Below are 72,089 nucleotides of genomic sequence, written 5' to 3' on the forward strand. Positions count from 1 at the left end.
CACGGCACTGAGGTAAGTACACAGGCACTAATACATATGTCACAGAAGTGAAGAGCATTTTTTTTTTCGGATTCGTGATTTTTCAATTATGATACTGTGTGGGTGATTTTCTGACCACACTGCCCGTTTAGTGATCAGCTGGAGAGCACTGGCAGAATAGATGGCTTTAGCAACCTGTAACAGAAAGAAAAAGCTCCGGCGGTGGTTCTTCCACCCGGGGACACTCCGACGATCAAGTCAGTATATCTCTCAAAGATAATCAAGTGCTAAACTGAATACTCAAAACATAAATTACATACCTTAGACCCATGGGGGTGCCTCTCTTTTATAATATACTCAATCCAAGTCCCACTAGAATTATGACTTCTATGAACTCCAATTTACTGCTTACTCTGGACTCTATAAGAGATAAAGATAAAACTCCTTAAGAGCTTTATCCTTATCTTGGTTAAGTCCCCTCTTTGCTTTAGGACTCTTGTCCTTTATCTGCTTATCTCGGAATCCGATATCTTCGGAGATAACCTCGGCCTTGCCGAGATCACCTCGGCGTTACAACCAGGACACGTGGTACCTCGGCTGACACATCGGCGTCACCATGCCACGTGTTGGTATTCAGAAAATACATCCCCACAACTGCCCCCTAGGTTCTATTACCTCGGCATTCTGAGGTGATGGAACCTATTCCGATATTTTGCCACTTCTTTTCTGAGTAATGGTTCAAAAACTGATTAGCCAAGATTATCCACTCTCAGCCGATGTGTTCTCTTCGGAGAACAAGGCTTCGATCGTACTCTCCCACGCGCATGAGCTGTCATGCATATCTAACCGTTCCTTTCACGTGTTTTGTCTTCATTGGAGCGTGTCAGAGACGCGCCTGAAGGCTGTCTGTTCGTTCGTCTGCGCCGTCTGACGCGTGCGTTGCTCTAGGCGCAATAATTGCCCTATTTTTGCCGCCGTTTCACGTTTTTGACAAAACTTTTCCTTTGCCTCTATTTTTCCTTTACTCTTTCATTCTGTCTTCCTGCTCTTTCTCTCTCTGAAAGCTCTTTCTTCTTCGAATCTGCCATCGCTTCAATCTTTCTTCTGGAACTGCTCTTAATCCCTCATTCTTGCGAAGCCTTCTTTGCTGTTGCAACCAATTTCTGAGCTCGGCGAACATTGCCCCGGCTTCACCTGTTCCGGTAAGATTCATTCCCTTCAATGTTAATTTCTCTTTCTGCGCTTTTGTCTGCCTGTTGCCATTACTGATCTTGTTCGAAGCCTTGGGTGTATTTGTATCTTGAATTTGTGGCTACACCTTGAACTTCTATACTTTTTTCACCATTCTTCTTGCCACTATTCTTGATTTCCTTTTTTTTCTGTATCTTTATTGTTTCTGAGAACTATACCTCTGTTCTTGAATCTGAAACTTCGTCTTTTTTTCTCTTTTTTGTATCTGCCCCAGATCTGTGCCTTCGATCTTGTTCTTTATAGTTCTTAGGTTTGGGTTTTGTGCGTAGAACCTTCAAATTAGGGAAAACTGAAACAAGCCCTATCAGTCCTTTCCTGGATCTTTGCCGAGGTTCTTGTAATCCTTCTCAAAAAACGCCCATCTTTTGAAATATATTTCTCTTAGCTTAAGCCGACATAATGGGTATGTGGAGGCATAGGGTAAATACCCCAACAAAACTAGAATACTTTAGGCAGGAATTCTCTATCCCAACCGATGTTCATCTTAAACTAGCCGGGGATAATGATACCATCATGCCCACAGATCATACAATGTCTTTCCCTATAGTAGCTTTTACCGAATGTGGACTTCGGCTTCCACTTGATCCCCTGTTTCGCGAAGTTCTTTACTTCTATAGGCTGAACCCCATGCAACTTATTATCAATTCCTATAGGGTAATTAACGGTATTATTGCTTTAGATAGGCAAGAGAACCTTAGAATTACCCTGGCCGACCTTCAATACTGCTATACCATGTGCCCTCTTGACCTGAAGGATAGGGGTTTCGTTTATTACCTTAAACCGACATCTACTCAGTACAAAATCGTAGCCGACCTCCCAGACTCCAACAAGGGGGCTGGAGATGATTTTCTCATTGCTTCTGGAAATTGGGAATTTGGCCCAGATGAAGATGTCCACCTCTACCCTCTTCCTCGAACAATTACAGAGGGCAAGAGTAAGAGCCCTGAGTCAACACTTAGTTGTTTTTATTTAAGTCTTTAATATATTTTTATTATTTTTTTTTTCTGACGTCTGTTTCTTTGTCCTGTAGATCTTCGTCAGCCACCGAAAAATTTTCGTCAATCCTTCTTCCCAGGAACAGATCTAAAAACACTTCTTAACCTTCCAATCCATAAACGAAAAGCCCCACTGTTACTAAACTTCATCCCTACATACAAATCCACTTTACCCGACGTCCCAAGAAAAAGGAAGAAGAGTCTTTCTCCACCCACAGCCACAACCTTAACTGCTTCTACATCCCGAACAGATCAAGAGTCCACATCTGACCCGGCCGATCTTCCATTAACTTCGGCCCCCTACTTAATACCAATTCCTGAACGTAAACGTCGACGAAGGCTTGTAAAGACTGCCGAGATGGTTCGTCCAAGGCCTGTCGTTCAAGACCTTCTCGCCGATCTTCCAACTGACGCCGAAGCCGTACCAACGCAATCAATGCTCCCACCAAACCAAAGAGAGTTAAAAAGGCTCAGCCTAAAGCCAAGGCTACAGATGCCGAAGTTGAGGATGCTGTGCCTATTTCAAAGCTGGCAGAAAGCAAAAAATCAACCTCTGTTTCCACCAAGAGGTCAGCTGAGGGTCAACCCTCAGGGTCTACTCAATCAAAGAGGCCAAGGTCATCGTCTGCGACGACCTCGGCTTCAAAGAAGCCCGACGTCCCCTGGGCCCCTGATCTATCCCTGGAGGATAGGCCTATTATGGCTAGTGAAAGTGCTGACGACATTAACGTTGGTGTCGCCCTCAGCACTGCTCTTCTCCTTCCGAATGACTTGGAACGAAATGCTAAGCTTAGTGAGTATGAGAATTACGCTCTCATGCTCCAACACTCCGTTCAAGTAAGTATTTCTGTTTGTACTTGTGATTTTTTCTTCCGTTCTTTACTGAGAGTACTGTCTCACATTTCTGTTTTTTCTGCAGGCCATTCAGCATGCCCATTCATTTTCAATGCAATCTTTTGAAAATCGTCAAAGGTTAGTTGATATGAAAAGGGAAGCATCTTCCATGAAGAGAGAGATAAAGTCCCTTGAAGCAAAAATGAAAAAACTGGAGGATCAAGCCGAGGCTGCAACTAAAGTTCAAACTTTAGCTCTTGAGAAGGCCGAAGCTGCTGAGGCCGTTAGAAAAGTTGCTGAGGCCGAGAAAAGAGAGGCCGAGGCTCAAAAGGCCCAAGCGGAGAAAGAACTCCAGCAAGCTCTGGCCACGAAAGAGGCCGAAGTCAAAGAGGCCGATGAAAAGGCCTACGCCCAAGGTATGGCCGACATCGCAGAAGATTATAAGCTTCAAGTCAGGCAGGCATGCAACAGGGGATTTTCCCTAGGTTGGATGTCCCTGATAAAGAAGCTTGATCTCCCTGTTGACTCGCCCCTTCGGAATGCTGATGCCATCCCTTTGCCATTTCCCCCACCTCCACCTGAAGGTGAATTAGAATCTGATGCTGACGCCGAGGATGAAGATAAGGAAACCAATGAAGAAGCCTTGGTGAGAAAACCCAAGGATGCCGTCGTAGTCAAGTCCCCTCCTCCTACTGAGCAGGTTATGGACTTAACTTTGGATGAGGAGGGTGATGAGGCCAAGGAGGCAACCAAGGAAACTGCCACTGGGCATCTATCGTCCAATCTTCTCTTGATAGAAAGAAGTGTTGAGGAATCATTAGCAGAGATTGATGCCGAGATACAAGCGGATAAAGTGGCCGACGAGGTTCCACCAGAATCGTCCGAGGTCCCAGTCCCTGCAGTGGCGAACATTGAAGAAGCATGAGAAAAATGCCTTTTGTATTTTTTCCTTCTTTTTCTGTACTTTGCATTTTTGTACTTTTCTTAATTTCTGGTCAATGCAAAACTTCTTCTTATGGCCGACGTGGTTTTTTCAATATGTAATTGCAACTGTTCTTTTCTATGGATGTTTTAATCTTGTGATGTTCTGTTGACTGGTTTCTGCATAGTCTTGTATTTAGAAGTTCTTTGCATGCTTCTTCATGTTGCTTCCTTTGTGCAATCTTCTCGGGGTGACATACCTCGGGTATAACTATAAAACTCAAACTTCGGCAAGATACCGACCTGCAAACTTTTCATGAATTTCAACAAGTATAAAACATATATTTCTGAATGTAAATTTTGCAAGTTTCTTCTCAAATAAGTGTCAAACAGTGATCTTGATCTATCTTACTTGTAAATTGTTACAAATTTTCAACAAGTAGTAAACAATATACTTAGCCTTTATATCAACCTGCAAATTTCTGTATACCTCAGCGGGTGATCATATGTCGGCTTAACATAGACTTATAAATTGCTACAAATTTCAACAAGTGTTAAGCATCCTTCCTAGGGTTTAAGCAACCCACACATTGCTATGAGAACTTAAGCAATAACCTCGGCGTATCTTCAACTTGTAAATCGCTACAAATTTCAACAAGTGAAGATAAGAAATCAGCTTAATTCTAACTTGTAAATTGCTACAAATTTCAACAAGTGAATTAAGGAATAATCTCGGCTTAACTTCAACTTGTAAATTGCTACAAATTTTAACAAGTGAAGATAAGGAATCAGCTTAATTCCAACTTGTAAATTGCTACAAATTTCAACAAGTGAATTAAGGAATAATCTCGGCTTAACTTCAACTTGTAAATTGCTACAAATTTCAACAAGTGAAGATAAGGAATCAGCTTAATTCCAACTTGTAAATTGCTACAAATTTCAACAAGTGAATTAAGGAATAATCTCGGCTTAACTTCAACTTGTAAATTGCTACAAATTTCAACAAGTGAATATAAGGAATCAGCTTAATTCCAACTTGTAAATTGCTACAAATTTCAACAAGTGAATTAAGGAATAATCTCGGCTTAACTTCAACTTGTAAATTGCTACAAATTTCAACAAGTGAAGATAAGGAATCAGCTTAATTCCAACTTGTAAATTGCTACAAATTTCAACAAGTGAATTAAGGAATGATCTCGGCTTAACTTTGCCTGAGCTTGACTTGGGTTCACATTAATTATGTCTTCAACATTCATCAATACATAACTTTATCACTCATATAAGTTGAAAGGATTCTGAAAAGACTTTATTGATAATATCGGCCAAACAATGATGTATCTCTAATGATAGAAAAATTTCAAATTACAAGTATTCCAAGGTCTGGGCAATGCTTTGCCCTCATTGTCCTCAAGCCGATAAGCTCCATTGCCTAATACTGAAGTAATTCTGTAGGGTCCTTCCTAATTTGGGCCAAGCTTGCCCTCCCTGGGATCCTTCTTGTTCCCGACGACTTTTTTTAGGACTAGGTCGCCAACTTGAAAATCTCTTGTATTAACCTTCTTGTTGTAAGCTCTGGCAAGCTGTTGCTGGTATACTGCTAGCTGAATTGCAGCTTTCTCTCTTCGTTCTTCCAACAAATCCAGGTCTCGGGCTAAGAGTATGTCATTGGTGCCATTCTCTACTCCCTGGGTTCTGATCTCTGGGATGCCGATCTCCAATGGGATGACTGCTTCTGTGCCATAGGCCATGGCAAAGGGGGATTCTCCTGTTGATCTTCTCGGCGTAGTCCGACATGCCCAAAGTACGTTGGGCAACTCGTCTACCCACTTTCCTTTTGCTGCCTGCAGCCTCTTCTTTATTCCATCCAGGATTACTTTGTTGGATGCCTCTGCTTGCCCATTGCTTTGAGGAAAACTTGGTGTTGAGAAATAATTCTTGATCTTGAATTTTGCACAAAAGTTTTTGATAAGTTTGCTGTCAAACTGTGTTCCGTTGTCGGCAACTATTGCTCTTGGAATCCCAAATCTTGTGATAATGTTTCTCCATATAAAATTCTTGACGTCCACATCTCGGATTTTGGCAAGAGGTTCTGCCTCTATCCATTTTGTAAAGTAGTCTGTTGCTACCAGCAAGTATTTTCTCTGCCCAGTTGCCTGGGGAAGTTGTCCAACCAGATCCATGCCCCATTGGACAAACGGCCAAGGGCTGGATACTGGGTTTAGGTCGGCAGCTGGCTGATGTATCAAAGGTGCAAATCTTTGACATTGTTCACACTTCTTTACATAGGCTTCGGCATCCTTTTGCATGTAGGGCCACCAATACCCCTGGGTAATGGCCCTGTGGGCTAACGATCTGCCCCCAGCATGGCTTCCACAAATTCCTTCATGAATCTCGTAAAGAAAATCTTCAACCTGCAAAGGGTGTACGCACCTTAAAAGTGGTCCAGTGAAGGACCTCCTATAGAGATGGCCTTCTGCTGTTAGACTGAATCTAGCCGATTTCAGTCTAATTTTATGTGCTTCTTTATGGTCTTCTGGCAGCCTCCACTCTTTTAGGAATGCAATGATTGCATCCATCCAGCTTGGTCCCAAGTCTATGCACATTGCTTCTTGTTTGGTGCTTTGTTTGTCTATGCTCGGGGCCGACATATAATCGATCATAATTGTCCTTGTTTTTCCAGTTTGAATTGAACTGGCCAAGTTAGCCAACGCGTCGGCGTGGGTGTTGCCATCTCGGCTAACTTGGAGTAATCTGCAGTTTTGAAATAGGGCTGCCAGTCGGACGACTTCCTTTGCATATGCCGACATTCTTTCGTCTCTGGCTGCAAATTCTCCTGTTGACTGGTTAACAATGAGTTGTGAATCACAAAAAACAATTACCTCGTCTGCCTCTGCTGCTGCTGCTAGCTTTAGCCCTACAATTAATGCTTCATATTCTGCTTCATTGTTGGAGGCTTTGAACCCCAGACGGATGGACTGTTCTACAATTTCTCCATCTGGAGATATCAGCAGTACTCCTGCTCCTGCTCCCTGGCGGTTCGAACTTCCATCGACGAATAGTCTGAATGAATCGCCGATGTAGATGCTGCATGGTCTGAGCTTTTCTTTCTCTTGCTTTTTTGTCTTTGACTGGGATTCTTTTTGCTTGTTGGGACAATGCTCATCTTGGCTCGGCGGAGCCCGATGTGCGATGGCTTCAGGTGTGAGTTCTGCGACGAAGTCGGCCAAAACTTGGCCTTTTATTGCTGTTCTCGGCCTAAATTCTAGGTCAAACTGGCCCAGTGTTACTGCCCATTTTGCTATCCTTCCTGTTAAGTCTCCTTGATGTAACAAGGACTTCAGTGGGTGCTCTGTTAGGACCACAATCTTGTGTGCCTGAAAGTAATGGCTCAATTTCTTTGAAGCCATTACCAAGGCTAGCATTAATTTTTCCAGTGGTAGGTATCTTGTTTCTGCGTCAGCCAAAGTCTTACTTACATAATAGACAGCCTTCTGCTCCCCTTTTTCCTCTCGGATTAGCACTGCACTGACTGCGTGTTCAGAGACTGCTAAGTACAAAAACAATTCCTCCCCTGGAACTGGGTTAGAAAGGACCGGGGTTGTGGTCAAGTACTTTTTTAGGTCGGCTAAGGCAGCTTCACATTCTTCTGTCCATAGGAAGTCTGTGGCTTTTTTCACCAGGTTAAAGAAGGGTCTGCACTTGTCTGAGCTTCTGCTGATGATTCTGTTTAGGGCTGCGGCCCTTCCAGTAAGCACTTAAACTTGTTTTGCCGATGTTGGACTCTGTAGTTCTAGGATGGCCTTGATTTGGTCTGGGCTGGCCTCAACGCCCTTTCTTGTTACCAGATATCCTAAAAATTTACCTGACCCGACTCCAAAGGCACACTTCGAGGCGTTAAGTCGGAGCCGATATCTTTTGAGTATGTCAAAGACCTCTTTTAGGTCGGCAAGGTGACCTTCTGATTTCTTGGTCTTTACGACCATGTCATCGATGTAAACTTCTACCGTTTTGCCAATCAGGTGTTTAAACATCTTTGTCACTAACCTCTGATAGGTCGCTCCTGCGTTTTTCAGCCCAAAAGGCATTACCTTGTAATAGTACAGGCCTTTCGGGGTGATGAACGCGGGCTTCTCCTCATCTGGAGGGTACATAGCAATCTGGTGGTACCCTCTGTATGCATCTAAAAAACTCATCCTTTCATGTCCCGAAGTGGCGTCTACCAGTTGGTCGATTTTGGGCAGAGGAAAGCTGTCTTTGGGGCAAGCTTTGTTGAGGCTGGTAAAGTCTACACAAACCCTCCACTTGCCATTCTTCTTTTTTACTACTACTGCGTTGGACAGCCATGTTGGGTACTGAACTTCTCGGATGGCCCTGGCTTCAAGGAGTCTGTCTACCTCTTCCTCTACTGCTTCGACGTGCATCAACGTCGGCCTTCTGGCTCGTTGAATCACAGGCTTTGCCGATCTGTCGACATTCAGACTGTGGCAGGTGACCTCGGGGTCAATGCCAGGCATTTCATAAGGTGTCCAGGCAAACGCCTCTATGTTTGCCCTTAAAAAATCTTCCAGTTCTTTTTCCTCTTCTCTAGCTAAGCCTGAGCCGAGAAGAAAAAATCGTTCTTCGTCGCCCTCCTGGACGAGGATTTTCTTTAGCGCCTCTTCGCTTTTCTCGGCTGGTTCTTTCCCGACGTCTTCTAGGACTTCCATGTCCTCATCTTCAACTTCTGCTTTCTTTGGCTCCCGTATACTACAGGTGGATTTTATTGCTGCCATGGAGCAAGTTTTGGCTTGTAGTTGATCCCCTCTAACTTCTTCAATCCCATGCTCTGTTGGGAACCGGAGTAGTTGATGCAACGTCGAGGGAACTGCCCCCATTGCATGCAACCACGGCCTTCCCAAGATGATGTTGTATGGTGAGGGTGTGTCAATTACCAGGAATCCCGTCCTGATCTTCTTAGTGCCGGCTTGTACTTCTAAGCTTGTTGCACCCAGTGGCCATGTCGGCGTTCCATTAAAGCCGACCATCGGGCCGCTTGATTGTTCTAGGTCATCGGGGTGAAGGCCTAGCTCTTTGTAACATCTGACATACATGATGTCACAGGAGCTGCCTTGATCTATTAGGATGCGTTTTACTTGGCACTCCCCAACCTGGAGGGATACTACCAAGGCATCATTATGCGGATGTTGGACCAATTCTAAGTCGGCTTCAGTAAAGGCTATCATTGGCCCTTGGCATTCTTCTGGCCGATGTCTCTTTTCCCCGACTTGGTAGATATGTTGTAAATGCCTTACCCTCTGGGTTTCTCCTCTGACTTCGTTTTCGTTGACCCTTGAGTGGATCATATTAACTACCCTCGGTTCTCCTGCTTGTGGTAGCTGTGCTGGGGGAGGGGGTGCTGCTGGTGCTTGAGGCAACCTTGCCTGCTCTTCCATTGTTCTGGCCTCATCGACCAGGTCCCTCAGAAGGCCCTGTCTTACCAGGTCCTCCAAGTGTACTTTTAAGGCTCTGCAACCTTGAGTTGGATGCCCTTCTTCATTGTGGTAGGCACAACATCTACCAACGTTCCTTCCCATGAATTTCCCCGGTGCTCTTGCCGGGGCCCTGAAATAAGGTTGATTTCGAATTCGATCTAAGATTTTATGGATTGGGATCCGGAATACCGTGGTTACCGCCTGTTTATTTCTTAATTCTATTTCTTGTTTGGTCGGCCCATTGTTGACTCGGCCTCGCTTTGGCGAGCCGTTTCCTTTTTCTTGTTTCACCTCTTTGTTTCCCGATGTATCTTCTTCGGCCCTGGCATATTTCTCAATTCTTGCCATGAATTCCTCCATGCTTTTTGGCAATGTTTTTGCCAAGGACTTCCATAGTGGGCAGTCATCTTTCAGGCCGTTCTTAAAAGACACGACTGCTACTTCCTGGTTGCATTCGGGTATTCGGTTGAACACCTCGTAGTACCTCTTCGCATAGGCCCTAAGGCCTTCTTCCTTGGTGATTCGTAGAGCCATCAAAGCATCAACCCTCAGGGGTTGCAGCTTGTTGGTCACGAACCTGGCCACAAACATCTCGGCCAAGCCTTCCCATGTTTTTATGCTTCCTTTTGGTAACTTATGGAACCAATCAGATGCAATTTCCCCAAAGGATGAGGGGAATACTTTGCAAAGCAACGGCTCGTTCCCGCTATATAATGCCATTTGTTATCCCAGTTAGGCAACCCAAGAGGGGGGGTGAATTGGGTTATTAAAAATTTCACAATATTAAATATAACACAATATTCAGAATTTGAATAAATAAAAACAAACAGAATAATAATTATCAATATAAAAGTAGAAGAGATAGAGAGAGAAAATCAAACACTGCGATTTATAGTGGTTCGGCACGCCAGGCCTACGTCCACTCCCCAAGGAACCTCCTTGAGAATTTCTTTACTATCAATTGAATAAATACACCACCAAGCTTGTGGATTTGGCACAGGACTTACTCTTATCTATTGAGCCTCACTCAACAATAAATGCCTTACCCTTACAAAATCTCTCACAAAAATAAGGAATAAGAATAAGTGGTAATTGAACCCACTTTTACAATAATTCTCTCACAAAGAGTAGATATGAAAGTGTAAGAACAAAAGTTAGACTTAGATCTGAAAGTGAAAGAGAAGAATACAATTTGGAGCTCACAGAAAATTTTCTCTTCAAGTTATTGGTTTTTCTCCACATCCAACACTTCTATTTATACACAAAAATATGCCCGTTGGACACTCCTTGCTGACGTCATGGCTTACATAAGCACGCTCCTGATGTCATGGCTTACATAAGCACGCTCCTGATGTCATGGCTTACATAAGCACACTCTTGATGTCATCGCTTACATAAGCACACTCATTGATTTTGAATAGTCAGCAAAAGATAAAAAATAAGACTGATTTTTTCTTTTTGTTTTATCAAACATGGAGCCACCATTTTTGTAGACAATTTAATACAAAGTTCACAACTTTCAACCAAACAAATAATTTTCTCCATCTAGTTTATAATATATATATATATATACACATATATATATATATATAACTCCATCTTTTTCTTCTTGTTTGATTATAATATAATATAATCAATGTAATGTAAAAAAAATTTAATAGCGCACGTGATGTATTCTGCATATAATGTTATATAAGTTCTAATCGAAATTTTGCATACAAAAAAATCTCTATAATTAATATTTATGATGGATCTGAAAATATATATCCTCTTTAAAATATTGTATATGTTGTAAAGATTTTATACTAAATATTTTACCACTCCATATTAATTTTGTCAAAATAAGACAACCCATAAATATCAAATTTGTCAAAATAATACAACCAATCAATCATTTTTGTCAAAATAATATAATTAATCGATTTGTCAAAAGATGAATAGTAATTAACCCTATTTTTCAAAAAGTGAATAGTAAAGTTTTTGAAAATATTTAAAATAATCATTTTTGTCAAAATAATATAATTAATCGATTTGTCAAAAGATGAATAGTAATTAACCCTATTTTTCAAAAAGTGAATAGTAAAGTTTTTGAAAATATTTAAAATAATATTTAACATATATATTTTAAAAAGATAATATTATTTTATTTAAATAATATTTAACAAATATATATATTTTAAAAAGATAATAATTTGTGTCAAATAATATGTATATTAACTAATATATTTTAGACATCATCAAAATTAAATAATATGATTAACAATCTCCCCCTTTTTGATGATGGCAATATTTGTATGGATTTGACACAAAATAAATTTGAAAAAATATTTGACAACTCTGCGACATATAATTTTGATAATAGTAACCCTGCAACATATAATTTTCAAAATCATATTTTTTCTCCCCCTTTGACATCATCAAAATAAAGATGAAGATAAGAAACAAACACAGTGGATACAATAATCTGGGTGTCCAAAAATAAAATAAGGGTCCGGCTGTCTTGTCGGAATCATTGTGGGGATTTTGTAGCATCTCGAGCGCAGGAAGTATGGACAAACAAAAGATTTGAGCAGATATAGCAGATATGCATCGAGGAATGGAGCAATGGAGTGTATAAAAAGTGACACAGATCAGAAGCAAAGATACGAAATCATCAAGTGTTTGAGAGAAAAATTTGTTTTAGCTCATTTTGTAATCATGTCATTCCTTACCTTGTCTATCAATAAGTCGGACCTGCATGAGGTGCCTGTAATGCAGGCAAATGAGAGAGTACCAGTGACGCAGGCACATGCTATGCCTGTAAATGAGGGTTCTAGTGGTATTGGCAATCGAAATGATTTCGATGCTATTAATCACACTATGGCTCTTAGTACACAGGCCATGACTGCAGTTTCCAATATGGCGCGACGATTACAAGCAAGAGTACAAGAAAATCAGCAATGGAGAGATGAGGTGTGCTTGTTAAAACAACAAGTAGTGAATATGTGTAAGGAGAAGAAAGAGCTAAAAAGAAAAAATGCACAGTTGGAGAATGCAGTGCAGTATTATGCAACGGTGATAATGCCAAGACTCACAGAAATCGAAAATAGAGAGAGGCATGTAACAGAGGCTCATGAAAAATTGTTGAGAGAAGTGAAAAAGAAAAAATCTGTGAAACCTTCTGAAAATTTACCTGTAATCGAGTAATATTTTCTTTTTCTGAAATAAAATTGTGAGCATTTCTTCCTTTATTTATTTATTATTATTATTATTATTATTTTTTTAAATTTTGACTTTGCACAAAAAAATTGTTTGTTGGTTCAGATAAGGAGTATGGCAGATAAAAAAAAATGTATATATATACTCCCCCTAAAATTATGCACAGAATATACACATGCCCTCTTTTTTTTTTTATATATATGTATATATATTTATAATGATTGTTAATCTCAAAATATGAGTCTCCCCCTGAGTTAATGCACTAGAAATTTCATAAAATTGAAGAAATAAATTACCAATCTATGACACCAAAGGCCCTTAAGATCTGGCCATAAACAACTACACCAAGTGCACTAGCAAAAAAGGAGAAAATAAAAATAAAAACAAATACCTCAATCAAGGTAGAAGCAACCAATATTAAATCCAAGAGAATTTGGAGCACATATAACAAGTAAAAAAAATACAACACAGTGCAACAAAAATTTTAACATGTTGATCGGTGATAACCTTGATGAACGGAAGAAATTGAGACGATTGGGTAGATCGGTGACGAATTTTTGTAGATCGACAATGGATCTTGATGGATCAGTCACGGATCTTGATGGATCGGTGATGGAACTTGATGAATCGGTGAAGATGGTGATGCAGATTTCGGGTGGAGAAGTGATGGAGTTTGGAAGATTAGTGAGAGATTTGGATGGATGGTGATAGTGATGAAAGTGATCGATGATTTTGTGGATGGTGGAGTTGGTTGTAGGCTATGGTGAGGGTGGAGATGGAGTCGGCTAAGGGTAGAGGAAGAAGGGGAGAGCGAGACAGCAAGAGAAGGAGAAAAAGAGAGAGTAAGGGAGAGAGTGGGTGAGAGATAGAGACGGAACGGAAGAGAGAGAGAGAGAAAAATTATATATATAAATATATGTATATTATTATTATGGTTATTATTTTTTATAATAATAATTATTATTACAATATTTATTTTATTTAATTATTAAAAAATTATTTTTTAATATAAACATTATATTGGAGTATTCATCATACCAAGTTCTGTTCTAATATAACAAAATTGTTCTTCATTTAGAGGCTTGGTAAATATGTCAGCTAATTGACAATTTGTAGGCACAAATTCGAGTTCAATGTCACCTTTGAGTACATGATCTCTTAGAAAATGATGCCTTATTTCAATGTGTTTAGTGCGTGAGTGCTGAATAGGATTTTTTGAAAGGTTAATGGCACTTGTGTTGTCACATTTTATAGGAATATGATCATAGTGAAGTCCAAAATCTTGAAGTTGTTGTTTCATCCAAAGCAATTGTGCACAACACCCAGCGGCGGCAATGTATTCTGCTTCAGCAGTTGACAAAGCCACTGAGTTTTGTTTTTTGCAAAACCAAGAGGTGAGTGAGTGTCCACGAAAATGACAAGTGCCACTAGTGCTTTTTCGGTCAAGTCTACATCCCGCAAAGTCGGCATCTGAGTAACCAAAAAGTTCAAAGGTGGTTCCCTTAGGATACCATAATCCCAAATTTTGAGTGCCGACAAGATATCTGAAAATGCGTTTGACTGCGATGATGTGTGACTCTTTCGGTGCGGATTGAAAACGTGCACACATACAAACACTAAACATTATGTCGGGCCTACTTGCAGTAAGATAAAGTAAAGAACCAATCATACCTCGATATTTCTTCTCATCTACGGGTTTACCTTGCTCATCTTTGTCGATTTTTATCGATGTGCTCATTGGAGTTGCTGCAGGCTTTGATGATTCCATTTCAAACCTTTTGAGTAGATCTTTGATATATTTCGTTTGATTTAAATGGATTCCATCATTAGTTTGTTTAATTTGTAGACCAAGGAAGTAATTTAATTCCCCCATCATACTCATTTCAAACTCACCCTGCATGTCTTTAGCAAACTCTTTGCACAAATTTTCATTAGTAGCACCAAAAATGATATCATCAACATAAATTTGAACGATTAGCATATCTTCCTTTTTGATTTTTATAAAAAGTGTTGTATCAATTTTTCCTCTACAAAAACCTTTGTCAAGTAAAAAATTACTCAATCTTTCATACCATGCTCTAGGAGCTTGTTTCAAGCCATATAAGGCTTTTGAAAGTTTGAAAACATGATCCGGGTATTTATGATTTTCAAAACCGGGAGGTTGTTCAACATAGACTTCCTCCGAAATGTACCCATTTAAAAAAGCACTTTTAACATCCATTTGATATAATTTAAAATCTTTAAAACACGCAAAAGCAAGTAACATTCTAATAGCTTCAAGTCTAGCAACTGGTGCAAAAGTTTCATCAAAATCAATTCCCTCTTCTTGATTATAGCCTTGAGCTACTAATCTAGCTTTATTTCTAGTAACAACTCCAGATTCGTCCATTTTATTTCGAAAAATCCATTTTGTACCAATAACGGGATGATTCTTAGGTCGAGGGGTCAAAAACCAAACTTCATTTCTTTCAAATTGATTTAATTCTTCTTGCATTGCTAAAATCCAGTTTTCATCATTTTCAGCTTCTAAAAATGATTTTGGTTCAATTTGTGAAACAAATGCCAAGTTACCACAAATATTTCTAACAGAGGAACGAGTTTTTATACCTTCCGCCGCATCACCTATGATGAGGTCTTTGGGGTGGCCATGAGCATACTTCCATTCTTTTGGTAGATTTGAGTCATTTTCTGGAAGAGCATATATTTCTTGAAGATTCTCCATTGCCATTTCTTCGTCATGTTTGCGTAATGGATTTTCTTCATTTTCCTTTTTATAAATACTCTCCATGCTTGGTTGATTTTCTACAATATCATTACTTAAAAGATTCTTGGAAATAATATCGTTAGATTCATCAAAAACAACATGCACAGATTCTTCAACAAGTAGAGTTCTTTTATTAAATACTCTATAAGCTTTACTAGACATAGAATAACCAAGAAATATAGCTTCATCCGATTTAGCATCAAATTTTTCTAAATTATCTTTATTGTTATTTAATACAAAGCATTTACAACCAAAAGCACGCAAGTGACTAATATTAGGTTTTCTACCTTTCCAAAGTTCGTAAGGAGTTTTCTTAAGAATAGGTCTAATCATGGCACGGTTTATAACATAGCATGCAGTGTTTACAGCTTCCGCCCAAAAATATTTAGGCAAATTATTTTCACAAAGCATAGTACGAGCCATTTCTTCAAGAGTTCTATTTTTTCTTTCAACCACACCGTTTTGTTGAGGAGTCCTAGGGGCTGAGAAATTATGATCTATTCCTAAGTCATCACAAAACTTAATAAAATCATCATTTTCAAATTCTCTACCATGGTCACTTCTAATACTACAAATATTAAGATTTTTCTCATTTTGAATTCTTTTACAAAGTTTTGAGAAATTATAAAAAGCTTCATTTTTGTGTGTTAAAAATAATACCCATGTATATCTAGTGTAATCATCAACACAAACAAGGGCATAAGATTTTTCTCCTAAACTTAATGTTCTAGATGGTCCGAATAGATCAATATGCAAGAGTTGAAGCGGTCTAGTAGTTGAAACGATATTTTTGGATTTAAAAGAAATTCTAGTTTGTTTTCCAAATTGACATGCATCACAAAGTTTATCTTTTTCAAAAACAATTTTTGGTAAACCTATGACTAACTCATTTTTTGAAAGCTTGGAAATTAAATCAAAATGAGCATGTCCTAATCTTCTATGCCAAAGCCAACCATTATCATTTATAGCAGATAAACATTTAATGTTAAAATGAGAAGATAAATCATGTAAATCAAACACATATACATTCTCATGTCTATAACCTACAAATAAAGTTTTGTTTTCTAAGGTATTTTCAATAGTGCAATGAGTTTTCTCAAAAATAACTCTATAACCTTTATCACATAATTGACTAATACTAAGCAAGTTATGTTTTAAACCTTCAACAAATAAAACATTTTCAATAATAGGAGAGGGATTTTTACCAATACTTCCTACACCAATGATTTTACCCTTGCTATTGTCGCCAAAAGTCACATATCCGCCATCCTTTGGTTGGAGTGTGGCAAACATAGCTTTATTTCCAGTCATGTGCCTCGAACATGCACTGTCGAGATACCATCTATCGTTACTAGATTTTGTCTTGAAACATACCTACAAAAATTTGATTTCTCTATTGGTACCCATTTTTTCTTGGGTCCATAAAAGTTAGAATTTGACACCCTTGAGATATCCTTAGGAACCCACATCTTTTTTATTTTAGCAAAAGGATTTCTTTTAATAGGACATGAAGGTGAAATATGACCTTTTGTTCCACAAAAATGACATGTGAGATGAGAGTGATTAGAAGATGCATATACAAAACCATTTTTGGCAGTTTTTACTTTTGAAAAAGGTTTATATCCAATTCCGGCTCTACCAAAAGTACGGTTTTGATTTTTAAGAATTTTATCTAAAGTCTCTCTACCTTGAGTGAACTTTGAAAGAGTAGTTTTCAAGTCTTCAATATTTTCTTTCAAAATAATTTGCTCATTTTTTAAAGACTCGTTTTCTTTTTGTAATACAACTAAATGTTTTTCAGAAATTGAAGACTCTTTTTGAGTTAAAATCTCATTTTCCTTTTTCATTTTCATGGCTTCATTTTCTAAAACATTTATCTTGGAAGTCAATGATTCATTTTCTTTTGATAAACTTGAAATTACTTTCTTTTGACAATTATTTTTTAAACTAAGTTTCTTAAATTCTGCATGTAATTCATCAAAAGCTAATTGTAATTCATCAAATGTAAAGGATTCGTCATTTACCTCATTTTCATTTCCAAGTGCCATTAAACATAGGTTAGCTACCTCGTTTTTGCAAACTTCGGTTTCTGTGTCGCTTTCATCACTATCTTCTCCCCATGCTGCAATCATAGCTTTCTTTTTGTCCTTCTTGAATTTTTTCTTAAGTTCTGGACATTCTGATTTGTAGTGTCCAGGTTTGTTGCATTCATAGCAGGTTACTTCAGATTTTTTGTGATTTTCTCCTCTTTGAAAATCCCTGCTGTTGAAGTCTTTTCTGAAAAAATTTCGTGCACCTTGTTTCTTTCTCACAAACCTTTGGAACTTTCTAGTGATGAATGCCATTTCCTCATCCTCATCTGAATCATCTTCGTTATCCTCTTGATGTTTCGAGGTGGATTTGAAAGCTATTCCTTTCTTCTTGTTGTTGTCTTCCTCTTCCTTTCCTTCTTGCATTATGAGCTCATGAGTTAAGAGAGATCCCATTAACTCATCTAGACTTAGCTTTGATAAATCCTTGGCTTCGGTAATGGCAATGACTTTTGTCTCCCAACTTTTTGGCAATGACCTAAGCACTTTTCTTACAATTTCAGCATTAGTATATATTTTGCCAAGAGAAGTTAAACCATTAATAATATCAGTAAAACGAGTAAACATTTGAGGAATAGTTTCATCAGGCTTCATTTTAAAAAGTTCATAATTATGGACTAGCAAACTGACTCTAGATTCTTTAACTTGTTCGGTTCCCTCATGAGTCACTATAAGCTTGTCCCAAATTTCTTTAGCGGTTTTACATGTGGAAATTCTATTGAACTCGTTGGCATCTAAAGCGCAGTACAACATGTTTGTAGCTTTGACATTAATTTGGGCCATTCTAGTATCTGATTCATCCCACTCATCTTCAGGTTTTGGTACCCTAAGTCCATCTATAGTTTTGGTAGGAATTTTTGGACCATTACAAATAATTTTCCAACATTCATAATCATTAGATTGAATATGTATGGTCATCCTAGTTTTCCAATAGCTAAAATTTGTGCCGCTAAATAGAGGTGGCCTATTAGATGCTTGTCCCTCGGGTAAGGAATAACTAGGGGTTGCCATGATCTACTCTAAGACGGTTAAGTCACAAACACTAGAGTCTAGGCTCTGATACCAATTGTTATCCCAGTTAGGCAACCCAAGAGGGGGGGTGAATTGGGTTATTAAAAATTTCACAATATTAAATATAACACAATATTCAGAATTTGAATAAATAAAAACAAACAGAATAATAATTATCAATATAAAAGTAGAAGAGATAGAGAGAGAAAATCAAACACTGCGATTTATAGTGGTTCGGCACGCCAGGCCTACGTCCACTCCCCAAGGAACCTCCTTGAGAATTTCTTTACTATCAATTGAATAAATACACCACCAAGCTTGTGGATTTGGCACAGGGCTTACTCTTATCTATTGAGCCTCACTCAACAATAAATGCCTTACCCTTACAAAATCTCTCACAAAAATAAGGAATAAGAATAAGTGGTAATTGAACCCACTTTTACAATAATTCTCTCACAAAGAGTAGATATGAAAGTGTAAGAACAAAAGTTAGACTTAGATCTGAAAGTGAAAGAGAAGAATACAATTTGGAGCTCACAGAAAATTTTCTCTTCAAGTTCTTGGTTTTTCTCCACATCCAACACTTCTATTTATACACAAAAATATGCCCGTTGGACACTCCTTGCTGACGTCATGGCTTACATAAGCACGCTCCTGACGTCATGGCTTACATAAGCACATTCTTGATGTCATCGCTTACATAAGCACACTCATTGATTTTGAATAGTCAGCAAAAGATAAAAAATAAGACTGATTTTTTCTTTTTGTTTTATCAAACATGGAGCCACCATTTTTGTAGACAATTTAATACAAAGTTCACAACTTTCAAATAAACAAATAATTTTCTCCATCTAGTTTATAATATATATATATATATACACATATATATATATATATATATATATAACTCCATCTTTTTCTTCTTGTTTGATTATAATATAATATAATCAATGTAATGTAAAAAAAATTTAATAGCGCACGTGATGTATTCTGCATATAATGTTATATAAGTTCTAATCGAAATTTTGCATACAAAAAAATCTCTATAATTAATATTTATGATGGATCTGAAAATATATATCCTCTTTAAAATATTGTATATGTTGTAAAGATTTTATACTAAATATTTTACCACTCCATATTAATTTTGTCAAAATAAGACAACCCATAAATATCAAATTTGTCAAAATAATACAACCAATCAATCATTTTTGTCAAAATAATATAATTAATCGATTTGTCAAAAGATGAATAGTAATTAACCCTATTTTTCAAAAAGTGAATAGTAAAGTTTTTGAAAATATTTAAAATAATCATTTTTGTCAAAATAATATAATTAATCGATTTGTCAAAAGATGAATAGTAATTAACCCTATTTTTCAAAAAGTGAATAGTAAAGTTTTTGAAAATATTTAAAATAATATTTAACATATATATTTTAAAAAGATAATATTATTTTATTTAAATAATATTTAACAAATATATATATTTTAAAAAGATAATAATTTGTGTCAAATAATATGTATATTAACTAATATATTTTAGACATCATCAAAATTAAATAATATGATTAACAATTGAATTTAAGTATAGCCCAACATGAAAGTTTGGATCTGACTTACCATCATAGATTTGAAACCTCGGCATACTGAATCTCTTGGGTGGTTCGAATTTGTCCAGTTCTACCGAGAAGGCTGTCTTCGGTTTTACTGGGGAGTTTACCTCGGCTTCTGCATTCTGCTGCCTCCTTTTGAGGTAGTCCCTTAGGTCTTCTTTGCTCCTCTCTGGAGCTCGGCTGTCTTTGGATTTTAGTTTTTTTGGTACACTGCTTTCGGCCTCGTGGTGGGTCTGTTTGGGTCTTTCTTCATGGGTTGTGTCAAAATGGAGTACTTGCCCCTGAACATGTCATTGTTCTTTGGGGTCTGGATTCTTTATGTGGTGTGTCGTTCGGGACTCTTCTTGCCTCGGCTTTTCCCGTCCGACTTCTCTGGAAGGCCGGTGAGAATGCCTTCCGCTCCTGGTATGCTGAGGGACCTCAGGGATTGTTTTTCTTCCACCCTTCTGAGTGTTGGTCGCTGGCATCGGCGTATCTTGCAGCGGGTATGGTGGCTGCATAACATTATTCTGCATCATGAAGTTGACGACTGACTGAAGGTCCGCCAACTTGTTTGCTAGTTCTTTCACTTCCTCATCCCTCCGTAGGCACCTGTCCCTCCATACCTGGAGGTTATCTTCATTGTAGTACTTTCCTTGGTTTGTGTCGCCTTCTAGGATGACGTCGTTCTCTCTGTGACCCTGGTCACGGGCTTCTGCATCGTGGTTGTCTCTTTCAATGTCAAGGTCAATTGGTCTGCCACTCCCAGTGGGGGCGTCATCCCCAATATTTTCCTGCTGTCCGTTACTGGCCATCTATTCTTCCTTCGTTCCCACAGACGGCGCCAAATTGTGTGGGTGATTTTTTGACCACACTGCCCGTTTAGTGATCAGCTGGAGAGCACTGGCAGAATAGATGGCTTTAGCAACCTGTAACAGAAAGAAAAAGCTCCGGCGGTGGTTCTTCCACCCGGGGGCACTCCGACGATCAAGTCAGTATATCTCTCAAAGATAATCAAGTGCTAAACTGAATACTCAAAACATAAATTACATACCTTAGACCCATGGGGGTGCCTCTCTTTTATAATATACTCAATCCAAGTCCCACTAGAATTATGACTTCTATGAACTCCAATTTACTGCTTACTCTGGACTCTATAAGAGATAAAGATAAAACTCCTTAAGAGCTTTATCCTTATCTTGGTTAAGTCCCCTCTTTGCTTTAGGACTCTTGTCCCTTATCTGCTTATCTCGGAATCCGATATCTTCGGAGATAACCTCGGCCTTGCCGAGATCACCTCGGCGTTACAACCAGGACACGTGGTACCTCGGCTGACACATCGGCGTCACCATGCCACGTGTTGGTATTCAGAAAATACATCCCCACAGATACATTTAATCCTTGATTTTGAATCTCGATTCAAATAAAAATAATTAAAAATACTATTACTCAATTTCAAGGGCAATGTCATCAATTTGATAAAATATAAACTAATTTGACAAAAATAAATATCAAAAAAGTTATTTTTGAATTATTATAAATTATTTATATCTACCAAAAATAAAATTATATCAAGTTGATAAATCTTTTACATATTTATTTATTAAATTTTATCAAATTAATTTTTAGTATATGTTTGGATGATGATCATGCAATGAGTAGTTTTTATTTTCATTAAATTAGTTTTAATTTTTCAAAAGTCAAATATAGCGACAATTTTAATATCATTATTAAATCAATCCATTAAATAAAAAAAATTCAATACTAAATATTTAATATATTAAATATATCGATTATACATGTTTAATAATCATTCATTATATGATAAATATTCAAAAATATCTGTTAACAACAAATACAACTATCTATTACATGATAACTATAAAAAAAGCATCAACAAAAACCCCTCATTACATGATCATCATCCAAATACATAATAAAAATTAATTTGATAAAATAAATAAATAAATAAATTTGTAAAAGATGTAACAATTTTATATAATTTTATCTTTGGTTGATAGAAATAATTTTTAAAAATTTAAAAATATTTTTTTGACATTTATTTTTTGTCAAATTAGTTTATATTTTATTAAATTGACGATTTTGCCCTTGAAATTGAGCAATTATATCTTCAATTATCCTTATTTGGAACAAAATTTAAAACTCATGATCAAATGTGTCACAATTGAAAAATCAAAAACCAAAATAACACGAGCCCCAAACTACAGGACGGTTAGTATAATTCACCTTATGTCAAATATATATATACATATTATACCCCCCAAAAAAAAAAAAAAAAAAAAAATTGCAGAGCCAAAGCATCGATTCCATGCTTGCTTCTCTTTCTTCATGTGTATGATGATATGGCTTATGGCTACATACATTTACAACAATCAAAGAATGAGAGTAATAGATTGGATATTTTATTTCATTGGATGTTGAAAGAAGCTGAACGAATTTCAAATCCTTCGGAGTACTTATGATTCTCACCTTTTTCACTCGAAGTCCTACATGTAGTCAAATGTAATGCTATATACCGGCCATGCAGATATCTTAACGAGTCATCCAGGTAGAGGGGAATCTCATGTTCAGCATATCAGTACCCCAATCTTGTAGCCTTTCCCTTCTGAGGGAAACACTATACAGATGGGTTTCCATCTAGAAAGTTAGGACAACTTCCTAACTTCTTTCAAATTCAAACACAAAAAAGTGTAGAATCTTTCAATCCTTAAGCTCACTACTCGAAACTTTGAGCTTGAAAATATCTAATGGGATCTGCATGCATAGTCACAATTATTCTAGTACACGGGTTTTGCTCCATGTAAAAAATTATGTTAAACGCAACTTAAGGTAAGGATGAGGTGATGAGGGGGCAACTACAGAAAACTGATAACAATGCGCATATCCTAATTGTTGACAAAGTAACATCATCTCCCAACAATGTCTTACATCAACAGACAATAACAATAATAATGCAACAAATTACACAAAATACATGAAAATTCCTAAAATAAACCTTACAACAAATCGCCACCACTCTGTTGCCACAAATTGATGATATCAGTGGCCTGATTAAGAAGAATGATCATCTGTTTCTGAGATATCCAGGGCTTACTCTCGAGCATTACTTTGAGCTCCTCCCAAGCATCTTTCCTAGGCCAAAAGTAATAGGGACTCAGAGGAATTGTGCCGTGGCCTGGAATCACTTGGTTGAGTGCAAGACCAATGTTCTTCTCCATCCATACAAACTTCAACACAAGGCTTGGTTTCTGCGGTGGCTTCACAACCACTCCAAGCTTCTACAAATTCAATAAATGCAAATAATCAACTATCAGAAATGCATTTGGAAACATAATTCTTTATCAATTTCACCACTGCTCTTTTGGTTCCACAAAATCAAGATAGCACAAATGAAAAGCAGAAAATTAAAAATAAAAAATTCAAATGAACCAAAATGTCAAGTGGAAGAATTTGTGTGTGTGAGAGAGAGAGAGAGAGTGAAAGAGGAAAACCAAAATTGGTGAAGCAGAGTCAGAGTCAGAGTCAGAGTAAGAGATAGATTCAAGTAATGTATATATATGATATGAGTATGTAATAGGAATGTTGGAATATGTACATGTATATCAATAACCTCCTCCTTTTGAGGTTGAATTGATGAGGTTGAGTCCTCGGTGGGTGTTTCTTCTTCTGCAAATGCTTGGACCGCGGATGCCGAAGAAGCAGAGAGCTTGGTGTTTATTATCGCGCGGCGATTGAATTTGAGATTAGAAAGCGTCGTCGGTGATTGAATGAGATAGACCTTTGGAGTCGCCAAGATTGAATTAATGACGAGAATTTTAGCAATTGGGTTCGGAGAGGGATATGTAAATGTGTAGGTTTTGAAAGAGCCAGTACAACTCACACTCGGTTTAATCCTCATTGACAGCATCGTGGAAGCTCTCTAGAGAGAGAGAGAGAGACCTCACAAGGGAGGGAGGGGGCGTCACAGTCGGGCTTTTCACTTGGTGAAAAAAGAAGGATAAGAAGGTGAATAAAACGACGTCGTTCCGAATCTCTCAATCAATTTGTATTTTTTTGTTTTTGGTTTTTGTTTTAAGATAGAATCTCATTATCATTATTATTAATTTATTATTATCGTTTTGTAAACAACATTCACCAAATTTATTTAGCGTGAATCTCTACTAAGAAAGAGTCTTCCGTGCACGATTCTTTTCCTGAAAAAAAACTCATTCGAGTGGATTTAGGCTAAATAAATTCAGTAAATGAATTATTAATCTTTTGTAAATTACACTAATGTCTCTTTAAATTTGTAAAAAATATATGGTCCACAAATTTAGTACAATTACACTAAATTTCTTTCCAATCGTGTGCGATTCTCTTTCCCAAAAAAAAACTCATTCGACCGACTTCGAGATAAACAAATTCAATGAATGAATCATTAATCTTTTGTAAATTACACTAATTTCTTTTTAAATTTGCAAAAAATATATGAAGGTACACATATTTAGTATAATTACACTAAATTTTTTTCAAATTTTTATTCACACAACACTTATTCATAGCTTGTTAATGATATGAATGAAAAAATAATATTATTATCCTTTTTATAGAGATTTAATCATTTATATTAATTTTAATCCTTTTAGTCTAACGCGAATAGAAAAGAAATTAATATAATTATATCAAACTTATAATTATTTTTAGTGGCATTTACACACAAATCATAATTTATAAACTTATATTCCGTTAAGTCCTAATTAAGATTTTTTGGACTTTAAGTACTATTAAATTTTTAATAGTCAGAATTATCCTATAAACAATAATTGTTCATCATTTGTAATTATCTATAAAAGAACATGATGATTTGACATTTATTTTGATTTTCAAAACTTTAAAACATCAACTTTCAAATTGGAAAAAACTAAAAAAAAAAATTTATGCACAAATTTTTTTTTTTTTTGGTTGAAAAAATTGAATTATTTTTTGGTGAAAAACTGAAAAATTTGTATTTATAAAAGAGAATGATAATAAAACACTGAGGTGCAAAAAAAAAAAAACTTTAAAATTGAAAAAACTGATAATGTTCTTAGTCTTAAAACTGAAAAAAAAAAAAAAAAAAAAAAAAAAAAAAAAAAAACTGATAATATTCTCGATTTTATTAGATAGTTGACCAAACTAATAAGTAGAATGATAAAAATATTTAATCTCATGCTCTATTTTTTTCATCAGTTAGTAAAACAATTATCTAGAACATTACTATATAAAATTGATAATGCTCTTAATTTTAAAAATTAGAAAAAAAAAATTAATTAGTGTGTTTGGTTTCAGTTTTTTGAAAATTGAATTTTTTGTTTTTAGTAAATATTTTTAAAATTTTAAGCAATTTTTTTACTTTTTTAGATGCATTTTACTTAAATGTATCTAAATAGTAAAATATTTGTAAAAAAACATTTTTAAAAATTAACAAATACACAAAAATATGAAAAATGTACTGAATATTCGTATTTTTAATATATTTTTTGGTATTTAGTGTATTTTTTAAAGATTTTTTTCATTAATATTATACTTTTTAAGTGTATTTATGTTAAGTGTGTCTAACAATTAAAAAAAATTGCTTAAAATATTAAAAAAATTCATTGAAAACGTTAAAATACGAAAAACAAAAAAGTAAAATTTTTTGAAAACTGTTTTTAGAGAACCAGAGCCAAACAAAGTATAATATTCTCAATTTTACTAAATAAGACTTATTAGTTCAAAAACTCTTAGATATGACCTAAACTACCATAACATTTGTCGACGAAATTTTTAGATAATTAATCTGAAGAGTTTTTGAAAAAAGATTTACCTTCCCAAAGAATCTGAAGAGTAATCAATATAATTTACCTTCTCTGTTTTTCATAAAAAAGAGTTCTTTCTTCAAATTTTATGAATGGACTTGCAGTAGTTTGCACTCAAGAAAACTTGGCGCATTCAATTATGAACAGACTTACAATATTTTGTCATTATGATCACTTTTAAAAAAAAATAAAATGAATAAATGACCATTTTAATTGATTGATTGAAGCAGTGGACAATTCAAGTTCTTCACAAAGCAAATTAATACTCAATATATATGCATGTTAGAATGAGAAAATATGAGAAATTGGAATCAGCTACCAAGCCTCATAAAGGTTGATGAATAAATTCCAAGATTTTTTTATCCTGTGATTAAATTTTCAGTTACAACTCCTGTGCAAAGATCCAAGTCTATTACAATCAACTTCACATCACTTACCTCAAAAAAGAAACACTTCACATCACCACAAGGTCATTAAATTCATTTATGAAAACAATTCATTGTGCATGGCATATCATAAAAACCCCACCCTAAGCACATTGACAATCCTAATTCAAAATTCAGTTCCATGAAAATAAGCTAAGCCTTCTGCATGGGGATAATAATTTCCTAACATTACAATTTCACCTATAAAAAAGGAGAACCAGTACACAGTTCCCGCTGAAGCAGTCTCAACATAGCAAAGATAGTAACCTTGCCCCTATTTTTTAAGAGGTGGTTTCTATGACTTGAGCCCACACCATGACATTACCGTTGGGCCAATATGCCACAGTAAACTTGTTCCAATGTTTCAATAGTTTTCTTCACAATCAAATGGAATAAAAATTACCGAATTTGAAATTTATTTGAACCTTCACAACAAGAGTGGTTTTGTCTTTTCATAGACTCAAAATGACCACTGGAAACAAAAGCTAAACAGAGCTCAAGACCAAGCTTCAACATGGTACTTACCAGCCTTTTCCAGAGCTCTAAGCCACCTGACAGCAGCTTCCCTTGGAACCCCACTTTCTTTTGATATTATTTCCTCGAAGGCTGAGAATACATCTGTGGGCATTTTTATTGAAGAGCCTGCAACATAGATGGCAGCGCCATCGTTCAGCAAACTCCACACCCTCTTGCTATGTTCCCGCATCTTATGTTGCACATATACCTTGGTTGGCTGGTCTCTAGAAAAGGCAACATAAAAGCCTCCACCCCTATCTTCTGAAAGTATTCCACCATTTTGTGTATGAGAGAACCAAAAATCTTTGTATAAAAAGTCATTATCCTCATTTCGGCAACCAAAGAAGAAAAGAACGGGAGCAGTAGAACCAGATTTACTTTGTAAGGCTCTTTCCTCTACAAACCCTCGAAAAGGTGCACAACCAGTTCCAGGACCAATGAGAATGAGTGGAAATGATGGCTGTGGGGGAGGGAGGGAACCTTTATGAAACCATGCTGGTATATTGACTCCTGCTTGAATGGGATACATGGTTAAATATATCAACTGAAGGAGATGACAAATACATTTGCTTCATTGGAACCTAATTTGAAATTTATACCTGTGGCCCTTGTAATTTTCCTCGTGTCAATTTAGTCACTGTGGTTCTAATTGTACCAATATCCCTATAGTTTTTCAAACCGTGTCAATTTAGTCCAATTAACAAATTGGACAGAAATCAAGGGCAAAATGGATATGGACCATTTCAAATTGGACAGTGAATGGACTATTTTTCAAAAAGGAATGGACCATTTCAAAAGCCATCAATTCAAAATGGTTGATCCTAAGTATCACCAAGAGACTTTGGAAAACTTGAGGGCTGCTGTGAAGACCACTAATAACCTTTGTGCTGTATGTCTATATATATGGTTTTTTTTGTTGGAAGAGGGGGGAGCAAAATTAATTGAAGTTTGTTACATTCTTGATCTATAATCATTTATGCTCAGTTTGTTTGTGTGGAAAACATTTTGTACGAAAAACTTTTTCCTATGTTGGTGGTGGTGGAACGAAGGTGGCATTATGGTGATATTGGTAAGACTTTAGTCGGGAAAATGATTTCCACTAATATTAAGCTTATTAGTGGTCTTCACAGCAGCCCTCAAGCTTTCCAAAGCCATCAATTCAAAAGGGAATGGACCATTTCAAATTGGACAGTGAATGGAGTATTTTTCTATCTGATTTTAGTCCAAGTTCTAATAAGGCATAATTAATTAAACTAAATTGACACAATGTAAAAAAATTTAAGGGTAAATTTGAAGCAATTAGAAATACAAGAACCAAAATGAGAGCTACTAGTATAATTTCCTCACACATATATATATATATAGATATAAATATAAATAAATATCACTTCTTGACATCAATAACCGTACTTTTTTTAGGATCAAGTCCAGCTAGCCATGCTGAACAGAGACCAGTTCGCTTCCTCTTGAAAGGTGTTGTCCATGATACCACACTAACAGTCAAGTGTACTTGATTGGGATGAGCTGACTGAGAAGAAGAAATTGAAAATGCCCTTGTTTTTAATGGAGGAACTAGCTGCACTAGCCATCCAAATGGCATTTGCACAGAAGGGAAATCCTCTAATACCTACAGTAAAAAAAGGAAATCAATTTACCAAGATGAAAAATTTTCAGGATCATTTGTATCGCTCAGGTTTGGATGCGATAAGCTAGCACCAAATCTGCAAGGATTTTTCTTAAAAGCCAATTGAACAGGATTTGCTAAATCAGCTTATCTGATGCACCTTCCGCCACGATAATGACTAAAGCATGCAGACTATCCTAGTGTTTCCTGTCTAGATAGGAATATCGCCAAGGTGTGATCTGCAAACTCAAAGCTCATAACTATAACAAAATAAAATATTTCTAATTTGTCAATGACCTATGGCAACTTTCTTAAATGCTAACACTCATATTTTAGTTAACAAACATTTGAAATGGGGAAAAAAATCTGTCAGTTCACTTAAAGAAATATAGGACCAATATACAATTTTAGAATAACACTTATATATACACAAATATGCATATAGTATATATATACATACACATATGTATGTATTTATGTTTTGATAGGCAAGCCTTCATAACTAATACTATTAAACATCCTAACTGTTAGTGTAGATTCAATAGAATGGTAACAAATATTGACTTCTTGAAGTCAGAAAGCATGGACATATGTTAATAATATGATGCACAAAACTTTTTTTCTACACACACACACAAAAAAAAATAATAATAATAAAGGGAAAAAGGAATGCACAAAGCAGAAAATATAATAATCTCAGATGCTAAGAGGAAGATCAGAATTGTATACCTCCAAAACAGTTCTTCCTTCCTTCTGGTTGTATTGGTATAAATCATCTCTTCCTTCAGGAGAGGCAAAATATTGAAGCTTTTCCTTTTCATGTTGAGCACTGGCAAAGTAACTCATGACCTGAAGATACCAGAATGCTTCATCACTTCAGTGCATCCTAACATTGTGCATTTTTTAGGAGAAAGCAGGTAGGTAAAAACTCAGATAGCAAAGAAAGTGGAACTCAATTTCCTCAATCCTTTTCTTAAAAAATTAAAAGGTGTGAAGTAATTTGCTTTCAAGGTAGATAAGAAAGCTTGAATTTCTTTCACAAATAAGCCTATTACAGCCAAAATTTCCAATGTCCGAGATCCACCTGGCTACAACAGCAGATCTACAAAAATTAAGACATCTAGCCAGAACATACACAACAGCATTATTATAGTTAGGGATGCATTGGGATGACTTATACACTATAAAGGCCAAGGATGGATCTAGGGGGTTGCGGGTGGGTGCAAGCGGTCGCACCTCCAAAATTTTTAAAAGCTATATATATTATAGTTGTAATTAGTAAGATAATTTCAAATTTGCATCCCCAAAATTTCAGTAGGTCACACCCTCCAAATTATTTACATTAGGAGAGGTCCAAGATATTTTTTTTATTAGCTAAGATCTCTCAACATTTTCACAGAGAAAATTCGACTCAGAAATTTTGCCCAACTCAGAAAAATTTCACCCGATTTAGAGAAATTTCAATTTTCACAAAGTAATTTCTCTGATTTCAAAGAGAAATTTCGAAATTTCTTTATGAAAATTGAAACTTATACTTACCCAAAAAAAAAATTGAAACTTCTTTGAGTTGAGGTGAAATTTCTCTGAATCGAGCAAAGATTCTCTGAGTCGAATTTTCTCTATAAAAATGTTGAGGGACCTTCACTACTATGAAAATATTATATGTCCTTTATCTTATAAAATCTTAATATCAAGAACCTTAAAAAAAAATCCCCTTTTATTTGTTGCTATTCTTGTTTTTAGTTCATATGCCATTTATGTTTTTTTTTCTTCTTTTATAAATCACACTTTACTTATCTCCAATTATATTTTCGTTATCAATTATGTTGACAAGTAATGTCCGATTATTAATAATATTATTCATTTTTTTTGTGCTAGTATAAATCAAAATTTAAAATTTTATAACAATTATTTTCAATAAAAATGTGTTTTCGCCCCCCTAAAGCTCAAAAATCCTAAATTCGTCTCTGATAAAGGCTAGAACCAAGCGTGACCATTTTACGGCGCCTTTAAGTATCCATTTTCATTTAACAATAAAATCTTTGACCATTTGTCCAAAATACCCAGGAAGAAAACCAAGTGTTACAGTATTATGGTACCAGAGCATCTTAGAACAAATAATAAACTAGACCTGTCAGTAATTAGATATCATAGGAGATAAAGGAAACCGTTAGTAAAGGCTGTGATAATTTAAGCATAGATTTTGGAAATTAGATGAAGAACATTATTAAAATTGAAACAATATAGGTTAATAATTTATTTTTCAAATGGGATGGAACATGGGAGAAAATACATTGGATTTGCAGCAGCTAAATGAAGCAACCAAAATCAGATAACCTAGGAAGAATCAACTTCATATGTCACATCACAACAATTTCTGATATATTCTGCGTTGACTGCAATAAACAACATTATACATAAATGTAGACTGAACAAAGATTATCACAGCATTAAATGGCAATATCCAGGGTTGAGAACACATTTCATATTATCAAATACAACTGTTCATCCCAATGAAGCTTCTAAACTTAACTCGTTTATGAAAAAACAGCATATCAAGGCCAATTAGAGTAAAAATTAAATAAATAACTGGGTAATAATTTCTGTTTCAATCCATTGCCTATTGACTTGATAACAAAATAGATAAATACTCAACCATATGACAAGCAAGCATAGGAACCAAAACAAGTGAAGTTACATAAGCTCAAAAGATTACTTGAGAGTTGAGAAAATTAGCGATAGAAACATGAAATAATTTGACGAAGACAATTTTTAACCTCAAAGAAATAGCGCCGGGGGGAGGCTGATGCAACATCCATCGTCAACTCCACGAAAGTTTTTAATTTGATGGGGACCTTTGAATCAAGAAGGTGATTCTCTGCACCCCTGGGATGAACCTGAAATAGATATATTTATATACGTATACACAAACACATATATATTGATGTAAAAAATATTTTCGCCCATCACTAATGAAAGTAAATTGAAATTAAAATGCAGCTAACACATTAACTATAATATTAGCATAACTTAAGCATAAATGGAAAAAGCAAATGACAGGCTAAATAGTATCCAGATGCATCAAGTGCATAAAAAAAGGGAGAGAGTTCAAGACGCCATTTCATGGGACAGAAAGAGGGTTTACAAAAAGGCTTGTCATTTGCTTCAATTCCACAAAGCATTAGCCGACTGTATGGGGTTGGCTACCATAAATGCCATTCTGCCATTCCATTTTACACAAGGTCATATTTTCTATAAATTTCATAGGCCATTGCAACTATAATTAACAATCCCAAATTCAGAATGTCATAGTACCAAATATGTGTTCCTTTCACATGGCCAACCACCTCAGCAGTAGTACAAATGCATATGCATCTACACAATGTGTGTATCTACTTGAAATAGAAGGAATGAACCAAGGGGCTCTAGCCTAGTTGGCTAGCCCTTTGGCCACCAAGTCTCTCCTAAGGGGGAGGTCTTGAGTTCCACACTTAGGAGTGGAATGGAATGGAAGGCAAGATTTTCTTGCAAGGGTATGGTAGTGAGTTCCAACTCCCCAAAAGTATTAATCTAACAACTAACCACTGACTTTCGCCGATCAAAAAAAAGAAGAGAAGGAATGCTCTACAAGCAATTGACATGCAGGAGAACTACATACTGTGATGTATGTTTCAGGGTTCAAATTACAACGCTGTATGAAAGCATCAATTGCAGCAGGACTTTGACCAGGGAGAATCTCAAGAACATCGCCAACTTCATATTCAATAATCTGAAAGAATAGGTTAAAAGTCAAACTACAAAGAAGAATCAGGTTACATTTTAATTTCATTAATGAATTGATTGATAAATTATAAACTAGACAGAATTGACTTGATTTGAGGATCAAGAGAATGCTTTTCACTTACAGATGAAACAGGCTCAAATTCAAAATGGCGAACATCTTTTCCACTGCCTGCTATAGTTAATGGATGATTCTTTATCTACAATATTGAATTTGAACAAATTAAAACAGGCATGAGTCAATAAATACCAACTGAAATTTAGCATGTAATTCAATGATCATCACATAAATAAGATCACAAAGTCCAGAATAAGATCAACACTTGCATGCATAGCTCATCTTGACCAGTAAAAAAAAAAAAAAAGTATCGACTTATGCACAACATAATATTTTCATTCAAAAATTCACCAATCAGATACTATTAACAAGGAAAATACATATATACTCATCACACATGCCATGTGTACCAAACATGTCTTTGAACAGCTAGACCAAATTCATACTGGAAAGCCCTTAAATGATATTTGGTAGAAAAAGACAGACACTATCAAGCATGAGAAATAAGAATTTAGATAGAATGTCATTTTAGGACCATCAAACCACAAGATCTCCTTTCTTCAGGTCTGAGTGAAAGAGGAGACATTGAACATGATGGGTGGATATATTTTCCTATTCTCAACAACGAGGGTAATTAACAAGTCAAGCATGGGCTAACTTACTTGAAGGCCCTGAGAAAGAAAAATACACACAAAAGGTTTAGTTAAATAAAGCAAATAAATTTTTAATTTTGATCTAACTGAAACACTGCCCTGAATCAAACAATCAATCCAATTAATAATGCAAACAACAGGAAGTACATGCATATATGGATCTTATGGTACCACTGTGACTCTTGAGATGCCCACAATTAATGCCAACAGAGCAAAACATCACAATCAACACCTTTCAATCATTTTGGCTTCTTTCTGAATGTGTGTGTATATATATAAACCCTTTTTCAGTGAAATTATCCATAATTCACTATGGCCTTTGCTTTTTGTGATGATAAACATTTTTCAAGATTGAAATGGTTATAGTCTAACGGTAACTCTTTTCAAAAAAGTTTAATAGTAACTAATACCAAACACATAGAAAAGCCAAGAAGTGGACGTCTTCAGTGTTAACCAGCTATTAAATGAATCAAATCAACCACAATTTCAATAAAACATTTCCAAAACTCATGAGTTTAAAGCTTAAACAGTACCAGGGTTTTTGCAGTGTGTGATTCAATAGAAAACAGCCATACCATATGGTATAAGTAGTAACTGCCATCAACTATTTGTCAAATCTTAATTAAAGATAATATTTTAAGCTTAAGAAACTAACCAATTAGATGAATATTGCAATGCACTGCACCCCATATTGGCTGATACAGTTAAAGGGTTTTAGGATAGAATCTTGTCAAATACTCAAATTACAACAATACCATCACAGCAACAGAAATGTTAGCACTACCATTTCTAACAAGCACTCAGGTCTGTTCTTGTCATGAGAAAATTTTCCCGGGGACATTGAGCGAGCCCTCTCAATTTCCATCTCAATACACTTCAAATCTGAGACAATCAGAGACATTTTCTTGTCAGTAAAGAAACCCAATATCAGAAACTAATGCAATACAAAGTTTCTCACTTTTTCTCTTTTTTTAATTTTTTAAATATATATATATATATATTTAACAAACCACAGTAATCGGTATCTGAATTTACTCAACCAATTTAACCATTTTAAGTTCCAATTGATTGCTAGGCTTCTGGTGCTTAAGCAAGATACCTGTGCTATTAAAGAATTGTGGAAGAACTTTGTCAGCATCGTGATACATGATTTGAATTTTGGGTTGATCCATCAAGTTCATATCTGGAATCACAAAATTTGGACCTTTTGGGAAGAAATTTGGATTCTTTTGATACAGCATATTCCACAAAGAAGACATCCAAGGATCCAGAGCACCTTCATACCTAGGAACGGAAACAAATGCTTCAGTCAATTTAATTGTATTTAATAACTTCAAAGAATAAATCATGTCAAACTAAATAGAAATTCAGAACCCAAAATACACACAGCCCACAGGTCAAGCTATTGATGCATTATGACCATTTTTTAGGTCTTCTCTTGAATCCAGTTTTTAATTTCATGCTTGATGTTCCTCATAAGGAAAAAATTAAGAAGAGAAAAAAATTGTTGAATCACTAAATTTCATGTTTTGGAACAAAAGTTCAAGTTGTTTGTAGGCTGCAGCAGCACATTCCAAAAACACAAATTGCTGGGATATTATTTTTCTTGTAATTATGGTCCTCCATTCTTCTTCTTTTTTTTTTTTTTTTTTTTTTTTTTTTTTGTATCAGCAAATTATGGTTCCATTTCTTATTATGATGAACCAACATCACAATAGGAACCAAATCTCTTATGTTTTGACATATTCTTTTCTCAACCAACTATTGTATACTCATGCTTCATACAAAGCAACACATACCCTCTAAATTTTAATTCTTTTTCTGGTTTTTGCATGTAAAATATTTTTACAAAGGTCCCTAAGGTCAATTGCAAAAAGGCACTGAAAAATTCTATTGACACGTGGCATTTCACCAAACCTCCCCCCTAAGCACGGAAGCATGGTGGGGGTGGGGGTGGGGGTGGGGGTTGTTTAGGGTTTGTTTATTTAGTGCACTTTTTGATTTTGTACGAAAAAATGTGCAGAAAAGTAAAGAAGTGATGTGACCTAAATAAGTGCACTTATTTAGATCATCCTGAAACAACCCCATAGTGTTCCCCTATGTTACATGGACTCGAGTACGAATATTGAGCGCTGATGTGTATCCACGCATTACACCTTTGTAAATTTAAATCTTAGGATCTTGACATACATACCCAAAATTAGATATGGGTATGGGGACACGTCATATATACATATATATTGCATATTATATAATATTCTCGGATGAAATGTTATAAATAAATTATATAGAATTACTTGAAACACACACATTAATGTGTTCTAATTGGGTGTTATTTTTTTACTTGAAATTGAATAAGATTCAGGAAAAATATGAAACTTTTATATCTAATTCATGTGAGAAGCTAAAAATATTGCTTTACTAGCAAATGTGAGTTTCTTCTTCTCGTATATTGTAACAAATAAAGGATCCGAGTGTCTAAATTAGGTACAAATGTCAACTACATATCCCACACCCTTACCCATGCCAATATCCGATGGACACTGAGGAAAATAGAAGAGTCCGTATAACACAGGTTTTCCCTTTGTTTTTCCATTGTCAATAGACATAACCATACCTACTTGTTATGCATCTAAATATAGCATGAATCAGACAATATTTCAAATAATATAGATATTTCGACAAAAGCTAAAAGATAAAAACTACCAACTTCCATTGAAAATCTTTATGAAGGGTCAGACACCTAACATCCATGATCCAACATATAGCGGTCCCACAAAACTATTTGATACATTTAGGTAAAATTAACAATGAATGCAATGAATTAACAAAACCTCCCACACCAAACTAATACTTCGGCTAGCATTTTGTTTTCATATTAGTTTTTTTTTTTTTTTTTTTTTTTTTTTGGGGGGGGGGGGGGGGAGGAACACAAAAATGCATAAGCCAAGGGGGTGCAACCACAGTACGCAAAAGTTAAAAAGTAGCATCTTATTTCCTATGTTAGTTACAAAAGAATTATTAAAATAAATAATAAAAAATAAAAGCAACTGAATCATCTAGTAACCAATATTTAACACCTAGCTTAAAAGAATACCCCAAAAAAAGGAAGAAGAGTTAGGCACTAACTACAAACAGGATGTGTGCGTTTAAAACTTCTAGGCTTTATATCTCACTACAAGGCGCTACCAGCCAAAATTTATTAATCCTATAACATCTACAAATACCGTAAACAATCTATTACTTCACCAAGCATAATTCAGAGCTTTCTGTGAGATCACACAACATTTTGATATCCATACTCAAGGATCTAAGTTAATCTTACCCTGAAGGGTGCTGATCATCTCCCAGACCTCTTTCAATTATTGTTGTTGCTCCAAGATCAGAAATTCTTTTATCAAGCTTCTTTGCAACAAACTGCAGCAATAAAAACACAAATACGTTTCAACTCAAAGCATTTTTATTACATTTCTTAGTTGATCTAGCTAGTGTACAAATACCATAATCTAATTGTATGAAAGCTCAGTAACTTGCGTCAATCACATTTTCTATTCAAACACAATGCGGGAAAATCTGGCAAAATTGAAACATTCAATTTGACAAACAGCTCAACAAGTCAAAAGTAGTTATCAATATTGGAACTTCTGAACACAGAACAATTGGCAACTGTCCTCGTAATTAACATTCTGATAGATGACATCAACAGGCTTAGAAATATAGGCTGATGACCTATAAAACTTAACAATGAAGAATCTACAAGCAAATACAAGACCATAATCTATGAAATAGAAATATGATACCATCTAAAATGTGAAGTACATTTACACTGAAAATCAATTTATGGAAACAATATGAGCATCCAAGTCTCTGCATCTACCTCTGCTCTAGGATTCATTTATTTCTTTTATACCAAAATTGTGAAAAAGGTGACACTTTTGGTAACAAATGGCCTTTTGGTGCTTTTTGTATCAAACCAATTATAGTCTAGCGATTATCCAAGAGATGCAAGATCCTCTCTGAGCCATGAGGAATAGGCCCATAGAACAAAAACAAATGAACTACACATAACAAAACAAGCAATCCACTAACTCCAAATCAGATTCATAAAGCATGCACCACCAAACAAAATAGTCCAATGTTTGTCATTGAGGTAGTCCATCATATAAATCCAATAAGAAAAAAATATTAAAAACCATGGTATGAATAAATCAAGGCCCTTTATTATAGACTCCTAATGTTTCATATTTAGGAAATCTTTCGTCTTTTGCCTTTGAGTCAAAGAAAACCCTGGGAAAGGAAATCGCCAAGAAAAACGTACTAGAGTCCATACCCACCCTCAATTGCATATCTCCAATAAAAGTTTTTATTTTTTTATTTTATTTTTTATTTTTTTTCTCATAGAAAAAGAAAATTGCCAAGGAAACAAGCTAATCATATTAAGTATTTTGTAAGTGTGGAATTATTAGAAGATTTAATTAGCTTGATGATCTGTCAGCAGTTTCCTGTTTTATTGCTTTCTATTTTAGATAAGTTTGATTCTATTCTAGGTAAGTTGTAAATATCCCTATAAATTAGATGAGTATTATCATCTATAAAAGGGGGAATGTAATCCTTTATTTGATATAGTGGAATATTAAGTTTCTCTTCCATAGCGACAATAAGTAATGCCAAAGAAAAAGTTTTCCTCTTTTGACATGTGAGACTAGAGAAGGAAATATGTGTGCTTGGTCCTATATTCAATGACAAGTAACGATATTCATAGATAAAGAAAAAAGTAGATTACAAAACAGCAACAAATGTCAGTAGTTTATCTAGAGAGAAAGAAGTACCGTAATTCTGCAATGATAAATAGAACTGTAGAGTCATTACATTATATTTCTGGTAAGCCGAATCACCCAATCCAAACACAGCATAGTGAACTCCTTCTAGCCAATGTTGGTTCAGATTTCTTTGCAAGAGTTTCTTCCAAAACATCTACAAAACACAAGTTGAAATCAGAAAAAATAAGACACTTGAGATTTTGAATAAATTGCTGATCATTTAAAAGAAAGCCAACCTTCATGGAATCTGGTGCGTCTCCCTGCCCAGTGGTGGAAACAACAAAAACTACAGTCTTCTTATTTGGTAAGGAACTCTGGAATAGGAAAACAAGTAACATGCATATAAGACTGATGATCAAGCTGTTATTTAAAAGTTTTGCACTGTGTAACTCGTGTCAGTTTCCAACAGTAAGTAGATTCAGGCAAGACAATGGTTTGTGAATATGCAGCTGAATGTAAACTAGTCGGCTCAATTAAAAAAATAAAATTGCAATTCACAACCATGAAAGGAAAGTTCAGCCAAAATTTTGCATATGCAATGCAAAACCCCTTTGTGATAACAGGGTTATGGGGGCGTCCGATTTTGTTCACATGCCAAACAAGCTGTGTGAACAAAATACACTTAAAATAGCGGGGTCTTCCATTTTAATGGAATCCATCACATCTCACACGGTTTAAACCAATGAGTGAGGAGTGTGTCTTATTGCCAAATGCCAAAGTGTGCGAACAAAATATTTTTCCGAGTATTGGCAGGGGGAAACCGATGCTATTTTGTTCATTTATGGAGGAGACCACAAGCTCTCTATGAAAGCAAAAATATTGATAGCATAACCCTTAGCAATGTGTGTAGTATTTAACATCATATTGTTTAATCCAATTGTCATGAACTAAACCCACAATCCAAAATCCCCAACTGTGATGAAATGCCTAAAATAAGGTTCTATTCATGGCAACAAGCTATAATGAACTAGGGCACCAAAAAAACCATGCCCTTCCTTGTAATTATTAGTAACCATAAACTGGAAGAGTATTAGTGCATAAATTGGATATAAAATTTAAAATCTATTGTTGCTGCATGATCCGTGTTTGGTTATGGGTGTATTGTATGGGGTTTCTTTGCTCCTAAATAATGAAGAAACATAAGTTGTGCAGATTTGTATAAAAACATTTTCTCAGGAACCAAACGGAGATTATAGAATTAAGGGGGAGGGTTTGGTTAAAAGACTTACGAGGTCAAAGTCGTCCATGGAAAGGACTGTGACGGGGCAACCTCTGCGCTCGGCTTCGCGACCTAAACGTTCGGCTGCGTCCAAAGCATTCCCGGTTTGTGAAGCGTATAGTATCAGTAGCTTAGCCTCCTCTTCCATTGCCTCCCTTGCTCCTTCGTTCTCAAACAAAATTCACCAATTTCAGAGAGACACAGAGAGTAATGGAATCAACTAAAACCTACGTTGAAAGCATGTTTTTGTCAACACGCTTTATAGTTTAACTCAAAAAATGAAAGAAAAATGATTAGTCGCTCGAATTTACGTGACTTAAATAACTTGAATATCAAAATAATGTTATTTTATCTCTAAAATGATTTTAAGTCGTGAATTTTCAAACCACTAAGGCCAAGTTTGGGAAGACTAAATAAGTGCACTTTTTGTCTTTTTAGACTAAAAAGTTGAGGTTGAAAATATAAATGTTTGGATTAACTTTTTGACTTTTTATGGAAAAATGTGTAATAAAAAATTGTAAAAATTAGTTTGTAGAGAAAAATTAGAATTGAAAATTGTGCAGCCGTAATTGTTGACTTTTGGTGAATAGTAATGACTTTTTAACTTTTTGAGTAACTTTTTGACTTTTTGACTTTTTTTAAACTACCCAAACTTGGCCTAAATATTACGAAAATCAAAAATATTTTGGGGTTATAAAATAAGAGCATTAATGAACCTCAAGGGATGGTAGATCTTATCAAATATATAGTTGGTCTTTTGAGAAGTTGTTATTTTAGTAAGTTATTTTAATTTTTAATTATTTTAGGAGGTTAAAATTTTTATGTTTGGAAAGATAGTTGAATTTTTTTAGTTAGATGTGATATTTGTGAAAGAAAAAGTAAAATGATTATAAATTTGATGTGATATATTGGCTCTGTTTGGTAAAGTTTTTTTTCAGTTTATTTCAGCTTTCAGCTTAATTTAAGCTATTTTGATGTATTTGGTTTACCTTAACAATGCAGTTTATAGCTTTTTTTAAGTCAGAAATCAGTTTATTCTTTAAGTGAGGCAAGAGAAGCTTAATTTATAAGTCAGAAATCAGCTTATGTTCATAGTTATAAGCTATAAGCTGTTAAGACATAAGGTATAAGTACTTTCCCACAGCTCTACCAAACAGGACCTTTGTCTTATTGACTATTTTAACTTATTTTGACTTCGTTTAGAAAGTGGGTTGACTTTTTGTTTTTTTTTTTGACTATTTTACCATGAGCTAAAAAGCTTGATTTGGAAAGGACTTTTTAACTTTTTAGTAAGGGTCGCAATCATTGTTGTGTGGCTAAAATAACAAAAAAAAAACCTCGAAAATTAACTTGCCAAACGGAGACTTTGTCTTTTAGCACTATTTTAATATAAAAAAAAAATTAAAAAAATTTCTCTCCAAACACCACCCGTAGAGGTGTGTTTAGAGTTTCGTTTTAAAGAATGTATCGTTTTTCTAAAAAAAAATTATGTTGAAAGCAACCGTAATAAAAGGGTCTTTTCCCAATATAAGCCTTTTTTACATTGCATTTTCAAAACTAGGCCAACTTCTGACGGAATTCCAAAACTAAGCTAAAGCACCATTACTATTCGCTCTTTTACTGTTAGGAGCGCAAAAGTAGATGAACAGGAAAATCGCTATTACAAATAGCGACTTTGATTAAGAAGTCGCTGTTACTAATAGCGCTTCTAGGCTTAACTTTTTTCCCAAGAAAAACGCTGTTAAGAACAACGCTTTTTACACAAAACCGTTTTGCCAGAAAACGCTATTTATAATAGCGATTTTACACAAAAAATTTTTGCCATAAAAACGCTATTAGGAATAGCTATTTTAACATGAATAAACGTTATTACAAATAGCGATTTTAACAGAAATTTTTTTTTTTCGCCCAGCGTTTTTAACATAAACTTTGTTGGAATAAAACGCTATTTTCAAGATAAAACAAAAGAAAAAAACATAAAACATATTTTAAAAAATATATTTACACTGTATATTTTAGTACTTGGCTTTACTAAAGCCATTATCATGTTAAAATATGTTTTTTTTTTCTTTTGTTTTTGTTTAGAATGTGTAATTCATAAATTTTACATAATATGAAAAAAAACCTCTTTTCATATATTAATTTTACATACTATTTTTCATATATATAATTTCAAAATCATATTCATGTAGATATTATTAAGCCAATCATGTTCATTTATTTGGCTTTACTGAAGCCGTTGTCATGTTACATTTTTCATTTTTTCTTTTGTCTTTGTTTTGATTTAGAAAATGTAATTAAAAATTTTTTTTCGTCTTCACTAAAGTTGTTTTCATGTAAATATTTTTTTTGCTTATTGTTTTGTGTAATTAATAATTTTTTTTTTCGCTTTACTAAAGTCGTTTTCATGTAATTTTTTTTTTCTTTTGTCTTTGTTTTGGGTTGGAAGGTGTTATTTAGAAAATTATTTTGGCTTTACGAAAGCCGTTTTCATTTAAACATACATATATATTTATTCTTTTGTTTTGGGTTAGAAGGTGAGAATGTAATTCAGAAAATCAGTTTAGTAAACCAGTTTAGTAAAACCGTTTTGTACCCGTTTTCATTTATAAAATTTATTTTTTTGTATCGTCTTTGTTATGGGTTAGAATGTGATATGCATGCTGTACAGTTCGAAGCACACCCACACACTGTGCAACTCGACGAGCAACGACGAAGGGTGAGACGCGAAGACCACCGCGGAATCGGCCAAGAAGACAAAGGCCACAGTGAGAGCTCCTAAAATAAATTTTCTCAACATTTTTGTAATAGTACTTAATACATAATATACGAAGTCAATACTTTACAAAATACTCATACGGGCATGAAAACAACATAACTGAAGTTGCAAATGTAATAGTTTTCAGTTACGTAGGTAGTACAGACATAATTCTCCCACAAAAATACATTATGGACACCATGAACTGAACACACATTACATACATCCTGGACACTCTTAACTGAACACACAATACATAAACATAACAGTTAGATACACAAACACCTAATTCATGACCTAATATTGCATATTAATAGCCGTAACATTTGACAGACACAATACATAAACATAAACTTAAACATAAACATAACATAACATAACAGTTATACTTACTCTAACACAGACATTACATATTAATGCAAGTTGTTATATTGCCGAAGTGTAGACATTAACACCTAATTCGCGCTTAAATCGGCAGGTGGCTCAGAGTCTGAACAATCCAAAAGCTCAGCGTCAGAGACAAGTTCAGGATCCTCCATGATAGCCTTGATAGCCGCAACATTTGGTTCTGTTTTGTTCTTCTGGGCATCCTTCTTAAGTATGAGTAGCTGCATATCGCGGGCCAATCTACGACCCATTTGAGAAATCTCACGTTGTAGTGTTTGACATAGTCGATCAACATTATCAGGATCTTCCTTTTGGATCTCAACAGAACGTGCTTTTGGCACCTTCAGTCGTCTTTCCCGACATAATCTTTCGTTTTGCACTCGCTCTATAAATAGTGCGGGCCACTTAAGAAGTCTAGCCTTTGCATAACCATATCCTGTTTGATTTTCTGATGGATCCTCCACCAAACCACATGGATCTCGATAGTACTTGGGCATGACAAAATGTCGCTTCCCAAACCTATCATGATAAGCACAAGAGGCATCCAAGAAAGGAAATGGTGTTTCATCTTCAGCATCGCCACTTCCCCTTCCCCCTCCTCGTCGTGAACTTTCACCCCTTTGCAAGTTCCTACCACCTCTGCGACCCCCACTCCCTCCTATGAACCATGTAGTCATGCTAATTTTTTAAAACAAATGAATGATAATTTCGTAGGGCGAAATGAGTTGTAAGGTTGTGTCTTCACCTTTACTCGTTTATATAGTTGATTATGAACGGATAAATGAGAATCCCACATATATGCATGCTGCCTGTAAGGTAAATGCATGCTGACTGTAACGTAAATCAGTAGATTCACTGTTGCCATGTGACTTTCTGAATTGAGAATCCCACATATATCAATACGAGATGAGTTGTCACTGTAACAAAAAAGTCGAGCAAAAAATGGAGAAAACCAAAGCATGTGCACCAAGTCACATGACTTCACAATCCATCTGCATATACGAACAAAATAAGGGCATGCTGACTGTAAGGTAATTCAGTGAATTCACTGTTGCCATGTGACTTTCTAAGTTGAGAATCCCACATATATCAATAACAGATGAGTTGTCACTGTAATAAAAAAAATCGAGCAACAAATCGAGGAAACCAAAGCCTGTGCACCAATTCACATGACTTGACCATCCATCTGCATATAAGGACAAAATAAAGGCATGTTGTTTGTAAGGTAAATCAGTGAATTCACTGTTGCCATGTGACTTTCTGAGTTGAGAATCCCACATATATCAATAACAGATGAGTCGTCATTGTAATACAAAAAATCGAGCAAAAAATCGAGAAAACCAAAGCATGTGCACCAAGTCACATGACTTGACAATCCATCTGCATATAAGGACAAAATAAAGGCATGCTGACTGTAAGGTAAATCAGTGAATTCACTGTTGCCATGTGACTTTCTAAGTTGAGAATCCCACATATATCAATAACAGATGAGTTGTCACTGTAATAAAAAAAATCGAGCAAAAAATCGAGAAAACCAAAGCCTCTGCACCAACTCACATGACTTCACAATCCATCTGCATATACAGACAAAATAAAGGCATGCTGACAGTAAGGTAAATCAGTGAATTCACTGTTGCCATGTGACTTTCTGAGTTGAGAATCCCACATATGTAAATAAGAGATGAGTTGTCACTGTAATAAACAAATCAATAAAACCAAAGACTGTGCACCAGGTCACATGACTTCACAATCTATCTGCATATACTGACAAGTCTCTTCACGATTTGACTACTCAATGTGTGAAAAAATGAAGCTTATGAAGCTTACGACCCGCTATTTGTATTTCATTGAAAAGTATGACTATTTGAATTGTTCTTGTCATTTGGGAAGCTATTCACCGACCTACTTGTTATGTTTTATGTGTTGTTGAAGGCGGTAGTTCGATTCACCGAGTTTAGTTTTTTGTCAACCCCTCATTCATTATCGGAGTCATAATTTTTACTGGACTTTCAAGAATTTGAAGGTGACTCTTTCTTCTTTCCTGATGGAGATTGAAATTCGTTGTAATTTCATCCCTATTTCAGCAGCCCCAGTTAAGGGAACCTTTTCTCCGTGTTGCCTAATCTATTTTATGTGTTTTAAGTATTCACATAATTGAACATACATTAATCCATTCATTAATCCAGAACATTCATTAACAAATTGCAATTCAATAAAGAAAGTCATGAACTCATAAATGTGTACTTATAAATGTAGTTATTTCATAAACTTCAGGTTCATAACAAAAATACTTGAAATACATTCGTACGTTACACCAACAACAACATTGTCTTACACTCCAAGAACGAACATATGAAAGATAACGGTGTTTGATTTCTTATTCCTCATCTGACATGTAGTAGTCAGAGAGATATTTTTCATTGTTGAAGACATTATTTCGCTCAACCATTGTCAAATCTCTGTTGCTTGCTTCTGCCATTTCAGTGGCTAGCTGAAGCATGAAATGTCGACATCTCCGCATCAACATCCTGTTGTTCTCCTTCTTAATTCTGCTAACTGCTTTTTCATAGTCACTCACATTTCGTCTAGCCATGGTCAATGAACGACGATGAGGTACCGGTGCCCCAAAGTTACGTAGAACATTATACAATCCTTCTTGCTCCGTTACCCTGAACGCCCATTCTGCTCGGATACCAGCATAATAATCCTTCAGACTCGAGTACTTTTCGCTCTTGTAGTCATACATAAATGGCGGTAGCAGCCACACTTTCGGATTTCTTTGCCGGCGTGAACTTCCTGCACCTCTTGAAGACATTGTTAATAAAATTAAAAAAAATAATAATAATAGTAATTGTATATATATTACTATTGTTATGACTTCAACAAACATCATACTGGGGTATTTATAGACATCATAGTGGTGCTAGGGCACTATGGAATAAGTGATACACGTGATATTATTTGATGTTATTCAGTTCATGTAATTTTGATTACCCGTGACTTTGTGTACCTGTGATGTAGTCACGGACGTGGTTGTAAGATAAAATAATAATTGTAGGCCATAGAATCACAATGCAATCCCTTCATATTCGAGCAGTGCGTTGTCAAATAAAACAAAATGCAGTGAGTTGTCACATCGGCACATGAAACTATTTTGTCATGCTTTTGTAATACAATAAGTACTCACTTGGAATTGACGATTTCAGTACGTATAGGTGTTTTCGAGAAATTATAAATGAAATCGAGAAATGAAATTTTCTTCGTATTAAAGTAATATTGTTCATAAACTATCATTGTTTTTCTCACCAACATAATAAAATGGTCACCTGCTAGGTAAACACGATTGGAACTTTGGTGCCTATATTTTATCTTATTTTCAGTTAATGAACTTCACAGTCATCCGATTTTTATTGTCATTACACAACCGTCCATTATATTTTTTTACCAACATAATAGCATTTTCTGCTTCTTTTCACAGTCGTAATAATGTGACTTAGATGAATTCTGAAATGTGCGGAAAAAACAAAGCATGTAAGTTGCACTGCAGAAGTCACATGCATCACGTAATGTCAAGAAAAAAGTCACAACGTATACAAGCATGGCAAAGTCAGAAAGTCACATGCATTACTGCATCACTGCATAAAGTGACATGCAGCATTGCATCACTGCACAAAGTCACATGCAGTGATACAGTGATGCACAAAGTCACACGCATCACTGTAGCACTGCACAAAGTCAGATGCATCCCTACATCGCTGCACAAAGTCACATACCTCCTACCTACTGTGCCCATTGGAATTATGCACAAAGTCACAGGCATCACTGCATCTGCGACACAATAGCCGATGCTACAGGCCGTTGATTCGTTCATGACTGCACAAAGTCGAGTCCTGACAGCCGAATGCACTGGATAAGGTCAGTGGCATGCATGTGATCGAACAGGAAATTGCATACATACAGTTACCATGTGTATATATGGTATAAATATCGTAGCATACCACAACAAAAGTTTTACAGCTATTTCTAGCGATATCATCATGACATATACGGTGGTTGATCTATATTCAGCAATGGGTCGCTATTGGGTTGCAGATGGAGATGAATTTCAATACCCATTAAATCCAAATTTGCGTTACTCACGTGCCACCGTCAATACCATGAGAGCTGAGTAGGAATTTCGCAAAACTTGAGCAAACGTTCTCGTTGAGCTATGCCGTGAAGTTAATCTTAAATTTCCTCGCCGGTTAGCCATACGTATGCCAACTGACACTCCACAGTTGTTGCAAAGGGCATTGCATCGTATCCGCAACGAGGTTAATCGCATGACCCAACGTTTGCAAAGGTCCGAACTAATGAAGACCGCAAATGAGCGTGCCGAAGATGGGTTAATGGATGATGCACACCAGTACTACGCCTGGAGCATGGATGTTATGTATGAATCTGATATTGAGATGTCAGATGATGATGATAATGAATGAAATTGTTTGGATGAACGCCCAGGGCATTTCTGTAATGCATGCAATTTGTAATGCTTATCCATGACTTATCAATGAAGCGAGATATTTCAATTATTTTTAGCCTTGAACAAACATATTTTTTATAGCTTCTTTACACGTTTTGTTCAAACCAAACGCGTTTGTAATTTATGTTCTCCTAAATTACGAATAATGAGAGAGGGGTAGAGATGTGAAACAGATTTGTGTGATTCATCAATATAAATAAGAAAAAAAAATTGTGAAATTATAATTGCGAATAAATAAGTATGACACTTACATCAGCTGTACAAGTTTGACACATACAAACAAAAAAAAGAAAAAAAAAACCTATATAGTCCATATCACAACCGCTAATGCCCTAACCTGCCTCCAGTCCCACAACCCCGACCGTGGATCTCCCTCTTCGGTCTCCTACGGTAGACTCTCTGAATATCTGGCACTCTCTCCCCTGCATGCTGTCGTGTCAACCCCATGTGTCAGCAATGTAGTGAACGAATGCGAATCCATCTGTGTTATATTCGGAAGATTCTGTACAACCTCTTTCTGAATGTACACTTCCAAACAATTTGGTGGTTCGAAATTTCCACCGATACTTAAAATGGTGTTCAACGCCTCATCGTCATTTATCGGTAATATTTTGTATTTGCTGGTTGCTTGCCACTGGCGATAAGGATATCTACATTTGAAGATCAATCGGACTGTTTCCCCGTAACTTGCGACCTTGGACATAAACATCTCCTCCAAATTGCCAAGTGTGGTGCCAAGTTGCACCATATATATCCTTTTCGGCTCAGCATCATATGACACACCTTTATCGGGATCCCGAATTATGTTTCCCCCCCAGTAAAAGATAATTGGAACAGTTGTCATATACTTGCTTCAATGAAACAATAAATATTAAAATATCAACAATATACATATATCGAATTGTACTTGTAAAATAAACATTAAAATTTGCAGAAGTCACAAATAAAAGCAACCCTCTAATTTTTTATCAATTTATATTTTCCAGGGTTGAAGGAACTGTAGAGGTGAAACATTAATTCAATTTGTATTTTGTCAACTATATATTTGTGTCTCAACTTGATTATTACTGTTTATTTTCTCATTTTTTTCACTTATTTTTATTCGTATAACAGAACAGCTGAGATTTCATCTACACGTGGAGTTATAGATTGTGTCTCATTTACTTCCTATATGAAGACTTTTATCTTTTCAACGTGAATGTTCTTTGTTGCCATTGCTCTATTGTCTTAATCTAAAAAACACATAACAAGAAGTATACTTGTTGTCTTAATTCTTTCGAATTAGTGGAGAAAATAAAATAGGTTGAGAGATATTTAGTAGAGGGTGACGCGATTGAGTTGGACAATATAAAATACAGGGTGCAAACATTGAGAGAGATTTTTTTAACCTGGTGATGTAATTGTTCAGATTTATGGAAAATATAAGTTAATTTGATTTGCTCCAACTTATGCCATTACGGACCTTAATGACAAAGTTATTTCCTATGTGAACTAGTAACCCTCGTCCATTTTGTAGAGGGCATAGAGGCTTTCTTATAAAATTAAAACAATAAACTGATTTTGGATCATTTTGGATCGTTCTGAAAAGTAAGAAAAAAATTAAATTTATTTACTCCTTTTTTTTCTTACACATACAAAAACAAAAAAATAATTACAGAGATAATTTATAATGGCCAAAAATTAGAGATAATTAAATTGAAGTTGGTGGTTAAATGTATGGACTACATTTTGGATAGTTATCCATGTGAATCTATCGGGCCATCAGTACCAATTATTTGGTATTACAAAACACATGCTTACCCATCAAAGTGCCAATTTTTTTTTCCCTTCTTACGTACGAAATTGCTATGGACTATTAATTAAAATAATTTATTACTCTTTTCATGCATATATGTCTGCACATCTCTATGGACAGAATAATTATGATATTTGCTTCCGCCAACCCCTAATTTTGTAAATCTATTTAAGTGGCCTTCGGTAATCTTAGGATTACTGGCCGATCATACCTATAGTAGCGGGTTTGGGTCGTGATAGAGTGGTATCAGAGCATGAGTTATACCGTACACATGAGTCCATATAAGCTACAAGATGTCCTAGAAAGAATTAGGGGCATTACATCAGCATGTGTTAGTGTATGTGAAATTATACGACATGTCAGAAACAATTAGACATGAAATGAAATTGAGCATTGTCAAAACTATAAACGAGCTATTTGCCTATGTTTATTAGTGCTCTATTTACCTATAGCAAATGGAGAGAATAATAAGTGATGATGTGATTGAATCCTTTGATGCCAGAATGGAAAGAATGTTAGAAGCTTTAACCGAGTCCATGAGATAACAACAGAGACAACAACTACCTCTTTCGCCTTCTTCAGTGCAAGTGGAACCGATAATTAATGACATTATCGGGTTGACTCAGAAATTTAACAAGATGAAACCTTTGACTTTTCTAGGTGTTATTGAGCCACTGAAAGTTGAAACCTAGATACTAGAAACTGAAAATTTTTTGAAGTGTTTCCATGTTGGATCATTTTGGATCATTTTGGATCGTTCTGAAAAGTAAGAAAACCTGATTTTGGATCATTTTGGATCGTTCTGAAAAGTAAGAAAAAAATTAAATTTATTTACTCCTTTTTTTTCTTACACATACAAAAACAAAAAAATAATTACAGAGATAATTTATAATGGCAAAAAATTAGAGATAATTAAATTGAAGTTGGTGGTTAAATGTATGGACTACATTTTGGATAGTTATCCATGTGAATCTATCGGGCCATCCGTACCAATTATTTGGTATTACAAAACACATGCTTACCCATCAAAGTGCCAATTTTTTTTTTCCCCTTCTTACGTACGAAATTGCTATGGACTATTAATTAAAATAATTTATTACTCTTTTCATGCATATATTGTAACTACTCTAATAATGACTTCTAATTATACAAACATGAATAAACATTATTAAAACATAATGTTTAGATTTTCCTTTTCAATGGTAGTGGACAATCACAAAGTGAAAAAGGCGATAAGTCAGTTCGTTCAATACCCATTTCAAAAACTTTTTCAAATTTTCTTCAGTTTTCTCAGAAAATTTTAATTTGTACTAGAATACTATTATATGTATTACAAATTCAGCTCATTAAATTTTTTAATCATATTTTGGCTGCCTGACCCCAAATATAGTGAAATAAACCAAAAGAAATTAAACCAATTTTTTTTTTTAAAATCAAATAGAGTCAAATTTAAATATTTTGAGAAACCAATAAAAATATTTCTTTTCAATAAAATAGAGTCAAAATTAAATATTTTGATAAACCAATAAAAATATTTCTTTTTAATAAAATAGAGTCAAAATTAAATATTTTGAGAAACCAATAAAAATATTTCTTTTTAATCAAATAGAGTCAAAATTAAATATTTCAGAGAACATGATCTTTTATTTGAGAGAACATGATCTTTTCATGGAGAGAAAATTAAATATTTTTTTAATCAAATACATTCAAAATTAAATATTTTTTTGTTTAATAATTATATTTTGTAGAAATAAGACATTAACAATTTCTGAACCATAATTTGATTCAAAAAATGTAGACATTTTGATTCACAAGCATAATTTCAAAATTCCAATTTCTGATTTCAAATTTCAAAATATAGACATTTCATAATTCCAATTCAACAATTCTCAATTACATGAATTTCGTAATATGACATTAACAATTACGAATTATATGAATTACAATTTTTACTATTTTTATTCTTAATTAAACAAAATTACTTTTAAAACCATAATTTGAAACCCTAATTTCCTTTTAATTCCTGTTAACAAGCAAAAAAAAAAAAAAAAAACTCACAAGCATCATTTCAAAATTCCATTTTCTGATTTCAAATTTCAAATTTCAAAATATACACATTTCATAATTTCAAATCAACAATTCTCAAATACATGAATTTCATAATATGACATTAACAATTATCAATTATATGAATTTCGGATTTTTTAATCGCAATTCTTAATTAAAAAAAATTACTTTTAAAACCCTAATTTCCTTTTAATTCCTCTTCACAAGCAAAAAAAAAAAAAAAAACAATTTCCAATTCAACAAATGTACGTTGGTTTATTCAATATTCAAAATATAGACATTTTGATTCACAAGCAAAATTTCAAAATTCTAATTCCTGATTTCAAATTTAAAAATATAAACATTTCGTCATTTCAATTCTCAATTCTCAATTCTCAATTATATGAATTTCATAATATGACATTAACAATTATCAATTATATGAATTGATGATTTACGAATTTCATCATTCCAAATTTCAATTCTCAATTCTCAATTCTCATATTTATGATTTATTTAAAAAATTCAAAAAATTCAAAAAATTCCAAACCCGATTTATGATTCAAAAGCATACAAATTCAAAAGCATTACAACCCTTAATAATGTGAACCCTAAAATGACATCCTAATTTGAACAATCCTAATAATGTGAAAAATCTGAATTTCATCACCACAATTTCATCCTAATTTCATCCTAATAAAATGACACCCTAATTTCATCACCACAACTACGCTGACAAAGCATAAACATTCATAACCATATTCAATTCACAAGCAACATCCAAAAATTCAAAAGCAAAAAAATTCCACAAATTCAAAACCATTCGCATTTCTAATTTCCAAAAATTCCAAACCCTAATTTCATAACCACAATGATAAAAACCCTAACACATTTAATAATTCACATGTAAAACCCTAACATTGACAGAAAAATACAACACATTTACAAACACAAAAACTAAATACATAAAATTAGGGTTAATGTCATACCACGGAGAGAGAGAGAGAGCAGAGACAGAGAGTAGACCGAGAGCAGAGAGCGAGAGCAGAGAGCGAGAGCGAGAGCGAGCTGAGATGGAGGAGGGTGACAGATGGAGAGGCTGAGAGATGGAGAGTGAGCTGAGAGCGAGCTGAGATGGAGGAGGGTGAGAGATGGAGGGGCTGAGAGATGGAGAGCGAGCTGAGATGGAGGAGGGTGACAGATGGAGAGGCTGAGAGATGGAGAGTGAGCTGAGAGCGAGCTGAGATGGAGGAGGGTGAGAGATGGAGAGGCTGAGAGATGGAAAGTGAGCTGAGAGTGAGATGGCCGAAAAACCTAAGTCTGAAACGTATGCAAATGAGGGGGGGTTCGTATATATGAGCACGTTAAAAACGCTGATTGAAAAAGCGTTTTCATTTAAGTGAAATCGCGATTAGAAATAGCGTTTTTTCTGCAAACAATTTTTGTTAAAATCGCTATTAGCAATAGCGTTTTTTTCGCAACAAAATTTTGTGTAAAAAGCGCTGTTCTTAACAGCGTTTTCCTTGGGAAAAAAGTTAAGCCTAGAAGCGCTATTAGTAACAGCGACTTCTTAATCAAAGTCGCTATTTGTAATAGCGATTTTCCTGTTCATCTACTTTTGTGCTCATAACAGTAAAAGCGCGAATAGTAATGGCGCTTTAGCTTAGTTTTGAAATTCCGTCAGAAGTTGGCCTAGTTTTGAAAATGCAATGTAAAAAAGGCTTATATTAGGAAAAGACCCGTAATAAAATGCTGAAAGTGTTTTGAAAAAATTTACTGAAAGTGCGCTTTCAATATATATATATATATATATTTTCTTTTTTTATATTGCACAGCATTCAAACAATCAAACTGAAAACATATTTTTAATAATAAAAAATTATGCGAGAAAGAGAGACAAATGAGGGCGAGTGAGATATCGAAATCAAAAATATATGTATAACGCTAATAAAATGCAAAGTGTAAAATAAATTAAAAAAATTTTAAAAAACTAAAAGCATGTTTTTAACATAAATATAAACAATTGTGTTGAAAAAAAAATACTCTATTTTAAAAATATATATATTTGTTGTAAATTAAAAAAAACATATTTACAATATAAACTTCCTATTTCAACACTATTAAATATTTAAAAAATAAATAAAAATGTATTTATGAAATACGCTTTTTATTAACTCTTTCTATTAATTATTTTTTAAAAATTATGATACATTTTCTTTTTTTTTTCAATTAATTATTTAAATATATATATATATATATATATATATATGATTTCAATTTTTTTATAATTATTTTAAAAAAATTAATGAAAACATGTTTTATAAATACACTTTCTGAGTTTAAAAAAAAAACGTATTTTGTAAATACTTTCACATGAAAACGAATTTACGAAACACATTTTGAGCCATTATGGGAATTAATTTTAAAAGCAATCTTGTTATTTAATTTTGGAATCATTAAAAAAAAATGACCCCTAATATAAAAGTTAGAATAATTTTGTCAAAATTATTATTTCATTTGTTAGAATGTATAAAAATATTATATTTTACTTATATCATTTCAATATTTTATGTTATTTTGTCTCAATTACTACTCATAATATTTTTTGACAAATATATCAATTTTTTAGAAAAATATATAGTTACTGTCATTTTTTTTATCCAACAGCCCACTCGTCCTAAGATTTGTCCTTGGAAGTCTTCAATTAAAATTTAACTTTGTCACCGGAAGAAACATATCCTCGAACTCTAAGTTGTGTCTATTAGGTCTATCCCTTAAGATTTATTTAAAAAAATCTTGACAAAGTTAAATTTTAATTCAAGACTTGACACACTACTAAAGGCAGTTATTTTACAAGTTTAAATTATAATAAAAAAGATATTTTGATTTAAGGATTAGTCATGCGATGTTTTAAAGTCTAAATTTACAATTTTCTCACCTATGAGGTACATTTGAATTATAAATGTTACCTACATATGTGTAAATTACTGTATTTAAAAATTGGTACAAATTTATTTATTTTTGGTTACGTGTAGTGAATTTATACATAGACATAGGGTATGAATTTGGAGCATGAAACGATGAAACCTGCTATTGGATTTTTTATTGTTTATTTATTTATTTTATTTTGTAACAAGAAACTTTGTTATTGGATGAAGAATCAGATGATTGAAATAAAACCCAGAGCAAAGCCCAAAATATAATGGGCTTAACATGGCCCAAAATAGGCTTTCTCATCACAAAAAACCAAATAATAGTGCTCATTCAAGAGAGGGCCCTTCTTAAGACCCAAAAATCCTCATTTGGACCTAACTGGGTTTGATTCTATTTGTACTAAGTACGTTCAATTAAAATTTAAAAATTTAAAATTTTAACTCTTATTGTAATTTAATATAAATTCATTAATAAAAATAATGTACATTAAATTTTAAATTATTATTATTATTATTATTATTTTTTTTAATGATACACCTTAATCACTTGGATAGATAAATTGTCCAAATAAAACTTGACATGGACTCCTGCTGTTCTCTCCCCATTTTGTCCTGTCCCCTCGGTTAAAAAAATAAATAAAAAATAACTTAGTGAAAATTTGGATCTGAAAGGGCAAAATAGCAATTTTCTGGTTTCACATTTATAATTGGTGCTCAATGGCTGAATTGGATTTCTTATTTTTGAAGTTTATGTAAAAGTAGGAAACATAAAGATAAATTTGCGAGTTACACAAGTTTTTGATAACTTTATGAGTTACACAAGTTGAACCCAATGCGATATAACAATGTTAGTTTTTTTGGCTTTCGAAAGTTAGTATTGTAATTTTAAGTGTGCCAGTAAGGATCAATCAGTCATTACAGAAAATTAATTGCCAACCAATTATCAGACGATTGTGTTTTAGTTCTTTCAGCTTCAATGAAGAAGACTTTTATTGGTGGCTTGTTTAGGAAAATTTAGTAAACAACAATTAAGTGAAGAATAATTGCAGAATTTCATTAAGTAAAAATAAAAAACTTACAATGATCTGACCCAACCTCGTAGAGGTTTATAGCAACAAGTTATTTGAAACTACTCCTATGAATGAAGTGTAATATAGGAATTTGAAGTACAGAAATGTAAAGAACTGTAAAAAACTGGAAGGGAAAATAAAGTAGATAAAACTAGTTTTTTGATCTGAGTCTGGATCCTCCTTTTTGGGGCCTTCTCTGCTATTTATACTTCTTAATGATAACCGTCGAAGTGGGCTCCTAACCGTCGAAATGTCCCTCCATGATTGCTGATTATGCTCTCTTACAGTCAGCCCCACTACAACATGTTTGCAGTTAGGTTTCCCTCCTGATTTTAAATTTGAACCTTGTGAGTAACCGTTAGGCCACGTCACCTTATATCCCTTGATCATTCCAATGCTACACAGACCCATTATTACTAGTATGGGTTGACACGTGTCTGACTATGGTTGGCAATTTATTTTACCTTCCCAAATTGGCATTTTTTATGCCACGTGTTGAATTGTGATTGGCTTATACAAATTATACAGCCAACATTACCCCGCGCACTAATATACCCAATACTTGGTGATATTAGTGGATCAAAGCACTTTACCCACATCCTAGGACATGCATAGGTTTTGTATGTTCTTAAAACTACAACCGACTGCATTAAATTCTTTTCTATACAGTGAACATTTCCCACTATCTGAGCATTCGAAAAGACTGATACAACTCGTATGGCCAAACAAACCTTCTTTGACATAGATCAAGCATACGAGGAGTTGTTAGATAATGATGTTCGCCCTCGAAAGAATTGTCATGCATTTATTAGCCACACCTATCCATCTCTATTTATTCAAGTCATGGAAGCTTTTGCAAATCATCGACCTTTAGATCACGAACATATTGTTCATAATTCTTTAGCCTAAAACTTTGCAAAAATAGATATTGGAAGCTCTTCTTCTACCCCAAAACCTTCTACGAGGAATGAGGCTGCGGCTTCCTTTTCTTCTTCTAAAGCTTCTTGCTCGGGAAGCTGGCCAGAACCTGAAGAATCTAAGCTAGAGAACGAATTAACCATCGATTCGTCAAATTCGCTGATCCTCTATCTTTCCTTCATTTTGCTTGGAGCTCGGTGGTTTACCGTTATGTATCCATCGATCGGTGACGCAGTTTGAAAAACAACTTACTTATAGCATGATACACATCTTCCATGCCTACGAAGATAGTGTAAGCCACTCGTCGTCCAGAGGAAGCACAAGGGTACAACCCGTCATTCTTAGACCATAGGGCAATTTTTTGCTCTTCTGATTGGCTTGAATGTGTAAATAACCCCCAGTTCCCTTCTTCCTTTGAGATGGATCCTCATGCACCTCCTCTTCCTCAAAACCCTCATTGGATGGAAGAATTAAGACTTACTCTCTTTGAGAATCAGTTTCTTCCTTCTTGCGAACCTTCAGCTCCGCCCACTATATTTGAGCGATATCAAGCTCAACTTCTGTTTGCAGCATTTTCTTACTTTCCCTTCAATGTTCTTGGGGGTGATATTCCTCTTAAGAACTTTCGATGGACTTGTGACATAATGACTCGAGGTCATGTCCTCAACTCCATTGCTCAAGCAGAACTTCAGATGTTTTTGGATAAACTCTCACTACTTCTTCATTGGTACCAAACTTCTTTGGCTACTACTCAATCTTTGGACAAAATCTCATCCCATCGAATTCACACCCGGTATGAAGCAGAGAACCTTATCGACGAATATAATGACTTCAAGAATAAAGACTCTACATATTGGGATGGTTTAGATATAGATACGATGGAACAAGGATTGAAAGAAACAGAGCTCGAAATAAAAGCTGAACAACTTTTTTTATCAAATAAGAGCGTATCAACTACAACAACCTAACTTGAAAAGAATAGAAGACAGAATAAAAAAAGAATAGAAATTCATTGACCATTGAACAAATTCCATGACCTTGTTATTTTTTCTATTCCTTATTTCTATGAAATTGAATTTGTAACCAAAAAGGCTTTCTGATGTAATTACTTTCATCTTAACAAAGCTAAGTTATCCTTTCTTTATTCGGCATGGTCTGATTTTATTCTATTCGCGTAAAACAAACAAAATCAGAGCTTCAAATTTACCAATTTTGTCCTTCAAAAATTGATTTGAACATTTCCAATGGAATCCTAGAAACCTAATTTGAATTTACCCAACATATGGAGTGTAATTGATAGTCTTTGCCTTAGGTCTTCTCATTTCAATCATATGATTAACACAATCAACAGTTTTGAATTAACTATTTTTGCTTCGAAAAAACAGTCTACATTTTTCGAAGTATGGAAACTTCCCTTAGGGATTGCACTGTTTTATTCTAAAAAATGAGTCCCTTCATGTCCTTCACTGCCTAACCAAATATTGGTTTTTTGCCACTTCGAAGTCTAGAACGAACAAATTCTAGCTACAGAGTGTTTCAAATTTTACTTCGAAGGATTTTACTTTCAATAAGAAACCTAAAAGCAAGTCTTTAATCCCCTTGAAGTAAATAAACACCCAAGCATTCTTATACTCTTAGGTATGAACTGTGCTTCGAAGTAGACTTCTTGCTTTCGAATCCCTAGCTGGACGTTTGTCACCTGACTTTGGAGCCAAAGCTTGGCTTTGAAGCCAAATATTTGATTTCGAAGCCAATATAAATGTTTGAAATACGCTTCCCTCCCAAATTATCAATATTGAGAGAAACTTTTCGCACCCATACCTTCAGTACTTCTTTATGAATTCTATCCATTTAAAATTGAGAGGGAGATTAATGATATGGACTTTGTGCCAGACAGATTTGGGCCGGGCAGAGTTTGGACTGAGTGTGTGCCACCCCGGACCGAATAGAAACTGCTCGGCCAGGAAGTGACCGGTCGGACCAGGACGCTCGGTCCGAGGATGGTCGAAGCCAGACAGACCGAGTGACCGGCGCCCGGAAAGGCGTGGTCAGCCGAGGTAGTTGATTGACGGGCAGGAAGGCCGACCAAAGGAGGTACCCGGGCTAGGCTTTGCCGGGATGCCGCCTAGCCCGGTCCTCCATGTGTTTGTCCGGTTAGGCGCATGGGTATGAAGCATGGCATGGCCGTGGTAGAGCAGCTCGGCTGCCGAGCTCCAGCTGTGAAGTCAGGCAGTTGAGATTAGGTGATGTTCAGCAAGGTCTATGCTGACAGATGGGATAGCAGAGCCACGTGTCAGGAGATGACTGGGAGTGGGTAAGGGGCTCAGAAGGTATATAGGCATGTCTGCGCCCCCCATACGAGACACACGAACACTCTGTAAGGAATTTCTTACACTCAAACACTCTCTCCCTTCTCTCTATCCATCCTAAGGTGTGTGCTAACTTGATCGTCGGAGGGTTTTTCCGGCCACACACCGCCGGGTAGCTCACCGTTACTTGCTCGCAGGTGATCGGACATCGACGGAGCTCGGAAGAAAGGAGTACGGGCTTGCCGGAATATTTGCTCCCCGTACAATTGGCGCCGTCTGTGGGAAGCTTGATAGACAAAACCTTGTCTTCCAGGTTCATCTGATCGCCGTCCATGGCGAACAACGACGAGTTTCCGTTGTCCGCCATCGACGGAGCCACCCCGGAGTATACCCGAAGGAGAGAGGGACCTCCTGCTGTCCACCCAATGGCTGACTTGGGAACGCCCACTGGCGGACAGTCGGGAGACGCGCAGGATAAGCGCGGAAGAAGTCATGGTCATTCACGGAGTCCATACGGTCACCGGCGGAGGAGAGACTCACACGCCAGACGTCTGGAAAATAAGTTGAGGGACCAAGACGCTGTCATCCGGCGAATGGCGGCGGAGATGGAGGATCTGAAGCGGCATGTCAAAGGGAAAGGTGAAGCTAGAGTGGGTGACCACAGTGAGCGCACCCCATCCCGCCGTTCAGGCGGTCAGAGTCAGCGACGCATTCCATCCATTTCTATTACCAGAAGTTACCAGGTTGGTGATTCCGACGTGCATGCAGAGAAGTCTAGCGCGCAAGACAGCACCTACCGGCCCTCACGTCCGGTGACGACTTCAAGGTACTCTTACTCCGCTCATTCAGAGGATTTACGGGCGGTCTTAAAGGAGCGGGTTCGTCGGCGCGAAGCTCAGAGGATACCGGCGTTCCAGCGGCTATTCTACGGGGTTCACGCCAGCGAGGAGGTCGGAATGCCTCCACCCCGCCAAGCAGCGCCACTCCTAGTGGATTCAGATTTGGCCAGGTTGAGTGCCACCCCTTTCTCCCTGGAAATAGAAACTACACCGCTTCCGGCAGGCTTCCACCAGCCAAAGTTCGCGCTTTACGATGGGAAAACCGATCCTTACCTGCATGTGAGCCACTTCCGACAGGTTATGGCCGGACATAGGCGAAATGACGGACTTATGTGCCTGATCTTCCCGTCAAGTTTAGGCGAGCTGGGCTTGAAGTGGTTCGAGAGGTTGCCGGAAGGGAGCATACAACGATGGAATCAGTTGGCCGAAGCCTTTGTGACGCGCTTCAAAACCAACACAAAAACACCAAAGGAAGTCGATCATTTACTTAGTATCAAGATGGAACCGAGCGACACACTGAAGGCATACAACTCGAGGTATTGGGAAACCTTCAACGAGATCTTGGATTGCCCGGTCAACCTTGCAATCACGCAATACAAGCGCGGTCTCCCGCTCGGACATAGGCTGAGGGATTCGCTTACAATGAACCAGCAGACATCCATGTGGCACCTAATGCAGCGCATCAATGAGCACATCCGAGTAGAGGATGATGCGGCGACGTCCACCGCGGAGACAACCTCGATGGCAACGAGCAAGTGGGCGACTGGGTTTTAAGGAAGGTCATGGGCAACGCACTAGTGCCGGGTGAAGGCAAGCTAGGGGCAAACTAGGAGGAGCCTTACAAGATAACCGGGCAAGGGGGCATACAACTTAGAAGATTTGGATGGCAAAGGCGTACCCCGGCCATGGAATGCGGCCTTATGTAATTTTTTGAGGGACTTGTTTCCCCTACACTTCTGAATGCAAATACTCTTTTTGTCAATGTAATAGAAGTGAATTACTTTTGCTGAAGAGCTTTGTTGTGTCCGAAATAATAGTGGATAAGGGGCCTACTCTTCTATTCCAGCCGAGATGTTTTACTCCGGCTGAAGGGTTGATGATTTGCTCAACTACGAGGTTCCAGCCGAGATGATTTACTCCGGCTGAAGAGTTGATGATTTGCTCAACTGCGAGGTTCCAGCCGAGATGTTTTACTCCGGCTGAAGAGTTGATGATTTGCTCAACTGCGAGGTTCCAGCCGAGATGATTTACTCCGGTTGAAGAGTTGATGACTTGCTCAACTGCGAGGTTCCAGCCGAGATGATTTACTCCGGCTGAAGAGTTGATGATTTGTTCAACTGCGAGGTTCCAGCCGAGATGTTTTACTCCGGCTGAAGAGTTGATGATTTGCTCAACTGCGAGGTTCCAGCCGAGATGTTTTACTCCGGCTGGTGAGTTGATGATTTGCTCAACTCCGAGGGTCCAGACGAGCTGTTCTTGTCCGCCAAGAAAGAAGTGGCGGAGCGGACCTTGCTCCCCTTCTTTGGAGTTCCTTGGCCGAGCTGATCTTGTCCGCCAAGAAGGAAGTCGCGGAGCGGACCTTGCTCCCCTTCTTTAGAGTTCCTTGGCCGAGCTGATCTTGTCCGCCAAGAAAGAAGTCGCGGAGCGGACCTAGCTCGCCTTCTTTGGAGTTCCTTGGCCGAGCTGATCTTGTCCGCCAAGAAAGAAGTGGCGGAGCGGACCTTGCTCGCCTTCTTTGGAGTTCCTTGGCCGAGCTGATCTTGTCCGCCAAGAAAGAATTGGCGGAGCGGACCTTGCTCCCCTTCTTTGGAGTTCCTTGGCCGAGCTGATCTTGTCCGCCAAAAAGGAAGTCGCGGAGCGGACCTTGCTCCCCTTCTTTGGAGTTCCTTGGCCGAGCTGATCTTGTCCGCCAAGAAGGAAGTCGCGGAGCGGACCTTGCTCGCCTTCCTCGGAGTTCCTTGACCGAGCTGATGTTGCTCGCCAAGAAGCAAGTCGCGGAGCGGACCTTGCTCGCCGACCTTGGAAGTTCCTTGACCGAGCTGATGTTGCTCGCCAAGAAGCACGTCGCGGAGCGGACCTTGCTCGCTGACCTTGGAAGTTCCTTGCCGAGCTGTTTTTGCTCGCCAAGAAGGAAGTCGCGGAGCGGACCTTGCTCGCCTTCCTCGGAGTTCCTTGACCGAGCTGATGTCGCTCGCCAAGAAGCAAGTCGCGGAGCGGACCTTGCTCGCCGACCTTGGAAGTTCCTTGACCGAGCTGTTGTTGTTCGCCAAGAAGCAAGTCGCAGAGCGGACCTTGCTCGCTGACCTTGGAAGTTCCTTGCCGAGCTGTTGTTGCTCCCCAAGAAGGAAGTCGCGGAGCGGACCTTACTCGCCTTCCTCGGAGTTCCTTGGCCGAGCTGATCTTGTCCGCCAAGAAGGAAGTCGCGGAGCGGACCTTGCTCGCCTTCCTCGGAGTTCCTTGACCGAGCTGATGTTGCTCGCCAAGAAGCACGTCGCGGAGCGGACCTTGCTCGCTGACCTTGGAAGTTCCTTGCTGAGCTGTTTTTGCTCGCCAAGAAGGAAGTCGCGGAGCGGACCTTGCTCGCCTTCCTCGGAGTTCCTTGACCGAGCTGATGTCGCTCGCCAAGAAGCAAGTCGCAGAGCGGACCTTGCTCGCCGACCTTGAAAGTTCCTTGACCGAGCTGTTGTTGCTCGCCAAGAAGCAAGTCGCAGAGCGGACCTTGCTCGCTGACCTTGGAAGTTCCTTGCCGAGCTGTTGTTGCTCGCCAAGAAGGAAGTCGCGGAGCGGACCTTACTCGCCTTCCTCGGAGTTCCTTGGCCGAGCTGATCTTGTCCGCCAAGAAGGAAGTCGCGGAGCGGACCTTGCTCGCCTTCCTCGGAGTTCCTTGACCGAGCTGATGTTGCTCCCCAAGAAGCAAGTCGCGGAGCGGACCTTGCTCGCCGACCTTGGAAGTTCCTTGACCGAGCTGATGTTGCTCGCCAAGAAGCACGTCGCAGAGCGGACCTTGCTCGCTGACCTTGGAAGTTCCTTGCCGAGCTGTTTTTGCTCGCCAAGAAGGAAGTCGCGGAGCGGACCTTGCTCGCCTTCCTCGGAGTTCCTTGACCGAGCTGATGTCGCTCGCCAAGAAGCAAGTCGCGGAGCGGACCTTGCTCGCCGACCTTGGAAGTTCCTTGACCGAGCTGTTGTTGCTCGCCAAGAAGCAAGTCGCAGAGCGGACCTTGCTCGCTGACCTTGGAAGTTCCTTGCCGAGCTGTTGTTGCTCGCCAAGAAGGAAGTCGCGGAGCGGACCTTACTCGCCTTCCTCGGAGTTCCTTGACCGAGCTGATGTTGCTCGCCAAGAAGCAAGTCGTGGAGCGGACCTTGCTCGCCGACCTTGGAAGTTCCTTGACCGAGCTGATGTTGCTCGCCAAGAAGCACGTCGCAGAGCGGACCTTGCTCGCCGACCTTGGAAGTTCTTTGCCGAGCTGTTGTTGCTCGCCAAGAAGCAAGTCGCGGAGCGGACCTTGCTCGCTGACCTTGGAAGTTCCTTGACCGAGCTGATGTTGCTCGCCAAGAAGGAAGTCGTGGAGCGGACCTTGCTCGCTTTCTTAGTACGATCACCATCTTGCATATTCAGGACCGAGGAAGTATTACCTCGATCAGGATAGGTAATCCCAGTCACGCTTCAGCGGACGGAATTAAGGGGCAATTGAGAGGGAGATTAATGATATGGACTTTGTGCCAGACAGATTTGGGCCGGGCAGAGTTTGGACTGAGTGTGTGCCACCCCGGACCGAACAGAAACTGCTCGGCCAGGAAGTGACCGGTCGGACCAGGACGCTCGGTCCGAGGATGGTCGAAGCCAGACAGACCGAGTGACCGGCGCCCGGAAAGGCGTGGTCAGCCGAGGTAGTTGATTGACGGGCAGGAAGGCCGACCAAAGGAGGTACCCGGGCTAGGCTTTGCCGGGATGCCGCCTAGCCCGGTCCTCCATGTGTTTGTCCGGTTAGGCGCATGGGTATGAAGCATGGCATGGCCGTGGTAGAGCAGCTCGGCTGCCGAGCTCCAGCTGTGAAGTCAGGCAGTTGAGATTAGGTGATGTTCAGCAAGGTCTATGCTGACAGATGGGATAGCAGAGCCACGTGTCAGGAGATGACTGGGAGTGGGTAAGGGGCTCAGAAGGTATATAGGCATGTCTGCGCCCCCCATACGAGACACACGAACACTCTGTAAGGAATTTCTTACACTCAAACACTCTCTCCCTTCTCTCTATCCATCCTAAGGTGTGTGCTAACTTGATCGTCGGAGGGTTTTTCCGGCCACACACCGCCGGGTAGCTCACCGTTACTTGCTCGCAGGTGATCGGACATCGACGGAGCTCGGAAGAAAGGAGTACGGGCTTGCCGGAATATTTGCTCCCCGTACAAAAATGATTGGGCATTTTTCGGATAGAAAGATTTAAAAACCGCCCAACACACAAACCTTTCATCTCCATTGACTTCGCCTCTCCTTTACCCTATTTCTCAACTTCGTCTGCTGAAAACCTCTGCCAATGGCTTCTTCTTCCTCAAAAATACCAGTCATTGAGCGTGTGAGTCCATCCGTAGCCTTAAAAAGGATCATTGCTGAAAAGTGTGAGAAATACAAAGCTGGAGAGAAGAGTGCTATTGATGGGCGCATTTTTATTCCCCGTTGCCATGAACAACAGGAATATGTGCTTGGGCCTATTTTTAAAGAGGCCCCTACTCAGCTCCTAGCTCTGTATCCGTTTCTGGAAGATCATTGCCTCCTTTATGAAGGCGGTCTTGACTGGGGAAGTTGGAGAGTGAATCAACCCCATCACTGCTGGCCCACCATAAGACCAAAATGGGAGGAATGGTATGATCGGGTCGTCCCTGCTAGGACACTGGATCTTAAGGAGCTTTGTTTCTTCGACGTCTTTCAACTATCCAGGTCCACCATTTCAAATACTTGTTGCTCTCTATTTTTGAAATTCTGCTTTCAATTTGTTCCAATTTAGATGTGGGATGATGCTTCCCACTATCCTTGACATCTGTTAGAATTATCCCCTATTGGCACTCCTATTGGTCCAGACTACCTTGACCTCAAAACCCCTTTTTCTCTCCCTCCTCTGAACTCATCCTATAGTGACTTTGTCAAGGTTAAGAACAAAGGAGAAGGCCGTGTGACTGATAGGGAATTCTTTTCTTTTTTATTGTATTGGCTTTGCAAATTCATCTTCTGTACTTCTTCTCAGAGGATCATACCTGAGTTTGCCTTTCTTGCTAAAGCCTTTGTTTTGCATAAAAATGTAGCCTTAGCTCTATATGTTTTGGGTCATGTCTATAGAGCTTGTTCCCTCTTTTGTGAAAAAACCATGGATGCCAATCAAGGAGGCCCATTTTGGATACTCTAACTCTGGCTTTTTGCATACTTCACTGATTTGCAATCTAAATGTTTAAAGTTTTTGATGCCAAATCCTACCACTTATGGTATGAAGTTAGCCAATGTTTCACTTTATCTTTCCAACTTCGCCTTCTACTTTTCTTTCTTTCACCAACTGCCAACTTCCCCTTCTTCTCACACCTTCTTCTGCCCCTTCGAAGCTACCAATATTGGCTCAGCCTGGTTGAAGACCTTTTTGAGCGATAGGTTCGGCTCTAGGCCTCAGTACAAAAATATGTGGGCTTCTATTTTGATCCCAAGGGAACTATTCATTGGCACTATGAACTCTAGAGCTTATAAGTGCATCTCTAAGCCCTATTGCCCTGCCCAATTTGCAAGGCAATTTGGACTCTCACACGGGATCCTTATCCCTCTCTGCAGTCAGTCCAATTCAAACCTTGCAAGTAGAGATTTGAAAATTCCAAGATCCAAATTAGAAGAAGCAACCTCCAAGTTTATCCAAGATCTAATTGATTTTGAGTATCTACCTTTCATTCCCCAAAGCAATACACTAAAAAGGTACCAGAACTGGTGGATAGCCAATATGGAGGTGCACTTGGCCATTTTTCCTCAAGATTTATTAGTGGTACTAGATGTGCCTCAAGCCAAGTCCAAAGGGACTGGAGTTGTTACTTCCTCCATTGCTCATGCTACCCTAGCTCTTACTCCGCTACTACAAAGTCTGCTCCTGCTGCCTCACCTCTTCCTAGAGTTACTCGAGCTGCTTCGAAGTATGCACTGTTGTTTCTTTTATTTTCTCATTCTTTATGATGCTTTTGCTTTTACTTATATTTCTTTCTTTGGTGTAGGTGGTGTAGGTGCCTCACAAGGCGACTCTCCTCAAAGAGCTCAAGCTTTAAATTTCCTCAAGAGCAAACAGCAACAACAAAGGAAAAGAAAGTTGTTGCTTGATCCTGAAGATGAGGTACCTGAGGCTCACGTGGAAGAAGAGAAAACAAAGAAAGAACAAGGGACACCATTTAAAAGAAAGAAGAAAATGACGGTCTCTCTCTCTGATATTACTGGGGATCTCATTCATGAAGCATCTGCCAAAGCAGTGGAAGAGGAACACTCCAAAGAAATCATTGTATTCTAGAGAGTTGAGAAAATGACACAACAACAAATACTTAGGGATGAAGTTGCTGCTGATGCCCTCCAAAGAGAAACTGTAAAGAGGCAACAAATTGTTGAACATTATACCCTTCACAGTTCTCCAACCATGGCTACCACTTCTGAAATTGGTAATTTCTTTTGTCTCTAATTTCCTTTCTCTAGTTTTCAATACTGAAACTTAACATTACTTCGTATTTCTTCCTTTGTAGCAACAACTAATCAATCTTCTCTTTCAATGAAGACTTCTTCAGTTTCATCTGAAGTTGCACGACTATTAAAAGCACCCTTAATAAAGAAAAAGAAGATTGACGCTAAAGTGCCTCTAAGTGTAGAGCCTATTTAAGCAATACTCTCACTTTCTGGTTTCACATTTTTTACTCCTTTTTTGAGGCAAAGCATTCCTATATCTTTATCTTTTGGCTTAACTCCATATCTTCCTCTTCTAAACTTTAACTCAGCCCAATTTGTTCTTCCTACAACCCTTGCTGCTCCTTCCTATCCTAAGGAGATCCCAGTTATTACTTCAACTCCGGTGATAGTTGATTCCCTCAGAGAAGATACTGGTAGCTCACCAATTCTTTGTCTACCATCAACATCTAGCTCCAGTCCTTCTTCTCTTGATCTACTGGTGGCCAAGACTATTAAAACTACTAGGGACACTTCATTCTCCTCTCCTATCCCTATGTAGCCATCTCTTCCTTCTATTAGAGCCCTTTCTGCACCACCAATGTCAATGGAAGAGATAGATATTTTCGAAGCTAGACTGGCTAGCCTTTTTGACATGCCTTCTGCCATTCCAGCAGCCAGTAATGAAACTGAACCATTAGTTCTGACTGATTCTCTCTTAGAAATTTTTGAGAGCTTTTCAACCATCAGTAAGGCTTCCTTACATTCATTGGATTTGGGCATCTGTTTGGAGTTACTGACATTATTCTCGAGGATCCCATTTGAAGCCTTACAAAGACCTATTATCAAGAATGGTTTCCTCCAGTGCTGCAAGGTCTTTGAGCAATCCAACATGGCCATTTCGAGTCACTTGTCTCAGGCAGCGACTACTATTGACTTTAATGTCAATATCTGCTATGGTGCCAAAGTTGCAAAGGAGCAGTGGTTGAGAGACTAGGAATTTGTTGCCCATATACATACTGAGGTGTTTGAATTAAAAAAACAACATTCCTCTGTCTCCCAATTTCGAGCCCAACTTTTGGAGAAGAAAGCTCAACTAGAAGAAAAGTTATTAGCAGTTAGCTTGGCTTTGGATTGAACTGCCACCAAGCTGCAAATCACCAACCAAGGACTGGCTGATTGAAGACAGGAGATGACTACAGCCATCCAATTGTTCCCATATCTTAAGAGTAGAAAATCAATTATAAGGGAACAACTGAAACATTGTATTGACTCTTGGGCCAATCTATGGCTGCATGTATTTAACTCCTTATGAAATAAATTCTTTATTTATTATTTGAGTGTTTTCATGCTTCTCTTGTTTAGCACTTACTATTCTCCTTGTGTTTCCCACACAGTTGGATAATAAGGCTTCAGGTACTTGCCATTAATTTTCTTAGGGTGTACATACCCATTCAAATTCCTCAAATGTTATGCTCCCCAAGGCAAGACCCTATGAACTTGATATGGTCCTTCCCAATTAGGTGACCATTTGCCAAACTTATGGCTTTTAATTCCTATTGGGAGTATTGTCTTCCATACCAAATCACCTCCATCAAAGCTAATGTGCTTGACTTTCTTATTATAGTTTTTGGGTGCTTTCTTCTTTTGAAAAAGAATACTATTTAATGCCAAAATTCTAGCTTCATCCACATTTTCTAATTCCAAGAACATGTTCTGATGGTATTGCTCAGGAACTAACTGATTTTGACATCTCACCTTTAAGGACTTGATATTAATTTCTACAAGTAACACTGCTTTATGCCCATATACTAGGGCATAAGGAGTAACTCTTGTATTTGAACTTGGAGAAGTCCTATAAGCCCATAATACATTCAACAGTAAGTTATGACAATCCCTAGGATTGTCTTCCACAACTCTCTGTATTCCTTTTTTCAAAGACTTATTAGATGATTCTGCCTGACCATTCGCTTGTGCATAATAGGGGATAGGATTAACAAGACTAATTCCAAACTCTGCCACAAAAGACTTTGCCATCTTCCCATCAAATACAGTCCCATTATCCACAATTATGGTCTGTGGGATGCCAAACTTGTGAATCAGATCTTTAATGAATCCAATGACTTCAATTTTTTCTACAGTCTTATATGGTTTAGCTTTAACCCACTTAGTGAAGTAGTCTGTGGCCACTAAGATGAAACAATGATTCTTCGAAGAGGGTGGATGTATTTTTCCTATATCCATATCTCATCCTCTAAATGGCCAAGGCTTCACAACTGCATGTAAATCAGTTATTGGTACATGTCTTATCGTGCCATGCTTTTGGCATGTCTAGTAATCTCTAGCATGCTCTATACAATCTTTAAGGATGGTTGGCCAATAGTAGGAATGTCTTCGAAGCAGCCATCTCATCTTTACACCAGGCTAATAAATATCACAGATGCCTTCATGAACTTCAGCCATGGCTGTCAATGCCTCATTTGGCCCTGAACATTCCAATAGCACCCCATCTGCTCCTCTTTTGTAAAGAGCATTTCCATACACTATGTATTGCATAGATTGTAATTTGATCTTTCTGCTGGCTTTCGAAGATGGGCCAGTTAGGTACTACATTATTGGATACCTCCAATCTTGGTCTTGTAAATCATTATGATTGACTTCTAACACCACATTCATTTTAGTTAAGGGTGGTATTACTTTTTGATATGTTGTTTGACTTTTGTTTATTTGAGTGTCATCACTTCTTCTGAAATTCGAAACTTTCTGAACCACATCGTTGGCTTTGTTATTCATGAATCTTGGAATATAAGTCACATTTCCTATCTGAAACTGAGAAAGCAAATGTAATACAACAACATAATATGGCAACATGCTTACACTTTGACATTTGTAAATTCCTTTTATTTGGTTAACCATCAATTGAGAATCCCCAAATATATCAACTGCATTAGCTTGTAATCCAATAAGCATTTCCAATCCCATTATTAAAGCTTCATATTCAGCATGATTATTGGAACAAGTAATTTCATCAACTCGGAAACCATATGTGGTTTCTACCCCCTATGGCAACTTAATCACCATACCAATTCCAGTTAGACCATTGACTTTTGGTCCATCAAACCACATTTGCCATGACTCAATATTAACCATACCAAGATCCATTATCTCTTGGCTTTCTGTCTGACATGGATGACCTACCAAGAAATTAGCTAAAACTTGTCATTTTACTGCCTTTTAGGGAACATATTCTAGATGAAATTCTGATAAAGCTAGTATTCATTTTCTAATTCTCCCTCTCGACATAGGTCTAGATAACATATACTTAACCAAATCTGTGGTTATAATTACCAAGACAATTGTAGGCAAAAGATAGTATCTTAGTTTCATTGCAGCAAAATACAATGCAAGGCACAGCTTTTCTACAGCTAAATATTTACATTCGCAAGAATTTAAAAACCTACTAAGATAATAAACTGCTTGCACTTTGCCTTCTTCATTGTCCTGAGCTAAGAAAACTCCCAATGAATCTTCTGCTGCAGAAATGTACAACTTCAAGGGTTTATCACTCTTCGGTAGCATCAGCACTGGAGGCTTGGCCAAGTAGGCTTTAATTCATTCGAAAGTAGTTTGATACTCTGTTGTCCACACAAACTCCTCTTCATCTTTCAACCTTAATAAGAAAGAAAATACTTTAGTTTTTCCTGCAGTGTTAGAAATAAATCTTCGAAGAAAATTAAACTATCCAAAGAATTTTTGTACTTCTTTCTTACTTGATGGAGGCTTGGCTTCAATGATGGCTTTGGCTTTATTTTGATCAATCTGTATTCCCTTTTTGTGTACTACATAGCCCAAGAAGTTTCCAGCTGATACACCAAAAGCATATTTGAGAAGATTAAGCTTCAACTTAAACTTTCTCATTCTTTTGGAAGCTGCTTCCAAGTGAAACTAATGTTCCTCCATGGACTAGGATTTTACTACAATGTCATCAATGTAACACTCTAAATACCCTCCAATGAGATCATGAAAGATAGTGTTCATAGCCCTTTGATATGTAGCCCCAGTATTCTTTAGGCCAAATGGCATTTTAACCTATTCGAAGGTGCCAACGTTCCCAAGACATCTGAATGCTGTCTTATGGACATCCTCCTCTGCAATACAGATTTGGTTATAACCAGAATGCCCATCCATCATAGATAAAATCTTGTGCCCTAGCGAACTATCCACCAATAAATCTACTATAGGCATGGGGTACTCATCTTTTGGAGTTGCTAAATTTAGGTTTCTAAAATCGATACATACCCTTATTTTACCATTCTTTTTAATCACAGGCACAATGTTGGATAGCCATTTAACATATCTAGCTGTTCTAATAAAGCCTACCTTAAGGAGCCTAAGAATTTCCTCCTTGACCTTCTGAATCACTTTAGAACTTATCCTTCTTAGTTTTTGCTTGTATGACTTGAAATTAGGCTTCATAGGGAGCCTATGTTCCACTAATGACCTGTCCAATCTTGACAGTTCATTATAAGACCATGCAAAGCAATCGTTGTATCTCTTTAAGACCATTAACAACTAGTCTCTGTTAAGAGCACTTAACCAAGCACTGATGTAGGTGGGTTGCTGTGTAGAACCTTCCCCTAAATTAATTTCTTCCAAGGGGTCTTGTATTTGAGAACTCACTAATGCTTCTTTTTTAATTTCTTCTATCTTCGAAGTAATTTTTTTGCTTTGTTCTGCTCTCATTTTCCCTGATTCAACATCTTTGTCCTCTTCCTCATAGACAAAGTCTGTCCATAAGGTTCTTCTTCCTGTATTTCCTGGACTTTTGTTTCAATGTATAATGCATAGTATTTATCAAAGGTCAAAGGTTTGACCTGTTGTTGTTTATGCTTACAGCCAACTACCATGGCTTCCTTCTCTTATTCCTGAACTTTTTGGACTATTGCTTTTAAGTCTAATGTTGAAAACTTGACTAAAGTCAAGGGTTTGGCTTCTTGGGTTTCATCTTCTTGCCTACAACCAGATATCATTGTCATCTTTGATGATGAATTCTTCATCAGTACTCTCCTATACCAAGTGCTTCAGGTGTGCTAGTTCCTTATCAGCCGTCACTTTGGCTGAACCATCAGGTTTTCTCGATAGACTAAGTACTGTTACTCCTTCAGTATACAACTTGGCCTCTGCAAAGTCAGCACAAGCGACAAAGGGTTGAAGGTCTACATTGATCTCCTCTGTCTCTCCATTGCATAAGGCCATCATTATCTTTTGATATAGAGAGGAAGACACACATTTGTTGGTGTGAATCCAATCCCTGCCAAGTAAAGTATTATACTTAGCATTGCTATCAATAACAAAGAATGTCGTCATACAATCTCTGGTTCCTATACTTAGATTGATGGGGAAAATACCCTGAGCTATCTGTTTATCTCCAGCAAAACCAGTAATGGTTGTGCTGGTTGGGATTAATCTGGGGTTCCTTTTCCCTAGTTTCTTCAAAGAAGATTTTGGAAGCAAGTTCACTGCGGCTCCATTATCCACCAATACCCTATTCATCTGTATTCCATCGAAAAAAGCCTTGATATACAGGGGCTTGACATACTATGTCATGGATATTGTAGGATACTCAAAAGGATATGAGAGATTAATACTCACTTCTTCCTCACTCTCGTCTTCATTTTCTATCGGTGTGGCCACTTCGAATTCATTTTGAACCATACTAACTTATGAATCTTCACTAGAAACTAGAATAGGGTTAATCTCCTAACCTTCTTGGTTTCCATCTTCAGCCTAGAACTCCTATGGTGGTATATGTACCATATTCACTGGCACTGGGAGAAATGAGCCAAATTGAACTACTGGTTGCACTTGTTTCTTTTCCAGGCTAACTTGTTTAATTACCTCAGAAGCATCTTCCATGCTGCATTATGGCACTTCAGTACTATTGACTTCCTTCGAATGGTCTATTCTTGCTGGTTTTTCGACCAAAAATATATGTTCAGCCATGAAGGCTTCAAACATCTCCTCCTCAACCATCTTTTTCCTTTAGCCTAGGTCAACTTCTCCTTCTGTCTCATTGTCGCTTTCTATCAAAGCCTTTTCAAGACCTACTAAGCTGGATTTTTCCTTGGCTTTCAGTTCAGAGTGAACTTTAGCCAACTGCTCTTTGTTAAAACTTCTTCTGTTCTAAGGAGTCGATTTTAGACTATGGTCCAATTTTGGACTTTCTCTTTCCTCTGTCTGGCCTTTTGGCTAGGCCAATGAAGAACTCTCTCCACTTTTCTTCAGATCCTTTTGGTACTGAGTGTACCTTCACTGGATCTCCCTCATTTGGGACCTAGAAATTACTGAAACCATATTTGGTTCCTTTGTTTTTGGATGCTTCAGTAACACCCAATTATTTGGAGTCACCAAGGAAGGTTTAACCATCTTACCCTGGTCTCCAACAACACTTCTCTAGGTAAGCATTTCCTTAGGCTTATTCTGCAAGACAAACCAATTAGGAACCCTAGGTACCCATGAACTCACTAGCTCAATTGTTGAACTATCTCTTTCTGCCTTTGAAACCAGCTTCGAAGCTTTCTGTGGAGACCACTACTTGGCCCTGATCCCCTGTCTTGAGCCTAATTCAAACCTTCCATCAGGGTGGCTACTTTTCATCTTGTGTGAGGCTGTTTTAGGAGGCTAATCTGGCTCTAATCTCATAACTTGAACCCACTTCAGGCCTCCTCTCAAGATGATTGCCCTCCACCATGTAGTAGTTGGGTGATCTGAACTCATTTAGGGTTCTCTTGCCCTTGGAATGCACTCTA

At 36.9% G+C, this 72,089-nt stretch overlaps 1 protein-coding gene across 1 annotated transcript; it reads right to left on the minus strand.

Annotated features, from left to right (window-relative positions):
• Positions 1 to 26,404: 26,404 nt before the first annotated feature.
• Positions 26,405 to 39,331, minus strand: LOC114323998 (Flavodoxin family protein). Its single transcript, XM_082924151.1, has 12 exons — positions 39,051 to 39,331; positions 38,058 to 38,135; positions 37,871 to 37,975; positions 36,327 to 36,418; positions 34,101 to 34,285; positions 33,786 to 33,883; positions 32,416 to 32,490; positions 32,169 to 32,279; positions 31,288 to 31,407; positions 29,240 to 29,359; positions 28,297 to 28,513; positions 26,405 to 27,396 (listed from the first exon to the last, which is right to left on the minus strand). The coding sequence occupies exons 1-12, from the start codon at positions 39,186 to 39,188 to the stop codon at positions 26,867 to 26,869; spliced, it is 1,869 nt and encodes a 622-aa protein (XP_082780277.1). The 5' UTR covers positions 39,189 to 39,331; the 3' UTR covers positions 26,405 to 26,866.
• Between the last annotated feature and the right edge of the window lie 32,758 nt (positions 39,332 to 72,089).

This window comes from Camellia sinensis, chromosome 1 (assembly GCF_055761805.1).
Source record: "Camellia sinensis isolate YWXY chromosome 1, ASM5576180v1, whole genome shotgun sequence".
Lineage (NCBI taxonomy): Eukaryota > Viridiplantae > Streptophyta > Magnoliopsida > Ericales > Theaceae > Camellia > Camellia sinensis.

Bases quoted from the DNA above. Each gene is read 5' to 3' on its own strand.
- LOC114323998 (XM_082924151.1), bottom strand. From the start codon at position 39,188: ATGGAAGAGGAGGCTAAGCTACTGATACTATACGCTTCACAAACCGGG. The intron at 33,884-34,100 runs GTATCTTGCTTA...TGATTGTCTCAG, and splicing joins ACAATTCTTTAATAGCACAG to ATTTGAAGTGTATTGAGATG. The intron at 32,491-33,785 runs GTAGTGCTAACA...TCAATATTGTAG, and splicing joins CTGAGTGCTTGTTAGAAATG to ATAAAGAATCATCCATTAAC.